Source organism: Lissotriton vulgaris, chromosome 2_2 (genome assembly GCF_964263255.1).
Source record: "Lissotriton vulgaris chromosome 2_2, aLisVul1.2, whole genome shotgun sequence".
Taxonomy (NCBI): Eukaryota; Metazoa; Chordata; class Amphibia; order Caudata; family Salamandridae; genus Lissotriton; species Lissotriton vulgaris.
In genome coordinates this window covers 82,803,707-82,875,795 of record NC_141688.1, presented here as the reverse complement: position 1 = coordinate 82,875,795, position 72,089 = coordinate 82,803,707, and positions in this window count along the sequence as shown.

Sequence of the window (72,089 nt, the reverse complement as noted above, 5' to 3'; positions counted from 1 at the left end):
CGTTATGCACACATTTTTTCTTTTCGAGTTTGGTCTCCTGTCTTTACCTTGCTGTATCTTTTTGTGCTCACGATCTCATAGCATAAATTTTCATTTGTACACTGTTATCGTTTGGTGTCACCTATCATCTGCGATTTTTATTTTCCTAGTCACATTCTTGCTGATGTTGAGGGTAAAGTCCCCTTCCTAAAACAGTGCCTGTTCCCTTTACAGATAAACCCTATTCCCCTGATGAAGGGACATCCGTCCCGAAATGCATAGGGACTTTGGCACTCTAAAACAATTGTGATGGACAACGAATTGAACATTATCATCTAGTCAATATGATTATAATATATGACTTTTTGGATTAAAATCATGATGAACTAATTGGATTCTTGAATTTGAATATATTTTGAAGAAACTCGAGGCAGTTACCTCCACAGGAGCACCTACAGGATTTAGGGGGTCATTAGGATCGCGGACGGACTTGAGTCCGTCCGCGACCCCAGAGCATGAGGGAACGTCCGCATGGGCTGCGGCGTTCCCTCTGTGCAGATTAGGATGTGACCGCCAGGGTGGAGGTCACATCCTCTATTTTTAACATTGCTGCGGGTGGAGCTTCAAGCTGCACCCGCAGCAATGTTAAAAATGCATGCACAGCATTTGCGTGCACAAAGCGGCAGGCACCGCGCGGTGCCTGCTGCATTGTGCACGCAAATGCAGGGGGGTACCATAGGTACCCCCCATGTGCACCCCCCACTACACCTAGGGGGCCCGCAATGGGCCCCTGCAGTGCAGTAACACATGCTTTTCCACGGCGCAAAAGCCGCCGCGGAAAAGCATGTTTCCATGCACATCCTAATCTGGCTGAAGGTGTCTAAGAGACACCTTCACCATTTTAGTGCTTTTCCGCCGCGGTTGTAAGCCAGCCGCGGCGGAAAAGCTGCGGACCTAAACCATGACCCACCAGCCATCCTAATGTGGCGGTGGGTCCTGGTGGGTCCGCAGAGGATTTTCCGCATCCTCCGGGCCGGCGGTGGCTTCCGCCGGCCCGGAGGATGCGGAAAATCCTCCATCCTAATGACCCCCTTAGTGTGGGAATTCCCCACACCTCCTTGGTACTAGTTTTCAAGTACAGTTTCGGCATGACTCAAATCTATATGGTGGAAGCCCCATTTAATCTAAAAACATTTTGCGCTTTTTGTAGCAATCTATTTTACTGTGTGTAATACAAGTTTAAAATAATGACTTGCATTATTCACTGTGCTTTCTGTCACAGGCTGCGACTTCATATCACTAAAAATACAGGCGTTACTATTCTGCACTGCACCAACTAAAATGTAATTCTGTGGCTCTCTGGTTAGACACATACCTCTGCAGTGTGTTAACAGACTTTCATAATGTACTATAGTGTGATGCCACCGAGTACTAACTTTTAAAATGTAATTTTCTCTTAAGTTCCTAGTTATTTTATAGGTAGCTACCTGCTGGTGAAACTTACATAATATTTTGTTTTGTTTAGCCATACCTTTTGTACAACTGATATTCTGAAATCACATATTTAAAAGTGCTTTATTTTGTCATAATGAAGAAAATTGAGTTTTGGTGAAATAAAATATTTGCCTAAGATCACAAAATGTAAGTGAGATAGTTGTGATTTAGCAATATTTTCTGGCACAAGGTTGTATAAATCAGTCACCATATGTGTCTTTTAAGTATGGGCGAAATTTGCGAATTCACGGTACATGAATTCGTGCGAAAGTGAATTTGCCTTCCGCATAATCTGTGAATTTGTGCGAATTTGCGGATTTTTTTTTTTGCATGTTCACGGGGCGCTTTGCGTGTTCGCGGGCCTCTTGCAGCGCACCGACCATGAAGTTACCCATGCGGTCGTACATGGGCGCGGCCATCTTGTTCGCATTGCGTATTTCCGTTTCCGGGCACTAGTTGCATGCTCGCGTTGTGCGCGGGGCACGATTACGTGGTCGCGTGCGTTTTTGCGTGTTCGCAGGGGAAATATCGTGCAAACATACCCATGCGGTCCTCAATGGGCGCGGTCATCTTGTTTTTCATTCATTGCTATGGTTCTGGGCATGCTTTTTCAATCCTCCCCTAATCTTTGCAATCCTTTGTTTCTTTTAACTTTTTTTGGATCTTTTTTACTCATTATATATCCCTCTCTTTTTCTACATCTATATTTTGTGTTTTTTTCTACTTTTGGTTACTTTAATCTACTTTTATTAACTCTTTTATTTATTTTTTTTCCCTATTCTTTCCTATTTTTTATTTAACTTTCCTGACCAGGACCATGGCAAAGGGAGCCGGGAAGTGCAAGGGGAAGGGTCCCGCACCCCATAGCCGGCTCCCGTGCGGGCGATTAAGGGGGGAGGATGTAGTGGCCAGGGAGATTTTCAGCGCGGTGGAGGTGGCCGCACTTATATTTTATGTTCAGCGCCACCTCCCGAATACTGTGGCAGGAGGGGGCAAGCCCGGTGCAGGGTATTGCCTCCAGGAGCATTGCCAGCCGTGGGATAAGGTATGCCGGGCCATGCGTAGGGAGTCGGGGGTCCGGCGCACCTATGACCAAGCGACCTGCTCCACCTGCTGGGCGTGGAGATCCCTGGCCTTGGTGAGTAGTTATTTAATAACTACTTTGTTTTCTTCTGCTCTATATGTTGCTAATATATGTTTTTCCCGAAGAGCAAGAATGCTGCTCAGTGGCGTTGCTACTATGCTTACTTGTTTGCAACTTTGTGCTCATTTGAGCAGAACTGCGTAAAGCTAGAGAGACTAAAGACCTAAGTCTAGTCCTTCCTTTGTACTCCTGCTGGCACTAAGAAGAGATAGTGGTGGATTGATAGGTTGAGTATATTATGATCTGTTATTTAGTAGTAGGACATTTTTTAGTGGTCTGCAATCATGATGACGGACTGTGTCTGTCACGTCGCGTGCTGCTGAGTGCTGGCTGTCGTAGAAGAACCTTTTTGCTGTTGGTTTAGTTACTGATTTACATAACTTTCCAAGTGGATGGTCTGCGAATCCAGGAATACTGTACTATCTATCCTAGTTGACCAGATCAGATAGGTCAATCAATACATGTAGTGCAATTGTTGGTAATTTGTTTCCCTGATATAATTTTAGATTGTGGTCAAAGAAATCAAATATTTCAAAAAAACAATCATCCATGTTTGTGTTTATTTCATGATCATCAGCACCTCTCAGGGGCAAGAAGACTACACCCCAGACTCCGGCGGAACAAAGTGGGCAGGAACGGTCCTCTGCAGGCTCTTCTGCTGGCCCCATTAAGTTGTTCTGTTGGTAATATAATTATACTTCCCTAACTTTTACAGCTCCTATTAATTCCAAACTGCTTCCTAATTCTATTTTTTACAAAATAGTCTTTGATCTTCTTGTAGACTGTTTCTACATTCTTATCCTACCTCTCTACCATCACTCTCTGTGCTACTACTATTTACTATTATTATGAGTCGGTCTGTGTAGGTAGCTAAGCTTGCCCAGTCGGCAAACGGTGTTAAACAAAACTCTGAACCAGCAATAGCTCTAGAGGCACTGAGTGCAGTCCTCTGGGTTGCCCTTGCTGTCTATTCCAGTCTTCTTAATGTTATTTCTTTGACAATTTCCAACAACAAAATGTCAATGTCCACCAAGAATAAGCTAGTAGTTGGCTTTTTGATTTGATAGTAGCACATACCATACCGCTAGTGTTTCAGGGACTATTCTGCACATACAGAAGTATGGACAAGAGAAATATGACATTGTTGATGATAGGTGCAGTTCGACTTTCCACATACCTCAGTCAGAAGTAAATGTGCGGGACTCAGGAGCCCTCACCTTGTTGGAACTTCAAGTCCTGCTGGTGGTGATGAGGAGTAGGTGGTTCTGTCTGTAATTAGAAAAATGTTGCACGTTAAAAAGCAAGCATTCATCAGTTGTGCCAAAAAGTGTTGCATGTTATGGCTAAGCATATAAGTGACACCCTCCCCAAAACCGTGACATTTTTTCAGTCCCAATAATTAAAAATTGTTTATGTATTAACATTTTCTCTTCCATTACAAGACGAAATAGGGGGTGGTGTATGGCATCTAAAAATATGACATGTTTTTTCTTCACAACATCGGATGCAGCACTTCCCACCACCAGTGCCGGGGCCAGCAGTGCAGTGGGGTCCACTCAAGGGGTGGATGCGGCAGCAACACAAGTGCCACCAGGAGGAGCTGCTGCGGGGGATGGCTCAGCAGCGGCGGACGGTGGTAAGTTATTATGGGCCCGATGTAGGTAGCCCTTTACCGATCGGAATCGGCCGAAAATACCGATTTTCGGCCGTTTCCGATCGGTAAAGGGCTATCGAGATGTAGGGGCACATTTTCGGTAATTTTACCGAATCGTTATCATTTCCGAATCGGTAATGATAACGAATCGGTAAAATTACCGAAAATGCAATGTAGGAACCAATGTTCAATCAGCACATGGCTTACAGAATCGGTATTTTACCATGGAATACAAATCCATGGTAAAATACCGATTCCTGTGTACATGCACATCTGTGCATGTACACATGTGCCATGTGACAGACAGACGTGCCCTTAGGGCATGTCTGTGTGCCACATTGCACACATGCCCGTTTTGGGGGTGCCACCCCCTGCACCCTTGTGAATTCTTTAATTACCGATTCGGTAAATACCGAATCGGTAATGCCTAATCATTCCTATGGGCTTCAAAGACCATAGGAATGAATGGGCATTACCGATTCGGTATTTACCGAATCGGTAATTAAAGAGTTGTTAAGGATTTGGTAACGAATCCAGATGTTGGGACCTACATCCCATTTACCGATTTTGAAATACCGAATCGGTAAAATTCCGTATTTCAAAATCGGTAAATGGGATTTACCTACATCGGGCCCTATACTCCTTACTTATTGACATTTTAGAGTAGGCTCGCAAAGGGGTCTATGATGTACTGTACAGTAGACAGTACACTAGTAGAAGTACAATGTACTGTTATGAACAGTTACTAATTTAGAACTATATTTTTGCCAATCACGGAGAAGACAGTCACCCTTGACTTAGCCATAGCATTAGCAGTGGTAGTTCTCGAGTAAACAATGGCCCCCTCTATTTGACTTCAACTCAGCTGTGAAACTTTTATCGTGAAGCCAAGTCAGATCAGATGAACTTGAGGGATGTGATGAACTAAAAGGGAAAGAAGGGTGTAAGGAAGGACGAGCGAGTCGTAACATTTATGACTGTAAAGAATGATTCGTGTTTTTGAATGCATGCAGAGGTGGCTGATAGGAAGGAATCAGATGCATGGCTGCTTGAAGCAAGGATGGTTGGAGGAGAAAGAAAAGATGACTGCCTGTGTGGGTGAATCAGAAAATGCATGTGTAATGTGCATTGCAATATATCATTAGGGTGAAACTCAAATGCAAGTCAAGACGGTGGTTTACCAAATAAAATGAAAAGGGTGTTAGTTGGTTGTTGAGAAAAAGTAAAGTTGGTACAGTTGAGACCTTAAGAAGAATGATAGACGTTTACTTTGGCAGCCTGGATGGTATCTTCTTCCTCATAGATAGCAGAGGTGTATGTAGAGCAGATGCTCAGTGGATGAAGAGTGTTGCTTTGTTTGAACAGCATGTCTTTGCCAGAGTAGCAAAGCAGAAGAAATCCAAATACTAGAAGTTGTGATTGTTCAGAAACTCTCCCTTGCCTAAAGTAACAGTACAGTAGTTTACTTTGAAAGCACAGCATATATTGTGTATTTATTGCATAGTTGACAACTATATCAAGTCAAGTCCCTTCCTCCGGCAATTATGATTACCACACTCACTCCCTATGTTAATAGTTTTCTTTCAGCTGTGTCAATCATGGGTGGACTATCGCTGTTGTTCACTCAATCTATCACACCAAAGCACCTAAAGTCATCCATCATATAAGCAAAGATCATGTGATCGGCTGGATACATGATCAGAAATGAATAATCTTCATTTTCCTTTTGTAGTACTGAAGGCCGGGGGGGAGGGGCAGTGCGAATTATGAATTACATTGAGCAGTAGCCCTTGATGTAACCGAGTATGGCCAGTGCCACCCCTATAGAATAGTAAGAGCTTTCCTATCCCCACCTGCATGTACTGCTTAAAGTAATGCAAGTCTGCGTCATCATGGCTTGTGTTTTTCTTGAGTGCAAGCTGACTGAGCTGGCATTAAGCCGGCTACCACAGGTTCACGTACAAGTAATTTCTTTCGCAAAACTAGAGAAAAAAATAAGAAAACTGGTGTACTCTCTGACTCTCTGACTATGTAGTGAGTCCATAGTGCTCCTAGTAGAATTCCTGAAACTCCCACTAATGTTACAGGCCTACAAAGACGGCGGAAAGATACATGCCAAAAATGTATACTGTGCTTGCAAATTGCTAGTGTTACTGTGAGACAACTTTCTGTTGAATTATTTTGTGTTATTGTTAAAGAGTATTGGTTACAGTATTTTTCTTTCTTTCTTCATATAGATGCTCTTAAAAAGCTCACCCGAAAGGAGATGGCTGTCCGGGCCAGGGGCCGGAAGCTGGAGGCCATTTGTGCCGAATATCGCCGGCTGTGGGCTCGGGAACAGGAGGAGGAGGCGGCAACAGCTGCATCCTCCTCCAGTGCCCCCGGGTCCACCAGCCAGCAGCCTCCAGCACGGGGCCGTGGTCCGACAGCCTCCCACCGCCGCCGCTCAGCTGCAACAACAAAAGCAGCTGCCCCCCACACCCCAGAGCCTGGATGGCAACAATGGAAACAATGGAACAATGGAAACAACAAAGGAAAACAATGAGACATTGAGTGGCCTGAGTGGAGTATTAGAAGGAACAGTATATTTGTAGCCTAAGCAATGCTGGAGATAAGTATGCGAGAAAAAAAATTGCATGGATGATTATGGCTACAACAAGAACAGTGACACAGCAGCGTAACAAGTCTTCTTGACATGTAGGAGGATGATGTTGACGATGGATCCAATCGATGGTGTGCATGAAATTCAGAATTTATTTTAAAATACTCATTGTTGTTTTTTAAGCAGAATTACAATCTCCTAGGATTCATCTAGCTGCCTTAAAATTGATTTGAGGAGGTTGCTTGCACCTTATCCTCCCCAGCAAGTGTGTGGAAATATTGTTGTCATTTAGTCACACCTCAATGAAAACCACACAGCCCGGGGGAAGAGGAAAATTGAATGGGAATGGGTTTTTGGGGAAAGTTTTGTGGAGAAAGGAAAAAAAACACAGCATGTACAAACAACAAATGTAGATAAACAAATCTTTGGATACAAAGATATCCATAAATCTTTTAAGGGACATAAAGGAAGTGCATGCACTACTGCATGCATGAAGTTGTTTGCTAAATGGATGGTTAGGTTACTTAAACTAAGTAGTACTTTCTACAACTTACTAACTATGAAGAAACAATGTGACAGTACAGGGCTGCAGTAATTACGCCATTTCACTTGCCTATCTGCCCTCAGAGAGAATAAACAACACTTAGTACATTATAGCAAAGCAAAACATATACAATGGCTGGAGGGATGAATTTGAAGCAGAGAGCAAACAAATGCACAGAGTCACACTTATAGAACTTCACAACAACAACATTATTCAAAAAATAAGGAGAAGTGAAGAGGATACTGTAACTGTATTTTGTAGTTGTCCTGTTGAATTTGGGAAGTTGCGTGCATCCAGCCATTCCTCCTATTCGCGGTACTCCTTCACTCCATCTGACGCTCCGTCGATTAATCTTGGTGACCAGACACACTGTCCACTGCCTGCCTGATGCGGAATTGCGGATCGCTAATGGTAAGCCTGAGTTAATCGTTTTTCCCATTGTATAGGGTAAAAGCCGGCCTGTAATTGTTGATCGAAAAACAGGCAGTGATAATAAAACACCACGGAGAAAGAAATATAAGGTACGCTGTGTAGTGCAAAAATAACACCTTCAGTTTCAGAGGCGACAGTATTACATACAAGCATCGTTTTGAAAGTGCGTACTCTGAGTCTCCTTTTCAAGGATAATAATTAGTAAGTATGGGCGAATTTTGCAGATCTGCGGTCCGTGAATTTGCGCGAAATCGCAAAAAAAAAAAAGAATTCATGGATTGTCCCACAAACTCGCAGATGTTTGGGCAATTTGCATAACTATTATTGGAGTACTTTCTACTGGCTAATCCGTTGGGTAAATGTATAGTGCTTTTCCTACACTACAGCTGCGTAAAGTGCCAGAAGAGTTGTCTCCAGTGACATCTGCAATAATGCTTTACCGGCAATGTTAGCCTATGGGCCGAAATGCACCTTAGAAACAAATCACCTTTCCCCTCAAGTTACAGACAAACTACTATTTTTCCCCTAAACTAGACCTTCCCAGCAGTGCTCCCAGACCCTAAAACCCATCCCCAAAAATCTAGAACACCCCCAAACAGCCCCCCAAAAACATGCAATACTGCCACCTCGCAGGCCGCCAATGTAAGCCAATGGCAAAAATGCACCTCAGAAACAGGGCCAAATTCCCTGTTCCCCTCAACTTACGACCAAACTGCTATTTTGACACAAAATCAGACCTTCCCAGCAGTGCTCCCAGACTCCTAGACCCACTCCCAAAAATCAAGAACACCCCCAAATAGCCCCTCAAAAACATGACCTTCCCAGCAGTGTTCCCCGACACCAAAACCCACTGACAAAAATCTAGGACACCCCCAAATAGCCGCCCAAAAACATGCAATACTGCTACCTCGCAGGCCACCAATGTAAGCCAATGGCAAAAATGCATCTGAGAAACAGGCCCAAATTCCCCTTTCCCCTCAACCTAAGACCAAACTGCTGTTTTGACACAAAAGTATACCTTCCCAGCAGTGCTCTTAGGCCTCTAAGCCCACTCCCAAAAATCTAGAACACCCCAAATAGCCCCCCAAAAAACATGCAATACTGCTCCCTTGCAGGCCACCAATGTAAGCCAATGGCATAAATGCACCTCAGAAACAGGGCCACATCCCCTTTCCCCTCAACCTACGACCAAACTGCTGTTTTGACACAACATTAGACCTTCCCAGCAGTGCTCACAGTCCTCTGAACCCATTCCTAAAAATCTAAGACACCCCTAAATAGCCCCCCAAAAACATGCAATACTGCTACCACGGTAGGCCGCCAATGTGAGCCAATGGCAAAAATGCACCTCAGAAACAGGCCCAAATTCCCCTTTCCCCTCAACCTACGACCAAACTGCTGTTTTGACACAACATTAGACCTTCCCAGCAGTGCTCCCAGACACCTAAACCCACTCCCAAAAATCTATAACACCCCCAAATAGCCCCCCAAACACATGCAATACTGCTACCTTGCAGGCCGCCAAAGTACGCCAATGACAAAAATGCACCTCAGAAACAGGCCCAAATTCCCCTTTCCCCTCAACCTACGACCAAACTGCTGTTTTCACACAAAATTAGACCTTCCCAGCAGTGGTCCCAGACCCCTAAACCCATTCCCAAAAATCTAGAACACCCCAAATAGCCCCCCAAAAACATGCAATACTGCTACCTTGCAGGCCGCCAATGTAAGCCAATGGCAAAAATACACCTGAGAAACAGGGCCAAATTCCCCTTTCCCCTCAACCTATGACCAAACTGCTGTTTTGACACAAAAATTAAACCTTCCCAGCAGTGCTCCCAGACCCCTAAAACCACTCCCAAAAATCTAGAACACCCCCAAATAGCCCCCCAAAAATATGCAATACTGCTACCTCGCAGGCCGCCAATGAGAGCCAATGGCAAAAATGCACCTCAGAAACAGGGCCAAATTCCCCTTTCCCCTCAACCTACGACCAAACTGCTGTTTTGACACAAAATTAGACCTTCCCAGCAGTGTTGCCAGATGCCTAAACCCACTCTCAAAAATCTAGAACACCCCCAAATAGCCCCCCAAAAATATGCAATACTGCAACCTCGCAGGCCACCAATGTAAGCCAATGGCAAAAATGCACCTCAGAAACAGGGTCAATTTCCCCGTTCCCCTCAACCTACGACCAAATTGCTATTTGTACACAAATGTAGACCTTCCCAGCAGTGCTCCCACACCCCTAAACACACTCCCAAAAATCTACAATACCCCCAAATAGCCCCCCAAAAACATGCAATACTGCTACCTCGCAGGCCACCAATGTAAGCCAATGGCAAAAATGCATCTCAGAAACAGGCCCAAATTCCCCTTTCCCCTCAACCTACGACCAAACTGCTGTTTTGACACAGAATTAGACCTTCCCAGCAGTGCTCCCAGACACCAAAACCCACACCCAAAAATCTAAGACACCCCCAAATAGCCCCCCAAAAACATGCAATACTGCTACCACGCAGGCCGCCAATGTGAGCCAATGGCAAAAATGCACCTCAGAAACAGGCCCAAATTCCCCTTTCCCCTCAACCTATGACCAAACTGCTGTTTTGACACAACCTTAGAGCTTCCCAGCAGTGCTCCCAGACACCTAAACCCACTCTCAAAAATCTAGAACACCCTCAAATAGCCCACCAAAAACATGCAATACTGCTACCTTGCAGGCCGCCAATGTAAGCCAATGGCAAAAATGCACCTCAGAAACAGGGCCAAATTCCCCTTTCCCCTCAACCTACGACCAAACTGCTGTTTTGACACAAAATAAGACCTTCCTAGCAGTGGTCCCAGACCCCTAAACCCATTCCCAAAAATCTAGAACACTCCCAAATAGCCCCCCAAAAACATGTTATGTTATGTTATACGGATTTTTATAGCGCACAGCTGCCCCAGCGAAGGGGCGTCCCGGCGCTTTTGAACAGGCAGATAAACACACATAACACCGCACAAACTGCAGGGCCGAAGCGAGAGAGGGGAGATTAAAAAACATTAGGGAACAAGAACGTTTTAATGGCCCTCCTAAATGTGAGCAGGTCGCCAAGTGCACGGATATGTGACGAAAGAGAGTTCCAGAGTTTGGCAGCCATAACCCGGAAAGACCGGCCTCCGGCTCTACACAGCTTGAACCGAGGCACTACCACCAGATTTTGACAAGCAGATCTCAGGGAGTGAGAAGGGACATAGGGAATGAGAAGGTTCTCAAGAATCTGAGTGGAGGACAGCTTGAGGATCTTTTTTTTTTTTTTTTAAACCTTTATTTGTTGCGGTCAACAGAGATACATGACAGTTACAGCATCAACATTCAAAAAAGGTATAATACTTGTGGTACATGCATTTGAAAAGCATACATTTACAGGGGCTGGCTTATCCCTTCATGCCTTAACAGCAATACATTCCCCGGTATTCGGCGGGTCGAAGGCTTCAGAATCCAGGCTCAGTACCTCATGTTTCTCGAGTTGTAGGCAGTGGGGAAGCAGTAACCCCTTCGCAGCCCCTTACAGTGCGCATAATAGAGGCCGGGCAGCGCGCTGCTCGTGTAGTGTGGCTGACTCGATCCCCCCCCGGCAATCATCAGTTACCCTATATGTTCTAGCATGTCAGGTGTGCAGTAACCAGTGTGGGTTGCCCCTCCGCCCGAGTGTATGCGTTGAGTGTGGGTACTCTGAGTGACGGCCGTCACGAGGCGTTACCCGGCGTCCAACCCCACGAGGGCCATCCCTACATGCATCTAGTCGCATTAACCAGAGTGTGTGTATAACCCTGACCTATCTACAGCTGTAGGATATCGGAGGGGCCTTCGCCGCATGTGTAGTATATGGCAGTACTTGAGTTGCAGGTGTCTAATAGTCCCTAACTGCGTTCCGGTTACAAGCACCCCATTCCCTCTTTGAGCAGGGAAACCCTGTTATCACCCGTTAGGGACACCGCGCTTGTATACGTGCACCAAGTAGCATCCAATCGTTCAGGGAGCAGCTATCTGACCCTCATCTCCCAGATATCTCTAGGTCTACAACGGGCGGGCATCAGGTCTGCATAGACTCAATGTTGGTCTTGGCAGTATGTGAGATCGTCCAGCCACTCTTTAAACTTTGGTGCCCTGCCTCTCCTCCATCTGCAGGCAACTCTCCTCTTGGCGAGGAGCAGCGCAATGTCTACGAACCGTCGGTCAGATTTGGGTATATCTTTGGTATATCCTAACAGCATCAACACCGGGTCTAGCGGAAGAGGGCCCGCAATCATGACTTGGAGCGCAGCATGCAACTGCGTCCAATATTCCTGAACTACTCTACACTCCCAGGCCAGATGAAGGAAGCCTGCACCCTCCGAGCGGCACCGTGCGCACCTGTCATCTTCTGAGAGGTGAAAACGCAGCTTCCTGACTGGCGTGTAGTAATATCTCTGTAGAAACTTATAATGAATGATTTTCAATCGACAGCTGGGTGAGATGTTAGCTGTGATCGAACAGCAATACGTCCATTGCTCGTCTGTAAGTGCGGCCTCTAGGTCAGAGTTCCAGTCATTTCGCGCTTTGGACACTACAGGTGGACGCTGCGCACGGATGTTAGTATATAGTTTTGACACCAGATGTCTCCCGTCGGACACCAATAAGACGTGCACGGGCAATATTGTCCCCGGTTCATCTGGGAAGCTAGGGAGTATATCCCGCATACCCTGACGAAGTCTAAGATAGTAGAATACCTCCATCGGCGTCGGGGGACCTGCCCAAAATATCTGGTCCTTGGTACGAAAGGACCCGTCTTGAAATAAATCACCCCACGTACTAAGTTGGACGCGCTTACACATGGACCGGAATCCATTTTCCAGTAGCAGCGATAGCTTCGGGTGGTATGTAAGGGGCAATGCAGGTGAGTAAAGCATGGGAACGTCAAGCAATTTAGTCACTCTTTTCCAGGCGTCAATAGTACAGGTAACCGTGGTGGCGGGTGTCTCAACATCACCAACCGTCCCCATAAGCATGCCATTAAGCGGAAGCGGATGCGCAATCCAATCTTCCGCTGCAATCTGTGGCATAAAGGGAGCGGGGTGAACCCAGTAGTATGCGTGTTGCGTCTGGGCACCAAGATAATATACCTCAAGATCCGGCACATCGAATCCTCCCTTGGCATATGGTTGCGTCAGGACAGCCCAACTAAGTCGCGGCTGTTTACCTCCCCAAAAGAGGCGAAGAAGCTCAGTTCGCAGTTTCTTAAAGAAATAGGATCCCGGGTAGTAGGGAATGTTCTGGAAGAGGTACAGGAAACGCGGGAGGATGACCATCTTGATCAGGGATGCTCTGCCTGCCATCGAGAGCGGGAGGGACATCCAGCGAGTCACATTGTCCGTCAAGTGTGAGATAGCCACTCCGTAATTCAGCCGGATGGTGTCCTCCTTGTTGAGTGATTTCTCAATACCCAGGTATTTGAGATCTGAACTGCACCACTCCAGGGGGTAGTCCAATGGGAATTGTTCAACCGAGGCTGTGAGGGGAAACAATTGCGATTTCTTCCAGTTAATGTGCACTCCGGAAATGCCGCCAAACACAATAAATTCTCTTAGGATCGGGTTAAGGTTCTGCTGTGGGTGCCGCACGTAAAGTGTGACGTCATCCGCATACAAGGAAATCCCTATCAGCCGTTGGTTGCAGTTGAATGCGCTAGCCTTATGCAGTTGCCGGACCCTGCATGCCAATGGCTCAATTGCCAGGGCGAATAGCAGGGTTGACAGGGGGTAGCCCTGTCTGGTCCCTCTTGTGATCGGCATTTGGGTAGAAAGCACGCCATTTATGATGACCCTGGCTACCGGGGAAGTGTAGAGAAGTTTCACCCATGAGATGAAAATCCGAGGGAACCCCATCCTAATCAAGATGGCCATGAGGTAGCCCCATTCCACAGAATCGAACGCTTTAGTGGCGTCCAGAAACACAGCGGCAACAGGCAGCTCGGGCACAATGGTGGGTATAAGGGAGAACAGCGTACGAAGATTGTGCGACGTAGCTCGACCCGGCACAAAGCCTGACTGATCTGGCAGCACTAGGGTGGTCATGAGCAGGGATAGCCTAGTCGCCAATACTTTAGCAAGTATTTTCGCATCACAATTTAGCAGCGAAAGGGGCCTATAGGAGTCTGTATCTAAAGGGTTTTTCCCTGGCTTCAGAAGTGAGGTGATTGCCACCTCCCTCATTGAGCCCGGTAGTATCCCTACCTCCAGGGACTCTTCAAAGACTTCCTTCAGCACCGGTGCCATGATGTCAATGTAGCACTTATAAAATTCAGCCGGAAGGCCGTCCAGCCCTGCAGCTTTGCCGTTACCGAGGGACATGATAGCCTCTCTAATCTCATCGAGTTCGAGAGGGCACCCAAGGAAGGCCCTGTCGCTGTCGCTCAACCAACATAGCGCTATGTCGTCGAGGAAGGTCCCGAAGTCCACTTCGCCCGCCTGCTGCGTGGAATACAGCCGTTTGTAGTGCTGCAGGAAAGTGTCCTGTATCCTCTTGGTGTCCTGATAGGTCTCACCCTCTCCATCAGTGATTCCCAGTATATGGGTAGCATATCGCGGATGTCTCGTGAGCGCCGCGAGTACCTTTCCCGGCCGGTCTCCAGTACTTGCCTCGGAACTTCACCTCCCTTGCAGCTTCCTCCTCAAAGGACGAGAGTTTGGACCGAAATTCCTCAGCCAGTTCAGGGCGAGGGTTTCTGACCATCTCCGCTTCTAGAGCTTTAAGTTCCAATTCGAGCTTAGTCAGCGTGCGCACTATGTCCCTCAGTATACCGCAGCTCTTAGCGATCGTGATACCCCGTACAGTAACCTTGAAGGCCTCCCAAATCGTCTCAACGTTATCGACTGACCCCTTATTTCTAGGTAAAAAAGCCTCTATCTCCTCACCAAGTTCATGCTTAAAGACAGGATCGAGTAGGGCCGAGGGGAAGAGCCGCCAAGGTGGGCGCGTCCTGACACGTCCAGGCATCACGAGCACAGCCAAGACAGGGCAGTGGTCAGAGTAGGTTCGAGGTAGATGTTGTACCTTAATGACACCTCCAGCCAGGCCCCGCGAGATAAAGTAGTAGTCAATCCTTGCCCATGTGCGTGCGTGTGTTGTGAAGTGCGTGCCTTCCCTAGACACAGGGTGCGAGTACCTCCAGCTATCTATGAGCCCTGCCTCTGTCAGTATGCCCTGCAGTGCATCGCGAGCTTTCGTGTTGTATTGGCCGCTCCCATCAGACCTATCTGCCCCAGGAATCAGCGACAGGTTGAAGTCCCCCCCCCCCAGATAACATGTGTGGCGTCGATCTCCAATACATGTCCCCACAGTGTCATAAAAAACTCGGGTGTGTCAATATTGGGTGCATAGCAATTCACAATGACAATCACATCAGTGCCCAGCCTGCCCCACAGAATCACATACCTCCCCTCAGCGTCCACCTTCGCACCCAACTTTTGGAACGGCAGGGCTTTATTGATCAGGATGACTGTACACCTCGAGTAAGTGGAATAGGAGGAAAATTCTCTCACCAGTGCCCATCTACATGCAAATTTAGGGTCACTCCGTGGTTTCAAGTGGGTGTCCTGGATCAGCGCTATCTGCACATTATGCCTATCTAGATACGTAAGTACATTTCTACATTTCCTGGGGTTGTTAAGGCCCCATACATTCCACGACAATATTGAGATGTTATTTAAGGCGTTATCACCCATGACCACCATCACATTCCTGACAAAGGTTCACGGCCAGTCCGCTAGCCCCCTCTCGTAGTGTACCAAGTGCAAGTCTTTCCGCTGTTCGGGACAGTCTCATCTCCCATACTGTATCACTCTCAGTCACTCCAGCGCCAGCATCTGCATTCCCGTCATGCGTACCTCCCGCAAAACTGCCTACAGGCACAACAACCCATACCCCAACAATTACGCTCCCCCCCTCCCCCCATACATAGTAACTCAACTCCCCCGCTCCCAGTCCTCCCCCCACCCACTGAAGCAACCCAATCTTGCCAGTACCACATCCCCTCCCCCCTCCCCAACCCCCGTGTTCAAGAACCATAGAAGAACTATGTGGGGAATCCCCTTCTGGGGGCATCAGAGGTACATACCAATACACCCCGGTAGTCTCCACCCGCCCCTCACTTGCCATACGGGAACAGTCAGAGATGGGGGGGGTGTTGCCTGGTATACATTACCCCTGCAGATTGTAACCTGTCCATCACATTGAAGTGCCTCGCGGCCTCCTCCCCAGATGGAGAAGCAGGTAGTCAATGCAAGGGAGCTCGACCAGTATGTATGATCTCTCCAAAGTTACCTACAGTCCGCTCCCCTCAAAAACATTCCCTTCCTCGGATCACAGTGTATGTCCTGCCTGCCAATCCACCTCCTGACCACGTAGCAATGAGTCTACATTCCGGTTCCCCAACCAGATCAGGGGAGCCAAAGCGCGGACAGGGCACAGGATTCGAATCGAGCGTCAGGGCAACATCAAGAGGTCATCCAGTCCATAGCAATTCGGTATTGTCAGGCTTCAGCCTACTCCAAAGGCTCTCCATCCGCATCGACATTCTCCTCGTTTCGCCTGTCCCTTCTAGTAGCGCGGAGTCTCTTGATATAGTCATCCACCTGCTGCGGATTTGTGAAGAAATATTGCTTGCCCTGATGGGTCACCCTGAGCCGTGCCGGGTACAGGAGCGCATAGTCCACTTGCATGTCTCTTAGTTTTTTCTTTACTTCCAAAAACTTCTTCCGCTGCTCCTGCACCATAGGCGTGAAGTCCGGGTACACTGAAAAACACACGCCATCACAAGCCAGATCATGGTTTGTCCGCGCTGCCCGCAGTGCCGCGTCGCGGTCGCGGTAGTTAAGCAATCGGGCGATAATAGGCCGCGGCTGCGCTCCTGGCTTCGGTGTTGGGTCCAGAGAGCGGTGCGCCCTTTCGACAATGAATTGACTGGAGAAGGCTTCCTTTCCCACTGCAGTGATGAGGATTCTCTCGACATATTCCTCCATACGGCCAGTGTTGGTGGATTCCGGCACTCCTAGGACGCGAATGTTATTGCGCCTACTCCTCGCCTCCAATTCCTCATTATTCGCCGATATCACACGCAGAATGTTGTCCATTCTGGAGAGGCGCGCATCGTGGGAGGTCGATGCATCCTCCGAAGCCGAGATGCGTCGCTCCGCTTCTGTCAGGCGTTCTTCATGGACCTCCAGTTTTTGTGCAACCCCATCCATCCTTGAGGACAGGCGGTCCACCTTGTCCACTATAGTGGCGAAGCCCTGCCTCATCTCCTCCATCATGGCTTGCAACTCAGTAGACGCTGCCGTGGAGGGGGCCTCACTGCTCGACGGTTCTTGGGCACCGCTGACGCCAGCCGTATTCCTCGGCTGCTTCTTAGTGGTTGCGGGCTCAAAAGAAAGCTTAGGCTGTTTATTGTCATTTTTGCCCATTGTGCGCCGCTTGTAGGGGCCCAAGGCGCCCGGTGCGAGTCGAGTGGAGCGGTCCTCACTGCCCGGTGTCAGAGTTTTTTGCATTCGTGCCCCACCACACTGTGTCCGCGTCTGTGGCAGCGCTGTCTGTGCAAGGAGCAGGCCCGTCGCGCCCCAGTGATCTTCGCTCCTCGGCGTGTTCCAAACTCCGGTGACCCAGGCTAACTGCAGCCGCTCATGAGGGGGTCAGAGGGCCTCCTCGGCCGCGCGGCACAGGTGGTGGGCAGTGGTGCACTGAGAAAGGAATAGCCGTCCTGCAGTCTTCTCCGCGCGGGAGAGGCACGGGGAAAAGGGGGGGGGGTAGACCCACTGCGCCAGCCTGCGGGTAGCAACCCGCGTGGGTCGATCACTGACCACGGCCCCCAGGAGGCCCCCAGCGCCCCTCCGCCCCTAGCTCCCAGAAGCAGCAAGTTCGCAGATGGCACACAGGACCGTCGGCAGTCTGCAGTCCAGGGCCGGGGATCCGTCTCACCACTTTCCGGTGCAGGCGGCAGGTTACGTCTTCGCCAGTGCTCCCAGCGGCGCGCAGGTCTGCCGCTTAGCGTCTCCACGCGTTGCTGTGGCCGGGGGGGGGGGAGACTCACCGCAACTGCAGTCCGCCGTACCCCGGCAGGTCCCACCGGCCCCGGACAGGTCGCTCCGCCCCTGAGGCCTGCCTACCTCGTGGCGAGCCCCGGCCTCGCGTGATGTCGCGTCCAGGCTCCTGCGCCGTCTCACCGCAGCAGCTTGAGTCGGTCTAATTGTTCAGTCGGATAAGTCCGGCGCCGAACCTCAGATCAGTCCCACACTCAGACAGGATCAACAGGGCACCCAGACTCGGACTCGCTGAAAGTTTCAGGCAGTTTCCTGCAGGTTAAAAGGAGAAATGTAGGATATTCCTGACCAGGCAGCCAGAGCCTCACTAAAGTGCGGCCATTAGCTCGTGCGCCCTCTAGCGCCCCCAGCTTGAGGATCTTAAAGGAAAGACACAGAGTTTTAAAATCAATCCTTTGTGCCATAGGCAGCCAGTGAAGAGACAGAATGGTTGCACTCACAGAGCAGAACCTCAGAAGCCCCACCAGGGCTCTGGCCGCAGCATTTTGAACGCGCTGCATCCGGGCGATTTCCGCTTGGTTCGCCCCTAACAGGAGCGAACTGGCGTAATCGAGCCGAGACAGAATAGTGGCCTGGATAACCAACTGCCTGGTAGGGGCATCAAAAATGCAATACAGCTACCTTGCAGGCCGTCAATGTAAGCCAATGGCAAAAATGCACCTCAGAAACAGGGCCAAATTCCCCTTTCCCCTCAACCTACGACCAAACTGCTGTTTTGACACAAAATTAGACCTTTCCCAGCAGTGCTCCCAGACCCCTAAACCCACTCCCAAAAATCTAGAACACCCCCAAAATAGCCTCCCAAAAACATGCAATACTGCTCCCTCGCAGGCCGCCAATGAGAGCCAATGGCAAAAATGCACCTCAGAAACAGGCCCAAATTCCCCTTTCCCCTCAACCTACCACCAAACTGCTGTTTTGACACAAAATTATACCTTCCCAGCAGTGCTCCCAGTCCCCTAAACCCATTCCTAAAAATCTAGAACACCCCCAAATAGCCCCCCAAATAAATGCAATACTGCTACCTCGCAGGCCGCCAATGTAAGCCAATGGCAAAAATGCACTTCAGAAACAGGGCCAAATTCCCTGTTCCCCTCAACCTACGACCAAACTGCTATTTTGACACAAAATTAGACTTTCCCAGCAGTGCTCCCAGACCCCTAAACCCACTCCCAAAAATCTAGAACACCCCCAAATAGCCCCCAAAAACATGCAACACTGCAACCTCACAGGCCGCCAATGTAAGCCAATGGCAAAAATGCACCTTAGAAACAGGGCCAAATTCCCCTTTCCCCTCAACCTACGACCAAACTTCTGTTTTGACACAAAATTAAACCTTCCCAGCAGTGCTCCCCGACCCTTAAACCCACTCCCAAAAATCTAGAACACCCCACATTACCCTCCCAAAAACGTGCATTACCGCGACCTTGCACAGGCCTTAAAATCATGCCAAAACGCACTCTGAAACTAGGCCCAAAACACCCCTTTTCCACCATGGATTTTATTCGAACCACTTGCAATCAAAACTAGACATTCCCAACTCTCATCCCAGCTAAGCAAATCAACTAAGAACCACCTACAACACACTCCAAGTGCACCCTGAAAACACGCAATAATCGAAAATTAACATGGGCGCCTATGGCAGCGGTTTCCCTTTCTCGACTTTGCCTAAACACACCCTTCCCATCAATCGATTCCTCCCAAATTTCCTGCACAACCACCAATTCCCCCTCCCTACCACTCACAGAAGCCCCGTTCCCATAGCTCAACTGGAACACCCCAAACATGGCAAATTGCGCCTTGACACAAAATTGCTGTTTTCAGCACTTCCACTACTTCGATCCTCTTGAAACTTACACTTGTTCCAGCGATTCCCAAGAATCTCAGCAAGGCAGAACAAAATCGATCCACTGGAAGGTGTACGACTTTTCATCCAAACATATGCTCCCGCAAAACACCAAAAAAGGCCAAAATTCGACCAATTCTGGACCAAAAAACGCCAAACCCCCCTAAAACCTTGCCAACATCATTATGAACGAGCCTGCATTGGGCCTTGAGCCCTAGACTCCGGGAACCCTACCAAATTCAACCTAAAAACCCTAGTAAACTGCACTGAACCCCCAAAACAGCCCTAAACCCTAAAAAACACCTAAATTCCCTCAAACCTAGCCCTCAACCCTACACTGAGCTGACCTAAAAAAAAAAAAAAATCAGTCCGCTCGCGAATTTGCACATTTTTGGCAATTTCGCAAGATTCGCAGATTGCGAATTTTCCGAACATCCGCAAATTTTGCTAGCGGAACTGAATTTTGGCCCATGCTTATAATTAGCACACAGCAGGCCAGGGCCATGCAGATGGTCAAGGCAGGCGCCACTGAGTGAAGCAACCTGGTGTAGCATACCGAGGCTCTTTGACACAGACAGAGAAAGCATATCTAATTGTATGCAGCAAACCACATAGCCCCAATTTTACATGAACTGCTGTCTGGACTCTGCCTGGCATAACAACACTACACTGGCTCGACCCCTCCATACCACAACTAGACACAGACATGTAGTTCTGCTGTAGTAGTTGTTGTTAGTGTAAGGAAAATATTATAGCTAGAAGCTAATATCAACAAAAGCGTATTTAATTAGAATACCTCTATATGTATAAAATATTGTAATCTGATAGATAAACCACCCTATTGAAAGCGATAAGTGAACACATAGTAAATTATCAAAACAGATTTATTTTCTTATTTTATATATTATTCATGATTCATTTGATAGATCAAAAATTCAATTGTGCATATAGGATTCATCATAGTAACTACATAGGATTATTTCATTAACCAACAATATACACAAATCCATTATGATAGACGTAAAGTTGATGTAGGCAGTGCGGCAGATGTCTACAATGCGCGTTTCGGCATACACAGGTAGCCGTCTATTGCACATGTAATTATTTCTGAGTATCGATGATAATATGCTGTAGAGTCAAAAGAGTGTCTACTCTTAAAGCTGGGTCTACGAATAATTAAAAGCACGCAATGAATTTGTAGCTACGTGCGTGAAATGTATCTTGGAATAAGGCCGTAGATATGGATCGGATACTTGAAGACAATAAAGATCTGTAACTATATGCCGATAATAGCAGGTCAGTAGTTGTTGTTGACTGGTTAACCTGTTTGCCACTCACGAATTGGCCATAGTTCCTCCGTAAACCGACGATGATCCATCCAACCCAGTGAGTGACTGTAAAGAAAAAAGATATATTATTTAACTTCGATCATCAACACTCATCATCAATCATCATGGTATATTGGCAAAGAGTGAGTCCAAGGACAATTTGCATATTGAAAAATGCAACGCGGTGGCCCCTGCAGTTGATGTACAATTTGAATTAAACAAGTTAAAAAAAGCAGAGTAGACTTAAGTTACATTTAGTGTGTAAAAGATTAAATAATAACAGAAGACATATGATTCATTTAATGCACAACAAACAAACAGCAATTGCTTTTATCAGAGCCAGACAGCCATTGCTGTCCACTGCATGCCATCTTCTCATTATTCATTACCTGTTCCACTTTTTGTCCACATCTTGTTCTGAAAGTGAAGGCCCACAGGGCAGCCTTTCCTGTCAATTTCAGAACTAACTCAGCAATCAGCATGTAGTCAGTAATTCCAGTCCCACTTGAGGGGACTCGTCTACGAAGACACATTTTCTTGATTCTGTGTAATCCAGCCATCTGCCTTGAGGGAAATATATAGGGGAAGTCTGGAGGAGGAGGATAGAGGAGCATGATTGAGTTGTGAACTCATGAACCTCAGGAATGCAGACTGCGACACCTTCAAATCAATAAGGAAATAAGATGAAGACAGTGCTGCTGATGGACTTGTTGTGATTAGGTGATTAGAGTTTTGTTGTGGTAAAAGTTGCAAAACAAAGAAAGACACACAGGAATAAAAGTGAATAAGGACGGAAAAAAAGTCATTTTCAGGCCTCGGTGTCAGGGAAGTAGAGCTCATCCTCAAACTCTGTGAATTGAGACGGGAGTAGGTCAGCTAACAGAGAAGAACTTCCGTCACCTAAGTCGGTGTCCTCTTCTTCCTGACTGCATTCACGTATTTTGTAATCTGGTGGTATGAAGTGTTGATTCATCTTGATCATTGTTAAGCTCTCCACATTTTTGGGCGAGAGGCGGTCTTTTTTGAAGTTACAAGGGCACCAGCAGCACTGAAAACACGTTCAGAAGACACACTTGCGAGTGGGCAAGACAAATAATTTAGAGCCAGGTTGGTGATCAGTCGCCATAGAGGCATTTTCCCAAACCAATACAGAAATGGGTTCTGATTAACAAAGACCTCTGTTGGGTCATCCAGATAGGCCTGCACCATCGACTCAAGGTTCTCCAGGGTTGCTCCACTTTGCGTACCATCTGTGGCCTTTGCATCACTGGAACGAGCAAACCCTTGATGAGTTAGCAAATCCGCTTCCAACAATATTATGGCTGGGCCTGGTGCAGGGGAGGATGATGATACGGTTGCTGATGTCATTAACGGCTGTGAGGGAAAGTTACTGCCTTCGGCCACAGATTCAGAAGTGGACCTTGACGCCGGATGGCCTGCTGATTCAGTAGTACTTCTGCCGGTTCCTTCAATTTTCTGCCGCTCTTTTTCTAACCGAGTGGCTGACAGAGCTAGCCAATGTTTGTACTTTGAAACATCTGCTTCATTAAAAGGAATGAATGCTTTGCTGGCCAAGGCCTTTTTGTACCGTGGATCCAGAATAGTGGCACAAATGTAATTTTGTTCTGTATGTATTTTTTTAAGCCTTTCATTGTCAACTAGGCGGCTTAATAACCTCTCTGCCAACTGATATGCGTCTTGCTTTTCAGCATCATCTCGGAACATTGAAGACACCGCCTTCAGTTTGTGCTCTAGCATGCGCAACAATGGTATAGCTTTGCTCAAAGTACAGTCCTCCCTGCTGACTTCACGCGTGAAGACCTCAAAAGGACAAAGCATGTCTGTCAGGCTTTTAACTAGCTTGCATTCCTCCAACTCTAGCCTCATGTCTTTCATAGTAGAACCCAGTTCAAAGACATACTCATTGATTACCAACCACTGCTCAGACAGACGCTCAAGCATGTAGAAGGTTGAGTTCCAACGTGTTACCACCGCCTGGATGAGTCCTCTGACTGGCAGTCTACGTTCATGTTGCATGTTCCTCAGCTTCTTCCGGCCCTTAAAAGAATGGCTGAAATGTGTGCAGATTCTTTGGCAGGTGGTCAGTAACTTGCTGACTGTTTTTTCTTTTTTCAAGAAATCTTGCACAACAATGTTAATACTGTGCGCCAAACACGGCACTCTGAAATAGCCACCCTCATGCATGGCCTTAACTATATTACTGCCATTATCAGTGGGAACATAACCAATCATGCGCTTTCTTGGAAGCAGCCATTCATAGACTTTACTCTGAAACTCATCCAAAATGTTTTGCGCAGTATGAGATTTCTCCATGGCAAACATGGCTACTGTTGCATGTTTCCGAGTAGCTTGAAAAACTGTGTCCGGGTCAACACCTGCACGTAACTTGTCTGAAACCCCTGCAAAAGAGACCCAGTGTACAGTGATGCACATGTAATCAAGGGCTTGGCAACTGGTCCACATATCTGTTGGCAGGTGGATAATGTGAACAGCACTCTTCTGCAAAGCTGCCCCAATCACCTCTTGCACATCTTGATGTATTGCTGGAACCGCCACTCTGGCAAAATAGGACCGGCTAGGAACCTTCCATTTAGGGCAGACTGTTGCCCCAAATTCTAGAAAACCCACCACTTCCATGAAAGAAAAAGGGAGAAGGTCCAGCGCTAACATTTTAGCTAGCATTGCATTATAAAGACGTGCCTTAGGGTGGTTGCGTTCAAATGGCGCATCCGACCAAAAAATGCTTTTAACGGTGGTCTGGACCGTTTTCATACGTGGTGATGATGATGATAATATTGCAGACTTCTTCAACCCAGTTAGGCTCATTGATGTACATTTTCGCATTGGTGTCTCTCCCAGACTCTTAGTGTGCCTCATACATGTTGCAGGAGTAGCGGGTGTAGGCGCTACCACTGCAGTGCTGCTGCCAGGGGTACTTGGTGTACCATAAAAAATGTCTGACGCTTCTTCACTTCTCCCCTGCACGATCAGCCCCTCGTCATCATCAGATGCAATATGAATGGATACATTTGGATTTGTTTTTCTTTTGGCTTCCCGGATCTTCCTTAGGTGCGCATCCCAAATGATAGTGTGGTGTTTTTGGAGATGACCTCTCTGGCCTCCGGTACCATAGTTGGTACCAAGCTTACCCCGACCACCTATAATTTTACAAATCGAACAAACAACCATGTTTTCCGCCTTTTTGCTAACACTAAAGTAGACCCAAACCGGGGACTGGAGATGTCTGCTGGTGGTGGAGGTGCTACTTTCAGTTTCAATGCCAGATGAAGTGGAGGATGGGCGTGTCTGAATTTGACTCTGTTGTGCACTTACAGCACCACTACTTGAGGTAATGGAGGTCGAGCTGGATGAAGGTCTATATATGGGCCACTCTGGTCTACCTCTAAGACTGCACTAAGCATGCAATCCTCCTCCTACCTCAAGCACCGTCATTGTGAATTCATCTCTAATCAAAACTGAGGAAAATCATTATTTATCAACAATTTTGGTACCCAGGATTGTAAGGAATCTTGTTTCTTATGTTTTGCTGCATCACTGGAACAACAGACATATTTGTATGCAAGTGCCTTTAAATTTGAACAGTCTGAAGAGAAGACAGTCGGGCTGGGGGAACAATCTGTGTCAGCGATTTTTTAGTAAAACTTTTTTTATTGGCATTTAGTATTAGTGACATTTAGGCAGGTACATTTACAGCATTTGCATAAATCACCCCCCAATCAAAACATACTTGTGAGAAGTTGGCCTGATATGTAGTGTTTCCAATTCTGGAACCACTGGGTATCAGTCCAAACAAACCCCAAAGATGTCAGGTTGTAAGTCAACCTTGTTAGACAAGCTATCCTAGTGGTAGCATGGACTAAGCAGCCTTAAAGGCTTAACTTAAGAGGTCGTGTTAAGCGAGCTGTTTTACCACATACAATCCTGTAATCAAATGAAAGGACACCACACAAGTATATATTATAAAAATATATGTATTTATTTCTAAATTACTCCCCAGTACTCTTTATGAGGAAAGGGGCACAAGCGTTAAATCAAAAAGCACTGTTACACATATAAAGTTGCACAATTATGGATGAGGGCGGGTGGCCACTCAGACCATATACTAAAAAAGTGGTATAAGTAACACTTATCGAACAATGGTTAGGCCTAGGGCCTAGAGATTCGCTGGGAGCAGTCAGGACTAGCAATGATGAAGTCGGGAGTAGCCCACAGGAGACGGGTGCAGCACGGAAAGTGCGGCGCGCACCAATGCACTGTCAATGGTGCGTAAAAGTTAGTTAAAGTGAATTAAAAGATACTTCCGCTGAACCTAGGAACACAAAACTTTAGACACAGACCCTAGAGGTGTGTACCAGTGTATGGACACCGGCGTTGCAATGTTACCTCACCCACAGGCCGTGGGTGCACAGGGTCGAAGTGGCGTCGGGTTCTGACACGCAGGTTCTTGGTGCTTGAAGCTGTTGCAGCTGCAGGCGCTGTGAAGCAGAAGTGTCCGGTGCGATCCAAGGGTGGATCGAAGTAGAAAAGTACCTGAAAGCAGAGGGGACAGAGTCTGGGTCACTCAGCAGTGACCAGGGTGGAACCAGGACGGAACCAGGCAATGTCGGGCGCAATCAGGCGGTTGTCGATAGGCTTCTCTCCGCTGTCACGTGGGCTCTGGGGCATCTGCGACGTCCAGGAGCAGGTCACGATCTGTCCCACGTAGGCTCTCGCCGTCAGCACCGTCGGCTTCAAGATTGCAGCAAACAGCACTTGGCAAAAGCAATCCACGCAGAACCGGGAGATTGCTTATCACTCGAACCAGGAGGGTCAGAGTGGGGGCTCCTTTTCACAGGAGCTGGTGCAGATCTGGAGCAACCAGAAAAGCGAGTCGTATTTCAAGTTTTGTCGGCACAGGGGCCACAAGCCAGCTGGCAAGTGACCGGGCCAACGCGTCGAGCGCACACAAGCAGAAGGGCCCCACGCAGCACTCGTCGAGTGTGGAGGGGTGAGCTTTGGTGCAAGTGGAGCTCGGGGCTGGGGCTTCTCAAACCCCGGTGTACAGCTTCGAGGGTCACTCGTGGGCTGCACGGTCAGCGTCTCGTGGCCTTTTCAAGATGGCGTGCCCCACGCTTCCGGTCGCCTCCACGGGTCTCAGCTCTGCAGGGACTGTGGATCGGGCAGGTAGAAGGCAGATAAGCTTGATCTCGTCGATCTCTGTCGCTCGAGTTCCGGCGGGAACTGCAACAAAGCAAGGGTCGAGGGCTGGGTGGTACCTGTTTGCACAGGGTGGTCACTCCTTGACCACAAGGGAGATTCTTCAGTCTTCTCACGTCGTGTAGAAAGTCGAAGGGTCCAGAATTCGTTTCTTATGTTTCTTCAGGATGATCTGAGTTCCATTGGGACTGCTCCCCCTCTTATTCGAATCTCGGGGGTTGGACATCCTGCTAGGTCCCCTCCTATGGGTGGGACCCAGGAAGGGGGTGGTTACACCCCTCTCCTTTGATCCTGGCCGCGCTGGGACAGGGGCTGGGAGGCCCCAGAACCGGTTTGGCCGGATCCTGCAAGGGGCAGCCTTGTGCTCCCCAGGCAGTGTCTGGTTTCTTTGAAACCTCCCTACTCCAATCCACTATCTCCTGTCTGGGGTGGTTTGACACCGCCCTGTGACAGGAAACTCTTTGTCCAGGCCTCCTCTGCCGGGTTTCGGTCAGCAGCAGGAGGCCAGACCCGTGTCTGTGGCAGGGGCATCCATTTTGTGGATCTGAGGCTCATTTTAAATCAACCGCGTTTCAGTAAAGTAACATGTCTTCTCCCTCTAGAAGGGTGGAATGCTACCCCCGTCGCCAGAACTGGCGAGGGGGTAGTATTCCAATTCGTATGACACCTTACACGACATGTTTTGATAAAGCCAAACCAAAGTTGCTATATAACCGCGAGGATTATAAGGCGCTTAAGAGTATATGGTATGGCATTATCCCGGATCAGCTTAGGGAGTTGTTCCCGACAGCTGCAGACAGGCTCAGCTCATGCCAGAGCACCATCTCACATAAAACCACGCACTCTGCCTCCAGGATTGATGAGGCCTTCCATAGGAGTGGCTTACAGGCTATATATGTGTCCAGATATAGGTTTAGATATAGGTATACTATATCTAAGCAAGGGGTGATTACACCCACTTGCCCCAGCTGAGTGATCAGCCAGTTGTGTCAATTTAAGAACCAGCCAGGGGTGGCAAAAGCTATGCTTCAGCCCCTGGTAGGCCTTGGTGGCACCTATGCCCTGAGCACCTATAGTGCATGGTACAGGGGCTGACAAGGAGTCCATTTCCAATTGTGGTATGTACCTATAGCACATGTATTATAAATTTAGAGAGAGAACAGCAGGCTGGGGGTCTGATTAGCAGGCCCACAGCCTCAGTAAGTCGAAAACCAGTGAAGCAAAAAGCAAAAATTGGGGTGACCATAGGATAGCAGACCCTACTCTCCTACATAACCCCCCCCCCAAACGCAGGGACATTAAACTTAACCTTGACCAGATAAGTCTTCATGTTCTAAGTGGAAGTACCTGGAGAGACCATCTGCATTACCATGGTCAGTCCCTGGGCGGTGCTCCACTGTAAAGTCCATCCCCTGTAGGGAAATGGACCACCTGAGCAGTTTGGGATTTTCACCCTTCATCTGATTTAGCCACAAGAGGGGCTTATGGTCTGTCTGAATTAGGAAGTGAGTACCAAACAAGTATGGCCTCAACTTCTTCAGGGCCCAAACCACAGCAAAGGCCTCCCTCTCAATAGCTGACCAACGTTTCTCCCTGGGGGTCAGCCTTCTGCTAATAAAAGCAATGGGCTGGTCTTGACCATCTTGATTAAGTTGTGAAAGCACAGCTCCCACCCCCAACTCAGAAGCATCTGTCTGTACAATGAACTGTTTGGAGTAGTCAGGACTCTTCAGGATAGGTGCAGAGCACATGGCCTTCTTCAGGTCATCAAATGCCTTTTGACAGCTAACTGTCCACTGAACCTTTTTGGGCATCTTCTTGGATGTCAAGTCATTCAATGGTGTCACAATGGACCCATAGTTCTTTACAAATTTTCTGTAATACCCAGTCAGCCCCAAGAAGGCTCTGACTTGTGTCTGGGTAGTTGGAGGAGCCCAGTCCTGTATGGTCTGGATCTTGCTCTCCAGTGGTTGAACTTGACCCCCACCTACTAGGTGGCCCAAGTACACAACCTTGCTCTGCCCTATCTGGCACTTAGTAGCCTTGATAGTCAGGCCTGCCTTTTGCAGGGCCTCCAGAACCTTCTTCAGGTGGATCAGGTGATCCTCCCAGGTGGAGCTAAAGACAGCAATATCATCTAGATATGCTGCACAAAAGTCATCCAGCCCAGCAAGGACTTGATTCACCAACCTTTGGAAGGTGGCAGGTGCATTCTTCAAACCAAAGGGCATCACCACAAACTGATAATGTCCACTAGGGGTAGAGAATGCTGTTTTGGCTTTTGACTCTTCAGCTAGTCTGATTTGCCAGTAGCCAGCTGTCAAATCAAATGTGCTCAGAAACTTGGCAGAAGCCAATTTATCAATGAGCTCATCTGCTCTTGGAATGGGATGAGCATCTGTCCTAGTGACAGCATTGAGACCTCTGTAGTCCACACAAAACCTCATTTCTCTCTTCCCATCTTTGGTATGAGGTTTTGGCACAAGGACCACTGGGCTAGCCCATGGGCTCTCTGATGGCTCAATCACTCCAAGCTCCAACATCTTTTGCACCTCAGCCTTTATACAATCCCTGACATGGTCAGGTTGCCTGTAGATCTTATTCTTCACAGGCAGATTGTCACCAGTATCCACCTCATGGGTGCACCAGTTAGTCTGACTGGGTGTGAGTGAAAACAAGTGTCTGTGGGCCTGCAACACCTGTCTGCAGTCCACCTGTTGCTGCTCAGTGAGGCTGCCTGCCAAGGCTACTCCATCAACTGAACCATCATCAGGGTTCTGGGAAAGCAGGTCTGGGAGAGGGTCACTCTCTTCCTCCTGTTCCCCATCTGTGGCCATGAGGAGACTCATGTCCTCCCTGTCAACAAATGTTTTCAAACGATTGACATGGAGCACCCTGTGGGGGCTCCTAGGGGTGCCAAAGTCAACCACATAGGTGACTTCTCCCTTTTTCTCAATGATAGGGTAGGGTCCAGTCCATTTGTCCTGGAGAGCTGCTGGCCCCACTGGGTCCAACACCCACACCTTCTGCCCTGGCTGGTACTCAACCAGAACAGCCTTTTGGTCATGCCAGGCTTTCTGTAATTCCTGACTTGCCTCAAGGTTTTTGGATGCTCTCTCCATGTATTCAGCCATCCTGGAGCGGAGACCAAGTACATAGTCCACAATCCTTTAGGGTCTTGTTGAACCTTTCCACAAGCCCATTGCACTGTGGATGGTAGGGTGTGGTAAACTTATAGTTTACTCCACACTCTTTCCACATTGCTTTTAAGTATCCAGACATGAAGTTAGTACCTCTGTCTGAAAAAACCTCCTTTGGAAAGCCCACTCTTGAGAAAACTGCAATGAGGGCTTTTGCCACCACAGGAGCTGTGGTGGTCCTCAGGGGAATTGCCTCTGGATACCTGGTGGCATGATCCACTACCACCAGTATAAATCTGTGCCCAGATGCTGTTGGAGGATCCATGGGACCCACAATGTCTATTCCAACTCTTTCAAAGGGTACCCCCACCACAGGTAGTGGTATCAGGGGGGCCTTTGTTGTGCCACCTGACTTACCACTGGCTTGGCAAGTGACACAGGAGCAACACAACTCCTTGACATTTTCTGACATGTGAGGCCAGTGAAAGTGTGGAACAAGCCTGTCCCAAGTCTTATTCTGGCCTAAGTGTCCTGCAAGGGGAATATCATGGGCCAAGGTAAGAAGGAAGCCCCTAAACTTCAAAGGTATAACCAACCTCCTGGTTGTGCCAGGCTTGGGGTCTCTAGCCTCTGAATAAAGGAGTCCTTCATCCCAATACACCTTATGGGTACCTTGAGCATTCCCTGCAGCCTCAGCAGCAGCTTGCTGTCTGAGGGGTTCAAGTGAAGGGCAATCTAATTGGGCCTGCCCCAGGTCTGCCCTTGAGGGTCCCCCTGTCCCCAGAAACTCAACCTGATCAGGTTCAAGCTCCTCAGAGACAGTCTCCTCTTGGACTGCAGAATCAGTTTCCTGTGAAACCTGATCCTCAACCTGAGGCAAGTGGGAAGGCACAGCCTTAACCCTCTTGCTCCTTCTCTTGGGTTGTGGTTGGTCTATTGTTTCAAGATCCACCACTGGTTCAGGAAGGCACTTCTTAGCCTGAGACCTTGTCACTGCAAGGACATGAGCTGAAATCCCTAGCATTTCTGCATGAGTCCTGTACTCCACTTCTGACCAAACTGAGCTTTCAAGATCATTGCCTAACAGACAGTCTACTGGGAGGTCTGCACTCACAACAACTTTCTTTAGGCCATCTACCCCTCCCCAGGAGAAGTTCACAACAGCCACACTATGGGAAGTAGTGGAGTTGCTTGCATTGGTCACTAGGTAACTTTCACCTAGTACAATCTGTCCAGGGTCCACAAAGCCAGGTGTCACCATTGTGACACTGGCACAAGTGTCCCTGTAGGCCTGAGCCAGTTTCTCATTAATTAAGGGAGTCTGCCTATATTTGCCCAGGTTACTGGGGCTTACTGCAGTGGGCAAAGATAAGTCCACATCATATAGGAGAACTGCCTGTGTGGGGATTCTGACTAGGCCAGATTCCACCTCAGTACCCAGGGTCAACCCTACTAAACCCTTTGGCTGTGTACCACCACTGCTGACTGTACTAGGGGGTGCAGTTGCTTTAGGAGCTGCAGTGGTGGGGACTGGATTTTTCTTAGTGCATTCACTGCCCCAGTGTGAAACTGATTTGCAGGTATTACACCAAGGTTTCTTTGGGCCATCATTCTTCTTTTTCTTGTTTCCATTTTGGGAACCCCCCTCCTTATTGCTAGTTTGGGGGCCTGAAGACTTCTGGTCCTTTTCTTTATCTTTCTGATTCCCACCCTTCTGGTCTGTTTTCTTCTGGTCACCTTGGTTCTGGTTTTTCTGCTTAATCCTTGTTCTGACCCATTTGTCTGCCTTCTTTCCCAATTCTTGGGGAGAGGTCAAATCAGAGTCAACAAGGTATTGATGCAACAGCTGGTTCTGACAGTTATTAAGGATCTGTTCTCTCATCATAAGATTGTACAATCCTGTATAGTCTGAAACTTTACTTCCCTGCAGCCAACCCTCCAGAGCCTTAGTGGCACAATCTACAAAATCAGTCCAGTCCTGAGTCTGTGCTTTTTGGGTGTCTCTGAACAACAACCTGTATTGCTCAGTGGTTAGGCCAAACCCTTCAATAAGAGCACTCTTCAGAACAGAGTAGTTTTTGGCATCCTCAGGTCTAACAGTGAGGAGCCTGTCCCTCCCTTTCTCAGAAAAGGAGTACCATAAAATTGCTGCCCACTGATCCTCAGGGACCTGCTGTACCATGCAGGCCCTCTCAAGAGCAGTCATCCATTTGTGGATATCATCCCCTTCCTTGTAGGGGGGCACAATTTTTGTCAGGTTTCTATTGTCATAGGCCCTGTCTTTCTCTTTAGGAACTTTGCTGCCACCAGTGGCATCTAAGCCACTTAATTTCTGTTCCCTAGCCAAGGTAAGTTTAGCTTGAGCCAAGGTAAGTTTAGCTTGAGCCAGAGCTACCTCCTCCCTCTCTATCTGGAGTTGGACAGCCCTCATTCTGGCCCTATGCTCTTTTCTCTGGGAGGAAGTCATCCCTCTTTGAGATTCTCTTGAGGCACTAGAAAGATGAGAGTCCCCTGACAGAGATCTCACCCTCCTGTTGCCTGGGAGAATTTGGTTATGAGATCTGGAGTGGTGCTGGCCCTCTCCATTCTCATGTAGGTCCAAGTTGGCCTGGTTAAGCCTGGCAACCTGTACCTGGTTTTCCCCTTGATCCTGATCTTCAGGCTCTTCTAAATCAGAGTCTTCTTCTTCCTCCTCCTCCTCTACTACTTCATCTGGAAGATTCTCATTCTCAGGGGAGTTTATCCCTTCACCTGATTCTAAGGGAGCCTGGCTCACCTTATCTAGGTCATCCTTTTCTAGGAGAGCTACTAGGGAAGGAATGGTAGGGCCTCTGCCCTTTTTTAGCCCCCTGGCTGTGCACAAGGCACTCAGGTCTTTGTGGCTAAGGTTGGCATATCTGGATGTTGTCCCTATAGGATCAACTATTACAGGAGCAGATCCTGAGGCTCTACCTGTATCAGACATGACTGCTAGTGAGGTGTAAGTGGTGCACTTACCTACACTAAGTGGTTTCCTACTGTACCTTGCTAGTGAGTTGTAGTCAGGGTGTGCTAATCCCTTTAATCTACAACTACTAAGTTCAGTAGAACTTAATATGCTAAGCTTTTGATTTATATGTACCTAGAGGTACTTGATGTGATCTTTCAATTTGATAAAGATTGCAATGGTAAAACAAACAGCAAGCTCAAATCCGCACCGCTGCACACCAATGTGAGAAGTTGGCCTGATATGTAGTGTTTCCAATTCTGGAACCACTGGGTATCAGTCCAAACAAACCCCAAAGATGTCAGGTTGTAAGTCAACCTTGTTAGACAAGCTATCCTAGTGGTAGCATGGACTAAGCAGCCTTAAAGGCTTAACTTAAGAGGTCGTGTTAAGCGAGCTGTTTTACCACATACAATCCTGTAATCAAATGAAAGGACACCACACAAGTATATATTATAAAAATATATGTATTTATTTCTAAATTACTCCCCAGTACTCTTTATGAGGAAAGGGGCACAAGCGTTAAATCAAAAAGCACTGTTACACATATAAAGTTGCACAATTATGGATGAGGGCGGGTGGCCACTCAGACCATATACTAAAAAAGTGGTATAAGTAACGCTTATCGAACAATGGTTAGGCCTAGGGCCTAGAGATTCGCTGGGAGCAGTCAGGACTAGCAATGATGAAGTCGGGAGTAGCCCACAGGAGACGGGTGCAGCACGGAAAGTGCGGCGCGCACCAATGCACTGTCAATGGTGCGTAAAAGTTAGTTAAAGTGAATTAAAAGATACTTCCGCTGAACCTAGGAACACAAAACTTTAGACACAGACCCTAGAGGTGTGTACCAGTGTATGGACACTGGCGTTGCAATGTTACCTCACCCACAGGCCGTGGGTGCACAGGGTCGAAGTGGCGTCGGGTTCTGACACGCAGGTTCTTGGTGCTTGAAGCTGTTGCAGCTGCAGGCGCTGTGAAGCAGAAGTGTCCGGTGCGATCCAAGGGTGGATCGAAGTAGAAAAGTACCTGAAAGCAGAGGGGACAGAGTCTGGGTCACTCAGCAGTGACCAGGGTGGAACCAGGACGGAACCAGGCAATGTCGGGCGCAATCAGGCGGTTGTCGATAGGCTTCTCTCCGCTGTCATGTGGGCTCTGGGGCATCTGCGACGTCCAGGAGCAGGTCACGATCTGTCCCACATAGGCTCTCGCCGTCAGCACCGTCGGCTTCAAGATTGCAGCAAACAGCACTTGGCAAAAGCAATCCACGCAGAACCGGGAGATTGCTTATCACTCGAACCAGGAGGGTCAGAGTGGGGGCTCCTTTTCACAGGAGCTGGTGCAGATCTGGAGCAACCAGAAAAGCGAGTCGTATTTCAAGTTTCGTTGGCACAGGGGCCACAAGCCAGCTGGCAAGTGACCGGGCCAACGCGTCGAGCGCACACAAGCAGAAGGGCCCCACGCAGCACTCGTCGAGTGTGGAGGGGTGAGCTTTGGTGCAAGTGGAGCTCGGGGCTGGGGCTTCTCAAACCCCGGTGTACAGCTTCGAGGGTCACTCGTGGGCTGCACGGTCAGCGTCTCGTGGCCTTTTCAAGATGGCGTGCCCCACGCTTCCGGTCGCCTCCACGGGTCTCAGCTCTGCAGGGACTGTGGATCGGGCAGGTAGAAGGCAGGCAAGCTTGATCTCGTCGATCTCTGTCGCTCGAGTTCCGGCGGGAACTGCAACAAAGCAAGGGTCGAGGGCTGGGTGGTACCTGTTTGCACAGGGTGGTCACTCCTTGACCACAAGGGAGATTCTTCAGTCTTCTCACGTCGTGTAGAAAGTCGAAGGGTCCAGAATTCGTTTCTTATGTTTCTTCAGGATGATCTGAGTTCCATTGGGACTGCTCCCCCTCTTATTCGAATCTCGGGGGTTGGACATCCTGCTAGGTCCCCTCCTATGGGTGGGACCCAGGAAGGGGGTGGTTACACCCCTCTCCTTTGATCCTGGCCGCGCTGGGACAGGGGCTGGGAGGCCCCAGAACCGGTTTGGCCGGATCCTGCAAGGGGCAGCCTTGTGCTCCCCAGGCAGTGTCTGGTTTCTTTGAAACCTCCCTACTCCAATCCACTATCTCCTGTCTGGGGTGGTTTGACACCGCCCTGTGACAGGAAACTCTTTGTCCAGGCCTCCTCTGCCGGGTTTCGGTCAGCAGCAGGAGGCCAGACCCGTGTCTGTGGCAGGGGCATCCATTTTGTGGATCTGAGGCTCATTTTAAATCAACCGCGTTTCAGTAAAGTAACATGTCTTCTCCCTCTAGAAGGGTGGAATGCTACCCCCGTTGCCAGAACTGGCGAGGGGGTAGTATTCCAATTCGTATGACACCTTACACGACATGTTTTGATAAAGCCAAACCAAAGTTGCTATATAACCGCGAGGATTATAAGGCGCTTAAGAGTATATGGTATGGCATTATCCCGGATCAGCTTAGGGAGTTGTTCCCGACAGCTGCAGACAGGCTCAGCTCATGCCAGAGCACCATCTCACATAAAACCACGCACTCTGCCTCCAGGATTGATGAGGCCTTCCATAGGAGTGGCTTACAGGCTATATATGTGTCCAGATATAGGTTTAGATATAGGTATACTATATCTAAGCAAGGGGTGATTACACCCACTTGCCCCAGCTGAGTGATCAGCCAGTTGTGTCAATTTAAGAACCAGCCAGGGGTGGCAAAAGCTATGCTTCAGCCCCTGGTAGGCCTTGGTGGCACCTATGCCCTGAGCACCTATAGTGCATGGTACAGGGGCTGACAAGGAGTCCATTTCCAATTGTGGTATGTACCTATAGCACATGTATTATAAATTTAGAGAGAGAACAGCAGGCTGGGGGTCTGATTAGCAGGCCCACAGCCTCAGTAAGTCGAAAACCAGTGAAGCAAAAAGCAAAAATTGGGGTGACCATAGGATAGCAGACCCTACTCTCCTACAATACTTTACAAATAGTAGACGTCATCAAGCATTTGGCGCATATTTGTTCCCTCTTTGCAGGTTATCTAGCAGGTATAACTGATACAATGCATAATCTATGCAGCTCGTCATCTTTGAGTTTACTGCTGGGGTGTGGCCCAATGCAATGCGTTATCCAGTCATTGCAGATCTGCATTTGAAATTACCTTGCCTCATTTGAGTAGGGTGTGTGTGGGGGTGCTTACAGTATATGTCTCAACTAATTTAACTTTCAAGGAACTAATGCAGGCGGCCACAACAAACAGCTGATCTACAAATGATCAAGATGGACTCGGTGTATAGAGTGAGTTGGGTCTGGGGGGCTCATCTAAAATTATATGTGTCTTGTGGTGTGAACCTAGGTGGGGTAGGTGCATCTTGCACTTCATTCCATTTGTAAGGTGTTATTGGAATCCTCCAATAGTGTCGTTTCTATTCTCTGGATTATTAGCAAGTATCTACAAGACACCCCAATTATAATTGTGCGCCTCTGTCTGTCCATATCTCACAACTGAATCTCATTCAGGGCATTCCCAGGCATCAAGGGCCACCTTCCACTGCTTCGCTAAGGGATGTCGTCTCAGCCAGTGTGCTTGCCCCAGCCCACTGAGTCACATTTCTCACCCAATTACCAACCAGGGGCCCACCAATAGACTCGCAAGCCATTGCTATCCTCCTTCTGGCCAGTACCAAGGCCAGTTCAAGAAACCTATTTCCAACCTTCTGTTTGGGAGGTCGAGGGAAAAGTCCCAATAGACAGACCTCGGCAGTCAAGTCAAGTGTGTCCCCTAGTGTGTCACTCAGTGTTGCCAATACCACCTCGCAGTCCTGTTTTAATATAGTGCTTCCAAGGTCATGTAAACCAAGTCTGCATTAACAGGGTCGCATCCCGGGCAGCAGTGCGGGTCGCCACCATAGACTACTTGGACTTAGTGGGGTGTCATGTAGGTCTGTATGTAGATAATTAAACTGCGTATACCTTAATCTCGTATTTCTTGAGACCGACTTAGGGCAGGCTAACATCTCAGATTTACAGATCTAAAACTGTCTCCCATTGTTGCAACAGTGTCAGAGGTTTACGGGTCATGTCTGATAGCGAGCTATAAAACCACTTCACCTAGTGCTTTGCCACGCCCAGGGTGAGCAAGGATTGCAGTACCATGTGCGTTTTGGGTTCCTCACTACCCCCTCACCAATATGAACTAGGATTTCATACTAGAGGAACTGACTAGCCAGTAGTCCAGGGCCAGAAATTAATTCTCACAAAGGGACGAGGGTGTTTTGTTGGTAATAGTCCCCTACCGTCTCCGGCTCTACGTCCGTCCAGGTTGATAGCTCTTCAGCTGTGAAAATCGTTAATGTGTCCCCATGTGGTAGGCCTACCAAGGGTAAGACTGGTGTATACAAGGGGGTTACTTTTGTTTTTGCTACACAGCACTTCCAGCATTGCCATGCAGTAGCCAGCAATAGGGTCGGGCATGGGATCTCAACCATCAGGTTGAGCAGTCTAGCCAGCAATAGGCTTGTTTCTGTTATGGACTTTGCCAAGTCCAACTCCTCCAACCTCTGCCCGTCCAGCCACTGCACTCTCCACTGTGTTTGGGAGGCCAGGAAGTATCGTTCAAAATTTAGCACTGGAAGGTTGATAAAAAAATAGAGCAAATGTGGAAGTATAACCACACTGAGATTTAGGCTATAATCAGCAGCTGTACAGAGCACCAGAAAGGGAGGCAGGATCTAAGAGATCTGAGCGTCTTTCCAAGATTACCCTCCCTTAAGTCTTCAACTGAGTGGAAAACCTGTATACCCCGTATTGGAAGGTGGTCTGGACCCAGTTGAGATCTGCCAAGAACCCCCCCAGGGGTCGAGGGTGATTTGGGGACATACGGAACAGGTAAGTCTTAGTTTTGTTTACTCTCAAACCCTAAAGACATTTGAATTCCCCCAGGAGGCCAAGTGCCTTTGCAGTACCTGTTGTGGCATATGTCAAATAGAGCCGGAGATCATCCGCGTTTAGGGGATAATATGCTCACATCCTTCCACAGTCAGTCCCATACCCACTCCCCGCTGTCTTAATAACTCGGCCAAGGACTCAAGGGTCAGGGCAAACAAAAGCAGGGAAAAAGCACATCTCTGCCTAGTGCCATAAAAAAGACATATAGCGGAGATACTATGCTGCCCTTCCTAACTTGTGCCGACGGACTCTCATAGAGTAGTTTTAACTACCGTATCCAGCCTTCGCCAAGTCCCATGTTCTCCAAAACTTCAAACAGATAATTCCACTGTAGCGTGTGGAAGGCCCTTGCCAGGTCTATCAGCAAGAAGGCCGCCCACGACTGGGACTGCAATTCTGGGTGGTACAGTATAGATTATAATCTGCGCAGGTCCTCATGAATTAGGGTGGACATAAGTGGGAGTAAAAGAAGTGCCAAGATTTAGCTAAATAGCTTAATGTCCATTTTAAGAAGAGAGAGCGGACGAAAGTTTGTGGTGAGGGCCCCATGAGCATTCGATTTAAATAGCAGGATTACAACTGCATCTCGTGTAGACTAAGGAAGCCTCCCCCATCTCACGGATTCTGCATATAAGGCCTCCAGTCGGGGAGTCAATTTCGAAGCATATACCGAATAGAATTCTGCAGGGAGGCCTGCTGTGTTACAGGCCATCCAATTCCTCCCTCACCTGCCGATTCGGGACCCAGAGCAGTAGCATACTCAAAAAGGTTGCATGTGTTTCCGGCGGTATAGGCAGCGGCACGTTGTATAAGTCTTGGTAGTAATCTCGGAACAAAGCATTGATTGCCCGGGTGCATAAATGGACTCCCAAGCATCCGATTTGACATGCCTGATTGTAGATCCATGGGTGATTTGGCCAAATAAGCCATGCCAGCTGCTCACCAGGGCGCCCCTCCTCTTCATGTGATCTTGTAAGATAACCCTTATAATCATGAGAGGGTAGCTGTTTGACTGCAACATGATAAAGCACACGCACCTCCTGAAGGCTCTCCGGGTCCACGTCTTCTGTGCCCTGTGCATTGCCAAAGGTTATGCAGCCAACACTCAAGCTCACCCCGTTCCCGGTTGAGTTTGACCTGTATACCTATGGATTGTCCCAAGCAATGCCCCATACCAGAACCTTAAATACCCATTCCACTAGACCTGTGGACACCAACCGAGTGTTATCAGTAAAGTAATTACCAATGGCTTCTCCTAAAGACTCACGTAAACAAGTATCTAGCAGGTTCAACTGGTTGAATTTCCACAAAGAGATCAACAAGCGCTCCCTCAGTGGTTTGAAATCCAGGAGCAATGGGCTGTGATTGGAAAAAGTTTGCCCCAGGTACTCATTGGTTACTACAGACTGGCTAAGCCCACAGGAACACAAAAAGGTGTCCAAGTGTGTATGCAGTTGGTATATGGGGGATTAGAATAAACAGTCCCTGACGTCTGTGTGGTGTGTTTGCGAAATGTCTGTCAGTTCCTAGTGTCCCATCCAGTCAGTAAAACCTGCAGAGATGCGGTGAGTCTGAGCTACAGGTATCAGGGGAAAGGAGCGGTCCAGGGGAACGTCTACCACACAATTAAAGTCCCCTCCATTGAGCAAGTCACCTGTGTTGATTGAGGCTATTGAGGCTTAGAGTCTAACCAGAAATAGTATCTGGTCCTGATCTGGGGCATAAATACTGCTGAGGGTGATAGCTTGTCCCAACAGCCTCCCAGTCAATGGCACGTATCTGCCCTCCTTGTCTATAGATGTGTGTAAGGGTTCGAAGGGGACGCCCGCCCATATCCATATCAGCATACCTCTTATGTATGTCGAGAAGGAGGTGGCAAATAACTGCCCTCTCCCTCTACGGCGCAGCTTCTCCACCTCACCCTGTAAAAGATGAGTCTCCTGCAGCATGGCGATCTGCACTCCCAGCCTCTGCAAATATCAGTGTATTTTATGACACTTAGTAGCCGAGCCCATACTCCTAATCTTCCAAGACATGAACTTTACCATGTATTGTGTCATCACCATAGCAAATGAAGTCTTACGAAGTCCCCCTTTCTCCCCACCAGCCCGCAGTCATGTAGCCAAAACGTTCAGAGCCATCCCTGCAAACAAAACAAGTACAAACACTTATGACCATAGACTCCCCATCCCAAGAGCAACCTGGCAATGACCAGACGCCCAAACTGCAAGCAGATCAACACTTTCATCAGAGAGTCTCTACCAGTCTGAGGTGAGACTGTTCAGGAGGGGGTAGGCAACGGCCTACTGGCAGCAATCCTCCACATTGTCCGTTCAGGCTCAGAGTAGCAATAGCGAACAGATGGTCTGCACAGTCCGGATATTCTCAATTACGGTGAACGCTTTTACTGTGCAGAAGGTTCCTGTCAAAGGAGAACATCCGGTGTTCTCTGGGTAATTTTTGGCAAGAGTTCTGTCCGGCTGTGAGGAATCTGATCTCGATTTGCAAGTTCCTTTCACAGAGGGGGAACCAATCTCCGAGGCAGTCTCCATCGTCTTCATGATCTCAGCCACCGCTCGAAGAACAGAGGCCCTTTCCTTCTCTGTTTGAGACGTACTTGGCTTCTTTGATGGTCCCCTTTGGGGCCTCCGCCGGGTCTTCTTACTCACTTTCCACTCCTGTAGTGTGGCAGTAGGCTCCGCCCTTGAAGGTGTGAGTCCTGACTTGTAGGTTGAGAGCCACTTCCAAGCGACTTTGACGTCATCACAGAAATGTGTTGTTCCTTCCAATACTCTCCGAAGTCGAGCAGGGAATATTAGAGAGCACTGCAAGCCTTCCTCGCGAAGAGCCTTCTTAACTTAAAGAAAAGAGGCTAGTTTCTGCTGTATCTCTACCGTGTAATCAGGGAATATTGATACTTTGCTGTTGTCTACTACAAACAGGCCATCAGTTCTTTATAATGGAGTAGTTTTGCCACCACTGGGCGTGGGGGTAACCTGACGCCGGTGGACCTGCTGGCACCATGATGTGCTTGTTCCATGGTGAAGAAGGGGGACAGGCTTTTGGGGGCAACCACTGTCTTGAGCCATGGCTCAAGGTATGTTACATTGTCCTTGCCTTCCACCCCTTCGGCCAGGTCTACCACCCTAATTTTATTCCTCCTGTTGCGACCTTCAGCTGCATTCAGGCGTACGGGCCCTATCAGTGAGCTCTGTGAATTGAAGTGTCAGTGTTTGCAATACAGGTTGTAGGTCAGTAATCGAGGATTCTACCACTTTGACTCTCTCTGTTATTTTGTGGTGTTCTGCTCTTAGCAGCCCCAGCCCCACTTGCACGGTACTAAGAGCTTGATGTAGCAAAGCCTTAGTGTCAGCAACAGCCTCAAGTATCTTAGCTAGCTGAAGTTGAATTTGGTCTTCCAGGCCATGGGCCCTCTTGCACTTGCTCATGAATGGGGTCCTCCTTGACACCTGTTGTTCTTGGTCTTGCCCATCTCCACAGGATTTTAAGGGTCCTTATGTAAAGGGCAGGCGGTACTCTCGCACCTAACTGCCAGCTATATGGATTCCAGTGACACTAGGTCATAAGACCTCCAGTTGTGACCCCCTCACTCAGAGGAATCTGACAATGTTGGCACAGTTATGTCTCCTACTATGATATTGCTACCTTGAGTCACTAGAGGTTCAGGGCCCCTAGTTTGCTGAGGGCCAGGCCCTGCACATTCTCCTGAGCGTCCACAGGGTAAGGTCTGGTTTATAATCCCTGGGCAGTAGCATGGTTGTACACCGCTCAGGTCCATCGGCGGAACTTAGACCTATGTGTCTGGTCCGGGGTTCCCGCCTACTCTCAGCCACCCAGTGTATACTTGCAGCCCAATATTCTCTGTATTGCAACCGGTCTCCCACCAGGCCTAATATCCTCAATCAGCCCTATCTGTGTCAGCACTTGACTTGCATTTTGCTGCACGTAGGGAACAAAGGGGCATATTTACAATGTCTGGCGCATCTCTGCAAGTCAGCAGGGATGCGCCCGAACAAATGCGACACGCAACACGCAATTCTCCCCTTGCAGCACCATGGATGCATCGCATTACAATGCGGCGCACCTTGGCGCAAAGATGGGCAGGTTGGTGTCGCATCTTGTGGCGTAAGGGCTGCGCATTGCTGGAGTTGCATCACAAGCGCGACACAACTCCTGCAATGCACAGGGGCCGCAAACACTTAAAGTGATGCGTCACACCTTACGCCTGCTTTAAGCAGGTGTAAGGGTTTGATGCAGCAGAGTCATAAAACGGACTCAGTAAAATCTTGTGGATTCATGTGGCACAGTTACAACGTGACGCATCTGCCTAGATGTGTCACGTTGTAAATAAGTCGCAATTTGGCGCATGGTTTACGCCCCCACTCCATCACAAAAGTGAAGCAACGGCGGTGGAAATGTGTTGCAACAGGCTTGTAAATCTGCCCCAAAATCATTTTGGATTTGGTCTGTATTTTGCTTGTGTTCGCACTTTTAGTGCCCAATTTTGCCAATAAAATAACAAGCAGTAACTTTTTTTTTTAATTGCTATTTACGATAATTTGATTGTATGTCAAGATTTGATATGAATGTTTGCAAGATGTCTTTTATGGGTTTGTAAGAGCTCAAATAAATGAACTTTTGAATTTGAATTGACAAGCAAAGCTCTTCTTCTGAAAAGAAATATTTGTATTCATTCCAGCATTATTGCATCTGCAACATCTAATTTCCCATTATAACACCTTGCATTGGATGCACTCTATTCATTCCAGCATTCTCAAGAGGTGCAAAATTTGAATCAGAACCCATTGTCTGATTTCCGTTGCTTCTCTGAATTGCCTTCATCTGTTGAATCATCAACTTCTTTTTAATTTTTCTGCTTTGTGTCAAAACAATCAATGCAATATTTAGCATATTTCAAGACCTTGCTGATACTCTAAGCTGTCCAGCAAATCGCACTCTGCTGAACAAGCAAACTAATCTCTGGACGCAAACATAAAACAAAAGCACATACACATTCACTTGCACCTTCTTTGTCTGGCTCTTCAACTCTGCTGTACTTGCTATGAATCTGCATAAGTCTCTCATAGTAAGCATCCCTGACTCTTTTGGCTATAGTATAGCTCTCATGATTATTGCTCAGTTGACTCATTTTTCAGGAACTTTCTCTTTTAAATCACCTCTCAGTACTTATCACCTGCCACCTCAGCTGGAGCTTTATCAGGCACAACTCTAGCAAGTTCATCAGTAAGCCAAGCATCAGTAGCCATGCACTCTATCAATAATCACTAGGATGATCAAACATATGGTATCCAATTCCATCCAAAGGAATTTTTAAATCATCACCAATCTATAAACCTCTTTATACCACTTCTGAGGTTCCTCTCTCAATTTTGAAACATTTGTCATAAAGATCACCCCTTGTGTTGTCTACAGCACCTGTACATAGTTATCTCCATGCACATCTCTCACTGTCTCTAAATCACTAATGACCATCTTTGCCTTCTTCTTCAACTCTCTGATTCACCTAAATCCATCATATAATTCCTCTGTGAATTCTTCAATCTCTCATATTCATCTACTAATTCTTCAACTTTATTATGTGTTTCATTCGCACACCTTGCAGCTTCTCTAATCAGTTTTCTCATTTAATTTTCATTTTATGACATTAGTCTATTTACATCATCTGTTCCTAGTAATATTTCTCCAAATTCAATCTTTAAGAGTTTAATTTTAAAATACCCCTTTCTCTTTGAGGGTCAGAAACAGTAGCAGACACACCAGTAGTGTAGGAAGGTGATAATAATGAGGACACGTTGTAAGTTTAACTTTCTTTATTTGACGGAGCGCCGGGAAAACACAACCGCTTACATTGGAACGGTCGGCGCCAATGCCATAAGGTGGCCGCCTTCCGGTTCCGCTGCTCTCCTTCCTGTTCCGCCTAGCGGAACACTAGAGCGCTAATGCTGAAGCATTACCACATATCTCCCCCCTTTAATCATTGCAATTCAACAATAAAAGTTCTTACTTCCAGTCCATGTTAAAGTCTTTAAATCTTTCTGGCGTCTTCACCTCTCTCCCAGCTCTGGTTCTCACCTTCGTCACTCTCTCATTGCATTCCTGTTCCCTTCTTGCTGCATGCTCTGCCTCTCTTTCACCATCTTTGTCTATCACCTCCTCGTTCCTCCCTTCATTGCATCTAATCCTCTGCTCTTCTCTCTCACCTGCTCCGTCTTCGTCCTCTTCTACTTTCTGCGTACCTTCTTCTACGTTCTCACTTCTCCTTCTGCTACTTCCTTCTTCTCCATCTTCCACGACATTCTCTTATCCTTCTTCCACTTCGCTTTCCCATTTGATGATCTTGCTACATTTGGCCATCCTGTCTTGTGACCATACCTTTCCGTCGCTAAGCAAGGCCGATCGGGCATACAGCTCTAGAACTTGTAAAGGCGGTGAGAACTTGCTTTCGCCTTTCTTCTTGAGGACCGCTAGTTTTACTCTCACCCAGTCCCCCTTCTCTAGCTCCACTCTCTTCACATTATGATTTCTGTTGAAATGTGTCGTGTAGATCTCTTGTGCTCTCTCCAGGTTTCTCTTCACCACTGCTGGAGACCACTTGCTCTGTATCACCAACTTCCTCCACGCCTGGTTATCCTTGGTAAATGCTTTTCTCCCCCTCAAGATCTTAAAGGGGCTGTATCCGGTACTTCCCGGTGTGATCCTGTATGCCCATATCATCTTTTCCAGTTCCTTCTCCCAGTCTAAGCCATCGTTGATGGCTGCTTGGATGGTTCCCATGATCACGCGATTAAACCGCTCCACTTGGCCGTTTCCTGAGGGATGATATATTGGCGTGTGCTTCACTTCGATCCCATTTCTCTCTGTGAAGGCCATCCACTTTGCTGAGGTGAATTGAGGTCCATTGTCGCTGATGATGACCTTCGGGATTCCTTCTCTTATGAAGGTGGATTGCAGGAAGTTCACCACTGCTTCCGTGTCCATGACTTCTCTTACTTCTATTTCAGGCCATTTGGAGAATTTGTCTACCAGGGCCACTACATACTTCTGTGTCCCTGCTTTATTTAGCTCTGGTCCCAAAATGTCCACAGACAGCATCTCCCAGGGCCCATCTGGTATTGGGAATTTGCCCAGAGGGGGTCTGATTAGGCTTTGCGATTTGTTCGCCTTGGTGCATGATTCGCACTGCCTCACATGTCTTTCGACCTGCAAGTCGATGGCCGGCCACCAGTAAGCTTGCCTGGCAAGGGCTTTAGTTTTGGTGATGCCCTGGTGCCCTTCGTGTAGTACAGCCAGTAGATGTTCCAATATGCCTTGGGGTGGTACTACTTTGTCCCCTCTCAACAGGAAGATGCGATTCTCGGCTAGCGATAGTTCCTCTCTCACTTCCCAATATCTTCGGAGTTCCTCCTTTAGATGCCTCTTCTCTGGCCATCCATGGATGACATATCCCTTGATGGCCTCTAGATCCACATCCTCCTTGTATGCTTCCTCCCACTCTTGCATGCTTATCACTTTTTCAGCTTCTTGGATCGTGGCAACAACATAACCTTCCCACTTCTGTTCTTCGTGGCTGCTCGCGTCTTCCATAGCTGCCGCTCTGCTGAGAAAATCAGCCACCTTGTTCTGTGGTCCCGGGATGTGCTCCACTTCGTACACAAAGTCCAAGAGCCGAAGTGTCATTTTTGCTATCCTGGGTGTGGCGTGTGCATGGCCACTCGAGGTCAACACTCTGACCAAAGGCTTGTGGTCCGTCTTTACTAGGAACTTTGCTCCCCACAGGTATTGGCGGAATCGCTCCATAGCCCACACGACAGCCAGCATCTCCTTCCCGATCACGCTAAACTTTTCTTCGTTGGGGGCTAGTGATCTGGATGCGAAGCTGACAGTTTGCATTTCGCCCGTCTCCGACCGCTGCATTAAGACTGCTCCTAGGCCCCGGTCACTGGCGTCCGTCGTGAGTATTGACTCTGCACTGGGGTCGAATCCTTTTAGGGGAATGGTGGCACTCATCTCTTTCTTCAGTGATTCGAACTCCGCTTGTTCCTCCTGACCCCATAGGAATTTGTTCTTCTCCTTGAGCAACTGACATAGGTGGTGCGTCTTGGATGCAAAGTGGGGCACAAACTTACTGTAGTATTCGGCCATTCCCAAGAATGACCGAACATCTTCCTTCTTGCTCGGGGTGGGGGCATCTTGAATTGCCTTCATGTTTGCAGTTTTGGGTTTGATCCCTTCTTCACTTACTTCGTGGCCCAGATACGTGACTGACGGTACTCCTAATTTGCACTTCAACCATTCCGCTGTCAACCCGTTGTCCTGCAAGATCTTGAGTACCTTGTGAAGCTTTTCATTGTGGTCGTGCATAGACTTTCCCATCACCAAGATATCATCTTGAAAGAACTGGACGTCGTCCACGCCTTTCAGCAACTTGTGCATCATCTTCTGGAAAACTGCGGCTGCAGATGCTAGGCCAAACGGCATCCGCACGAATTCATAACAGCCAAACGGTGTGATGAACGACGTGAGGTGGGCGCACGAGGGGTGTAACTTTACTTGGTGATAGACCGATGATAGGTCCACTGTTGAGAACTATTTGATGTTCTTTGTCTTTGACAGCATTTCGTTGATGCGTGGTAGGGGAAACTTGTCGATGATTATATTCTTATTTAACTCCCTCAGGTCCACGCACAGCCGGACCTTGCCGTTCGGTTTCTGAGCCACCACTAACGGAGAAAGCCATTCCGCACTTTCTATGGCCCTGATGACCCCTTCCTTTTCGAGTCTATCCAGTTCCTGTTGTACCGCTTCTCTGCTCCGGAAAGGGATATTTCTCACTTTATGCACCACCGGAGTCGCTCCTTCTTTCAACTTGATAAGGTGCTTGTATCTGGTTAGCTCCCCTATTTGGCCACTGAATACTCTTGGGTACGCTTGTTTCCACGAGTCGATGTCATCTCTTCTGTCCATGTCCATAAGGAGGATTTTCTCAATACCTCCCGGGTTGAGTTGGATCCCTAAGGCACCCTGGTCTCTCCAACTTAACATCAATCAATCAATCATAGGCATTTATAGAGCGCTCTACTTACCCGGAGGGTCTCAAGGCGCTAGGGGGGGGGGGGTGCTGCTGCTACCCGAACAGCCAGGTCTTGAGCTTCTTCCTGAAGGCGAGGTGGTCTTGGGTCAGGCGCAGGTCAGTCGGGAGGGAGTTCCAGGTCTTGGCGGCCAGGTAGGAGAAGGACCTTCCTCCTGTTGTCGTTCTTCGGATGCGGGGGACGGCGGCGAGGGGCCGTTCTCTGCTATGTATAGTTTGCATGTGGCTTGGCGGCCTCTGAACTCGAATGATAGAGGGCAATATCCCAACATTGGGATTTTCTGTCCCGTGTATGTGACGGGACGCAAGTCCATGGGGTGTAGGTTCTCTCCGTGCTTTGACACGAACTTGTCCTCCCACACCTTCCTTTGAATTATGGAGATGGGGGCTCCGCTGTCCGCTATCATTTCCAATGGTATTCCTCCAATGTGCATGTCCAATCGGGGCTTGTCGGTTCCTGACCCTTCCATTTCCAGTACCTGGACGTCTATGTACAGTATTTCTTCCAGTTCTTCTGTCTCCTCTGATTCAGTGGTTTCGCCCTGCTGTTCTTGGTCCACGTATTTGACTGCTGTTCCTTTAGGTTTCCGGCGGCACACTTTTTCGTAGTGGCCAAATATTCCACAATATGAACATTTCGCCCGGAACGCTGGGCACACTTTATCGTTCCCAAGGTGCGTAGCGCTCCCACATCTGTAGCAGCTCTGACGTCCTCCTTTGATCGCTCTCTGATCTGTTGAATTGTTGGATTTAGGGCGTCTGCTGTCCTGGTTTCTCTGCGGCTCTCTTGGCTTGGGACGCTCTCCTCTTGCTTGTGTCGTTATTTTGCACACGGTCTGCGTGCCTCCTGTTTCCTTTTTGGCGGCTTGGGCGCAGCGTTTGGATAGCTCGACCTTCTTTACCATCGCCCAAATTTCTTTGAGGGGGGCATCTCCATTCACCCATAGCTTCTCCTGGACATGGGTGCTCGAAGTGTGCATGATAATCTGGTCTCTGATTAGGTCATCGTGTAGTGTCCCAAACTTGCATGTGAGCGCCAGTTTTTGCAGGGCAACCACGTATTCATCTACAGTCTCATTACTCTTTTGTTTCCTTTGGAAAAAATTGTAACGGTCAATGGCAACACATACAACCGGCCTGAAGTGTGCGTCTAGGTCGGCGATGGCGTGACCGAATACATCAGTGTCCGCAGCATCTCTTTCTACTTTTACGATGGTGTCGTAGACTCTAATCCCTTCCGGGCCCAGGTTGTGTAGCAAGATTTTTTTTCTTCTCTTGCTGGAGTATGGCGCGCCTGCCTCCTCCTCCAAAGCGTCGAGGTAGTTGAGGAAATATCTCTTCCAGTCCTCCCATAGTCTCTCTGGTTCCCCTGGATTGGTTAGGAAGGGCACGAGCTGTGTGAGGGACGACCATTGTACCGCCATGTTGTCTGCTCTGCGTCTGGTGGGCTGGATGGGGACAGTCCTCCCCGGAGGGCTACCTGGCGCGTTTTGCCCGGCCGGGTCCCTTGCCTCCAGGTCACTGTCACTGTCTTCTTCTTGTAATGCTTGTGCGGGAGCAGGTAGTGTCTGTGTGTTCTCCTCTCCCTCTGCCTGCGTGTCTGCAACCCCTCCAGGGCGAGTGTTGGATGACTCCCCTCTGCCCTCTCTCAGTTCCGCCAGCTTGCCAGGCCAGGCTGTACCTCACCGAGGCCGGTGCTCCCCTCTGCCCTCGGCTCGCCTCCCCACTGCACGGGCACTATCGCTATGCTCGCCGACGTGGTGACTAGGGTGCCTGCAGGCCTACCTCCACCGTCTGAGCTTCCCTTGTGCTCTGCAGACCGAGGGGTGCGCTGTGCACTGATCGTTGTGGCCCACTGCCACGCTCCGTCGTGATCCGACTTGCTTTCTTTTCGTCGGTCCGTTAGAAAATGCAGCCTCCTTGGATCTTGCTCACCCAGCGCGGCGCGCTCCTTGTGGGTCGGCGTCACGCCTGAACCCTCGTCGCCATTGTAGGAAGGTGATAATAATGAGGACACGTTGTAAGTTTAACTTTCTTTAATTGACGGAGCGCCGGGAAAACACAACCGCTTACATTGGAACGGTTGGCGCCAATGCCATAAGATGGCCGCCTTCCGGTTCCGCTGCTCTCCTTCCTGTTCCGCCTAGCGGAACACTAGAGCGCTAATGCTGAAGCATTACCACAAGTAGAGACAGGAGTTGGACAGAAGAAGTATCTCTACCAGTTCTCGTCAAAGCTATCATGGTATTGTCAGGTTGGGCACTTGCACATGCTGTTGTGCTTGCCAATGTCACTGCAAGTGCTGTCAATCCTTGGGCACCTATACTGGTCGGATGTTCCTTTAACTATGACAGGCAAAATTCTCCCTTCCCTGTACCATATCCTCTCTCCTGATTATCCCACTTTTTTCTAACCACCCCTTCAAAGAACCCCTATACTGCTTCTTCATTTTCTTGTATTTCTCTGTGGCCATCTGATTCCATTTATTCGATGCTTCACGCTGTGTAGGCCTAGGTAGTGGCTTTTTCTCATTCATTGTCTCTCTCAGGAATCTACTCTTCTAAGGTTAGAAGCACCCTCTAAGGGAAACCATAAGTCCTTATCACAAGAAGTATTTGCATGCCAACCACATATCCAGGTCCACTATAAAGCACAACATCTGGCAACATTTTATAAGCAGGCAAGTCCTCTGAAGGAGTTTTCTGTCCCTCAGTAGCAGGTATGTTAGGGGCTTTAGACGTTTTCAGCATAGCACTCATTACTTTCACTCAAAGGAATCCAAAATAGGCACAAAACAAAGAAGCAAGCAATAACCAATCGCAGCGCAGCAATGTCAAAAGTTAGCTAATAGCAGCATTACTTTGGCTGTCACCAACCAACGACAGCACAACTCTGTGATAATGTCTCACCAACTGTGCAACTCCTTGGGACAGTCAACCAATCACAGTCCAGCTGTTCCTGTGGATGGAAACACAACACTGAAGACACAGAAACAAAACAAATCTTGCCTGCTGAACCTAAATCGGAGATAATAGCTAGCTACAGAAAAGTTACAGAAAAATAAATCTCATAATCGATAGAAACAAGACAAGTACTTCTGCAGAACTTACTCCCATATACCAAAGACATCAACCGAATTTGGGCATGCACACCGTAGAAAGAATCTTGTTATTTATTTAAATGTATCTATTTATTTGCAATTTAATATAGCGTGGACATGGCCCGAAGGCAGGATACATTGGTTGCAGTGGGTTACAGTTATAGTAGTTAAACTCAGATGTTTAGATTGGTAGATGAGTACAGGAGTTACCACGAGAGACAGTTACCGCAGTTGGGCAGAGGACATATACTGTTATCGCATCAATTTAGATGGTGGGGTCATATAACGAAGCTACTTCAGATCACAGTGTTGAGTATACTTATGTCTGATCTCAATCTGTGTGAATATGGTCCCCCTTTTAAAGTAAAAACATAACATCTTGAGACCTTGGATTAAGGCAAATTCGATTACTTAATCAACTAATAATAAACAAAACATTTTTGACGCAAATTACAAATACATCAAAATTACAGTAAGTAACTATTGTATGAACAAGAACCTCACTCACAGCATAACAATCCATCACTCAACACAACCAGCCCTCTCAAATATACAACTATCACTGCATTATCGATACACCAAATACTCTCAATCTCAAGAATCATTCTACCCTAACAATACTTCTAATCCTCTTTGCTCAGGAAACAGCACCCCTGCATCAGAAGCAGCAAATAGTCCAGCAGGAGAATCAGTAGTAAAAAATCTACTGCAAAAGAACTAGACACAGGGCAAAAACCAATCCCTAAAAGCAGATGTCTCTATCTTGGAACCATCCTCTCCTATCATAATTTTGTGAGTGCGGGAATCCCTAGATTCATACAGCCAATAAAACTCTTCAACTCTATGCCCACGGGTGGGGGGCTATCGGAGACAACGTTAAACCTCAATTTCATGAGGCAATGTGTCTCGAAATACAGCAAAACAACATAACATGTCAAAAATACAATTAATTAAGGACAGACTCAATAAATGTGTTCTAGGGCAGAATTAGGAAATTTTTCAAGAGATTTGTCACAAAATTAAAAAAGGAATAATGCTGAAATCTTAAAAGTGAAGATGAAAATAAATAATTGTCATGAAGGCTCTCTGTAATTAGGCAATATAGAATGATTAACAAATTTGAGAATTATTCTAAGTCTCAATGAGCAGTAAAATCAGTAGGACATCAGAAACAACCTTAATAGCATTGACAAAGTCTCAAGGCTAACACCCAGATTTGAGGGTTTAATTAGGATGTCGTGTTTATATATTTATAAGTTTTATATAGCGCTAGCTAGACCCGAGGGTATCAGAGAGCTTCACAGCATTATCACACGAAGGACAAATTTACACAGTGATATGTACAGGGAGTCAGGACGTATCACTGAGTATCTTCGAAAAAAGAGCCCATTGTCCTTCATAAGGTAAGTTAGCATAGTAGGGTGTCCAGTGTCTTGTGACGTTTCACAGCTATGTCATCGAAGAAAGCGTTGTGGCTCTAGGTGAGATTAATGAGGTTAGGTTTTAGTGTCAAAGTGACTGAGTGCTGCTATGGGCAGGTTTCGTGTTATAAGAATGCATGCGCAAACTCATCATGGGGTGAGCAAAAGAATACAATTGCAACAAATCAGAGAACAGAAATATTAAATGTCATATTACCTTACCATCTAGGCATAATCCCGCTACATGAATATAGATTCCGTTCCTCTGTGCTAATGTAATACGAGATGTCAGAACAATCTAGTTACAAAACAACAGTGAACTATTGTGAATGAATGCAGTACATGGAGGTAGCTGAATGGAACTTGAGCAGTTGAAACATTCCTGGGCCAGTGTTGGAAAAGTATTCTTCAAGAACAGAGAAATCTATTTCATTCAGAAATAAACAAACATGGCTTGCATTAACTGATTGCAGCAGAAATAACAAACAGTGAATGTGCATCCATTTTAAACAAAATGGCAATGAAGCCTAACAGACACATAGTTAGCATGAGCCAGTAAAAGCTACTTTAACATGTCATAGCAAACTGTTTTCATACTTTTATTATTTTGTTTAATTGTTTTATGAATTTGTACACCCTAACAAGGATGACCAAGTCATTTTTTTTATTATCATTTTGTTTCTTCTAGCTTACACATTTATCTCAGGGTCTTGATCATAATGAAACAACCCACTCACTCTGACCTACTCACAACAATAACCCAGAACCAATGCTAAAATTGTTTGCGTATACGCCCACAGTGCACTCTTTTCTTATAACAAAGGAATTTAAACATGGATCATGAGCAATCTCATTTTTAAGTTCACTAACAGCTTCCCTTACTTCTTTTTCCTGTTGAATTTAATATTTCTTTGAAGCTTTATTTGAACAGTTCCCATTTTCTTGAATTTTTATTACCAAATTTCGTATAGAACTCTGTTAGGTCAAGATAAGTGACTAATTGTCCTTTTGTCTGTGGAGTAGGTGCATCTATAATGGACTAGATGAGGTGATTAATATCTTTGCCGCTATTGCACTGTACTTGTAAACATGGGGCATCGTCAAAAAGCAATGGGTGTTGCGGTGGAACGCCCACAGCAACGCCCCTTTGCCACAGAGGACTGCTGTGGCAAAGGGCATATTTACTAGGTGGCATTAAGCCGCGTTAAGTAGCTTAACGCCACCTTGTAAATATGGGGTAGAGAGCAATGCCACCGGAGCATCAGTAAGAGTGATGCTTTGGTGGCATTGGGGGCTTCTAAATATGCCCCTAGATCTCATCTACGGAACACAGAAAATGTATAACTGTTAGTATACACAATTGTCATGTTCGTCCAGGTGTTATTAGATGGCAATTAATTAGTAGAAAGCATTTACGACCATTTGCCCTTTCTGGAATACAGTGAGTTATGGGAGAAACCAAGGAAAATAGAGTAACTACGTTGCAGAGCCTTGGAGTAGTCAAAAAAGGCTCTCCCACGTCCTGTGGTTCAACAGGATGCTGCATTTTTATGGATTACGCGCTGCGGTGAGTTCTATGGATTTGTTGAGATTGTTTTTCAAAGTATTCCGTGGTTATAATGACTTGGAGGTTTGCGCAACTTAGAGCCAGAGATGGGATATCAGGATGCAATTTAGGTGGTTGAATTGACTTCCCACAGTAACAAGCACAGCCTTTAATGATTGTTTACGTGCAGGATGGTGCCCCTGACCTAAAAGTATACTCTCATTCAGATTAATGTACAAATAAAAAGGGGTCTTCGACAAAAAGCCTATATAGATAGAAAGATGTGGCGCCACAAATAGTAACTTGCTAGTCAGTCGCTAGCACCTAAACACTGACACTAGACAGTGCTGATATGAAGGCATGAGTGGGGGTCAAAGTAGAAACTGGGCAGCCCTACCACCCCTCCTTCTCCTATCAAGGATGTAGGATGACTGAGAGACTCCCTCCTTTTCTCCCCCTCATTCACATACGTGTGGGATCCTTCAAGGGAGTGACATCTGGAGCTGATCTCCCACAAGCACGCCCTTTAATTGGCTTAGGAGACCTGAATCATCTTGCCTGAGGTCAGTAGTATAACTAGTATACAACATATCAGACATGTGAATAATGAGTTACGCAACACATGTTTTTAGATCTGGCTGCAGAAGGTGGTATCAGTCGAAGAGCCAGGTCTTGAGTCCCTTTCTGAATTCTGGGAGTATGGGAGAGGATGTTCAAGGACTTGGTGGCAAGGTAGGAGAAAGAGTGACCTCCAATGTAGTTTTGGCAGATGCGGGGTGGGTGGGCGAGGTTGAGGGATTAGGACCACAAGTGCCTGGAAAAAGTCAGTGAAGATGGTGGTTGATATATGCTGGTCCTAGGTCATGAAGGGCTTTGTAGGCGTGTACCCGCATCTTTAAGTGGCATCTCTTCTGGACGGGGAGCCCGTGGAGCTTCTTGAGGTCAGTGGTGGTGCGGGTCCGCTAAGAGAGGTTGAGGAAAGGTCTGGAGGAAGAGCTCTGTATAGTCTGGATTCTGTTCAGGAGCTTGGTTGTCATTCCTACTGAAATGCGTTGCATAGTCCGGGAAGCTGGTAACTGGGTCTTGTGTGACTGTTTTCCGGGTGTTGATGAGGAGTCATCTGAAGATTCTCTGGAGCATGCGGAAAGTGAGGAAGGAGGCGGAAGAGACTGCATTGATCTGTCTTGTCATGGTGAGTTCACTGTCTAGGATTATGTCCAGGTTCCAGGAGTGGCCAAATGGTGTGGGTGATGGCCTGAGTTCAGAGGGCCACCAGGAGTGTTTTTCCCAAAGATTAACGTGTTTGTTTTGTCCGTGTTGAGTTTTAGACAGTTGTTCATCATCCAGTCTGTGACACTCTTCATGCATATGTGGTAGCTGGTTCTAGTGGTGGTTGGGTCTTCTGACACTGAGAGGATGAGCAGGGTGTCAACTGCTTTGGATAGTATGTTGAGGCCATGGGCTCTGATGATGTTGGCCAGGGCCATCATGTAATGGTTGGACAGGGTGGGGCTGAGGGATGAACCTTGAGGGACGCCATAGATGATGTTTTTGGGTTTTGATTGAAGACATATTCTCTGGGTTCTTCCTGTGAGGATGGAGGTGATCCATTTGAGGGCATCCCCTGGATCCCGATGTGATGAAGTCTTTTGATCAGAGTGTGGAGGGATATGGTGTCAAACGCTGCTGAGAGATCAAGGAGGACCAGGGCCGCAGTTTCTTCTCAGTCAAGATTGGTTCTGATTTCATCAGTGGCAGTCATCAGGGCAGTTTTGGTACTGCGGTTGGCACGAAAGCCGCGTTGGGAGGTGTCCAGCAGATTGTTGTTCTCCACGTGTTCTGTGAGTTGTTGGTTGATGGCCTCCTTGAGGACTTTGGCAGGAAAGGGGAGCAAAGAGATGGGGGCGATAGTTTTTGAGTTTGCTGTCATCTGCATTGAGTTTCTTGAGAAGAGGTTTGACCTCTGCGTGTTTCCATTCTTCGTGGAAGGTGGCCGTGGTGATCAATGCGTTGATAATGGAGGTGAGTTTGTTGCTGATTTTCTCGCTTCTGAGGTTGAATAAGTGGTGGGGACAAGGGTCCAAATGTGCTCCATAGTGGACAGAGCTCATGATGGCCTTGGCGATGAGTGTGGTAAGCTGTTCCCATGTTGTGAGTGCGTGGCTGGAATTAGCAGTGATGGGAGTGAGAAGGTTGTAGAGGTCGATATGTTAGGGTTCAACGTTTTTGTAGATGATGGTTATCTTGCCGTGGAAGACGTCCACCAGGGTGTCACAGAGCTCTTCAGATGGGGTGATGGTGTTTTCAATGGCTCACAGGCTAGAGAACTGTCTGACAATGTTGAAGAGTTCTTTGCTGTGATAGGAGCAGGCTTTGCTGCGGTTGGCCGGGGGGCATATTTTTGTGTTTTTCAGGCGTTGCTGGTAATTGTTGAGGGCTGTCTTGAGGGTTGTTTGGTCTATGAAGTCCTTGCTGGTGCACCACCTTCTTTCTAGATGCTTGCATTGCGTTTCAGGGTCCTAGTTCTGGAGTATATAAGCTGGCCTATTTGGTGGGTCTTCTGGGGTTGGAGGATGTAACTGGGGCCACGCTATTGGCACAGTTAGTGATCCAAATGGAGAGATTAATGATGGCCTGTTTGAGGTAGGTAGCGGGTCCAGGCTTGATTTAGTGAGGGCATCAGTCTACTGCAGGGCTACTCAGAGTACGGCCCGCGGGCCGCTGGCGGCCTGGCAAGCCTTCGCTGGCGGCCCGCGTACCTTGCAGACATCGTACCCGAGTTATAATTTAAAATTTTTTTTAAAGAGTGTCTGCAACCAGAGCGCGACTTAGAAACTCTGCTGCTCTGTGGGGGCCGGGCGATTCCCGCCATAGTCAGAGTGGGGCTGCAGGGGTGCTAGGAGGTGAACAAAGCCTCATTAACATGCCACTGGTCTTTTAAAGACATGTGAAGTGCTCGGGTGCAGCTGTGTGTGTGTGCCCCCAGAAGTTGTCTCAGCCCCGGCACACACAGGCAGGGTGAGGTGACAGAGGGAAGTAGAGGGAGGGAGACAGAGGGAGGGAAAGGGAGGGAGAGGGAGGGAGAGCGAGGGAGGGAGGGAAAATGAGGGAGGGAGGGAAAGGGATGTGAGACGGAAGGAAGGAGGGAGGGAAAGGTAGGCAGACAGAATGAGGGAGACAGAGGGAGGGAAAAGGAGGGAGGGAAAGGGAGGGAGAGCGAGGGAGAGCAAGGTAGGGAGGTAAATGGAGGGAGAGCAAGGGAGGGAAAGGGAGGCAGACAGAGGGAGGGAGACAGAGGGCGGGAGAGTGAGACAGAGGGAGGGAGAAGGAGGGAGGGAAAGGGAGGGAGACAGAGGGAGAGGGAGGGAGACAGAGGGAGGGAAAGGGAGGGAGAGGGAGGGAGAGCGAGAGAGGGAGGGAGAGCGAGGGAGGGAAAGGGAGGGAGAGCGAGGGAGGGAGGGAACGGGAGGCAGACAGAGGGAGGGAGACAGATGGAAGGAAAGGGAGAGAGAGGGAGAAGGAGGGAGGGAAAGGGAGGGAGGGAGAGGGAGGGAAAGCGAGGGAGAGACGGAAAAGGAGGGAGAGGGAGGGAAAGGAAGACAGACAGAAGGTGGGAGACAGAGCGAGGGAAAGGGAGACTGAGGGAAGGAAAGGGAGGGAGAGCAAGGGAGGGAGGGAAAGGTAGTGAGATGGAGACCGAGGGAGGGAAAGGGAGGGAGGGGGTGACAGAGGGAGGGGGGAGAGGAAGACAGAGGGAGCGGGAGGGAGGGAGAGAGAGAGAGGGAGACAGAATGAGGGAGACAGAGTGAGATAGACCTCAGAGTGAGGGAGAGGGAAGGAGAGAGAGAGAGACCTCAGAGTGAGGGAGAGGGAAGGAGAGAGAGGGAGACCTCAGAGTGAGGGTGACCTCAGAGTGAGGGAGACAGAGGGAGACCTCAGAGTGAGGGAGAGGGAAGGAGAGAGATGGATACAAAGGGAAGGAGGGAGAGGGAAGGAGAGAGAGGGAGACAGAGGGAAGGAGGGAGAGGGAAGGAGAGAGAGGGAGAGGGAAACAGAGTGAGGGAGAAGTAAACAGAGAGAGAGGGGGGGGCAGAGAGAGAGAGAGAGAGAGAGGGAGACAGTCAGAGTAAGTGAGACAGAGGAAGAGAGGGAGTGAGCCTCATTAACATGCCACTGGTCTTTTAAAGACATGTGAAGTGCTCGGGTGCAGCTGTGTGTGTGTGCCCCCAGAAGTTGTCTCAGCCCCGGCACACACAGGCAGGGTGAGGTGACAGAGGGAAGTAGAGGGAGGGAGACAGAGGGAGGGAAAGGGAGGGAGAGGGAGGGAGAGCGAGGGAGGGAGGGAAAATGAGGGAGGGAGGGAAAGGGAGGGAGACGGAAGGAAGGAGGGAGGGAAAGGTAGGCAGACAGAATGAGGGAGACAGAGGGAGGGAAAAGGAGGGAGGGAAAGGGAGGGAGAGCGAGGGAGAGCAAGGTAGGGAGGTAAATGGAGGGAGAGCAAGGGAGGGAAAGGGAGGCAGACAGAGGGAGGGAGACAGAGGGCGGGAGAGGGAGACAGAGGGAGGGAGAGGGAGAAGGAGGGAGGGAAAGGGAGGGAGACAGAGGGAGAGGGAGGGAGACAGAGGGAGGGAAAGGGAGGGAGAGGGAGGGAGAGCGAGAGAGGGAGGGAGAGCGAGGGAGGGAAAGGGAGGGAGAGCGAGGGAGGGAGGGAACGGGAGGCAGACAGAGGGAGGGAGACAGATGGAAGGAAAGGGAGAGAGAGGGAGAAGGAGGGAGGGAAAGGGAGGGAGGGAGAGGGAGGGAGGGAGGGAAAGCGAGGGAGAGACGGAAAAGGAGGGAGAGGAAGGGAAAGGAAGACAGACAGAAGGTGGGAGACAGAGCAAGGGAAAGGGAGACTGAGGGAAGGAAAGGGAGGGAGAGCAAGGGAGGGAGGGAAAGGTAGTGAGAAGGAGACCGAGGGAGGGAAAGGGAGGGAGGGGGTGACAGAGGGAGGGGGGAGAGGAAGACAGAGGGAGCGGGAGGGAGGGAGAGAGAGAGAGGGAGACAGAATGAGGGAGACAGAGTGAGATAGACCTCAGAGTGAGGGAGAGGGAAGGAGAGAGAGAGAGACCTCAGAGTGAGGGAGAGGGAAGGAGAGAGAGGGAGACCTCAGAGTGAGGGTGACCTCAGAGTGAGGGAGACAGAGGGAGACCTCAGAGTGAGGGAGAGGGAAGGAGAGAGATGGATACAAAGGGAAGGAGGGAGAGGGAAGGAGAGAGAGGGAGACAGAGGGAAGGAGGGAGAGGGAAGGAGAGAGAGGGAGAGGGAAACAGAGTGAGGGAGAAGTAAACAGAGAGAGAGGGGGAGACAGAGAGAGAGAGAGAGAGAGAGGGAGACAGTCAGAGTAAGTGAGACAGAGGAAGAGAGGGAGTGAGACAGTCAGAGTGAGTGAGACAGAGGGAGAGATGGAGCGAGGGAGTGAGAGGGAGTGAGAGAGTCAGAGTGAGTGAGACAGAGGGAGACAGAGAGACAGAGGGAGAGAGGGAGAGAGAGGGAGGGAGAGAGAGGGCAAGAGAGGGAGAAAGAGAGGGAGGGAGACAGAGAGCGAGAGAGAGAAAGATGTGTGTATGCCGGGTCTGGTGGCTCAGTGGATGAAGGCGTCCGCTGCAGGGACCTGTGATCAACCTCATGGTCACATTTTTTTTGTTGCTCTAGCCCTGCTCCCTCCCCCACTGACCCCGCCCCCACCGGTGCGACACAAACCGCACTGTAAATTTGGCCCCCGAGAGAAAGTTTGTCAGTCCCCATAGTCTACTGGTTCTCTGTTATTTAGCTCCAGTTATGGTTGGAGGAGCTGGGAGGCTTGGTGGTGGTGCCTGGGGGTCGTGTGATGGCCAAGTGGATGTTGGCGTGGTTGGTCAAGGTGAGTTTGGTAACATGGCTGTATTTTTTTTTTTTTTTACGTTTGTAAGACCTTTATTGATAGTAGCCAGCATGACACAGCCTGGTGCCTACAACCCATTGGGCCGGCAGCGGTAAGTACATCATCTCAGTTTTCTAACATATTTACACAGCTTTTAAGCCGACAACCAAAGGTCCGGCAGCGTAGTCCGGGTTGCATAATTGAAATCACGCTTGTTTGCTGAGGATATGCCATTGTCTTACATTTTCACTATACGTTGTTCCTCGCTGCTTCCCTAGATATTCCCTAGCGCTCTTTAGGGAGCCCGGTACATCGATGCATTCAGATCGGGCCACTGTGAGTCAAGTGGGATACCAATGTGTTGCATATTCCCATGCTATGTAGGACACAAGGAACAGTTTATGCGTATAATGAAGAAAGGAAGATAAACATCAAACAATAACCCCAGGGAAACAGTTAACACACTATTTCTATCATGAAGTGTAGTGCCACATACAAATTAGCCCATCCATAGGTCAGTGCACCAATGGGAGGAATCGCAAGTGAGGTAGGTGGAACCAAGTCACCCCGGCTATCCGCGCCATAGCCCAGGGACCTCAAGGACTTACAGGACTGCATGGAAGAGGAGGATCGTGGGCATCCTCTTCCTCCGCCTGCCAGCCAAGCAGATAAGACACAAAGGGGGCCCAGATGTCCTAAGGTTTGGACCGCATAGGCATTAGCTCAGCATAATCGTGCAAGCGCTCCTGCCAGGTGGCCACATCCCGGAGCCAGCATTTAAATTTAGGCGCCCATCCTCTCCCCCATCGGCATGCCATGAACCTCTTGGCAAGAAGGAGACTGAGTGCAAAGAGTTTTCTGTGTGGGGTGGCTACCTGTTGACACAGGCCTAGCAGAGCGATCAGAGGGCAAGGATCTATGGTGATGCTCAGCATGGCCGAGAGAACCCTCAAACACCTGCGACCAGTATGCAGCCACCTGTGGGCAGGTCCAGGCCAAATGAAAGAAGTCCTCCCCAGCGGAGCCGCAGAGAAGGCAGCAGTCAGAATCACAGAGCTGGAATCTGTGTAATCGCGCAGATGTATGGTATACTCGATGCAGGAATTTATAGTGTAGAAGGCACAATCTGTTATTACCCGTGATGGCCTTTGTTTGTGTGCAGCAAGTTTCCCACTGATCATCGGTGAGTGGCTCCGTGAGGTCACCATCCCATTCCTGCCGGGCTTTAAGGGAAGGGGGATGCGGAACTTCCTGAACATGCCTGTAAAGTTTAGAGACTACGTGGCGTGGAGTATCCGCGTGTACGATCGCATGTAGCGGTGCAAAGGTTTCCGGCTCCGTGGGGAAATCGGGAGTGATAGCGCGCACATTTTGACGCAATCGGGCGAATAGGAAGGTGTCCATGACTGAGGCCGATCTCTCCCTGAAGAACTGTTCAGCCGTAAGGAAGGTCCCGTTCGGATACAGCTCGCCCCAGTGGACAAAGCCCAGTTCTCTAAGGAGTTTGCGCCCTATCTCTTTGCATGTAACCCGGAGTCTGGGGTCATTCGCTAGGGGTAACTTGGGTGAGTAGAGAAACGCGCAGTCTAGGGTTTGCGCCATGCGTCGCCAAGCTGCCACTGTGCAGTTCACTGTGGAAGGGTCCCGTTCTCTGGGCTTCACCGTGGAATGTATGTAGCCTGAGGCAGTTGTGGGAGCCATATAGCCGTCCTCATCGGCAAGGTGTGCCATAAAGGGAGGTGGGAAGTACCAGTAGGCCGCGAAGTGGGCCTGAGCGCAGTCATAATACCTCTGAAAGTTGGGGACGTCAAACCCACCCAAATGGAAAGGGAGCATAAGGGTATCCAGGCTGACCCGTGGCTGTTTTCTGCCCCATATCAACCTAGTAAGCTGGGATCTAAGGGTGCTGAAGAAGAATGTCCCCGGATTATAGGGAATGTTGACAAACAAATATAATAGTTTGGGGAGGAGCACTATCTTGATCAAGGCTATCCTACCTGCCATTGAGAGTGGGAGATGGATCCACTGGGTGATTTTGTCAGTAATTTTATCTATAACGGTACCGTAGTTGGCCCGCATCATGTCCTTCTTGCTACGGGAGATTCGGATGCCTAAATATTTCAGATCATCTTGCTCTCATATCAAGGGGTAGTCAAACGGGTGAGGTAGAGTGATGTCGGTCAGTGAAAAAATGGCAGATTTCCCCCAGTTAATTTGCACTTCAGCCAATCCTCCAAATTTAGTGATCTCGTGCAAGATCGGGTTGAGATTTTCTTTTGGTTTTGCAATATAGAGGGTGATATTGTCCGCGTATAGGGACACTAATAACGGACGGGAAGGGTAGTTGAGGGCGAGGTGATTGTGGTGCTGGCGCAACTTTGAAGCCAGGGGTTCGATTGCAATAGCAAAGAGGGCAGGAGATAAGGGGCAGCCTTGGCGCGTACCACGCTGCACAGCGAAGGGTTCAGTTCTGGTGCCATTGAGTAGCACTGTGGCCGTCGGCTATGTATAAAGAAGCCGAACCCAGTCCAGAAAGCGTAATGGTACCCCCATGTGCCGAAGAGTGCCGAGGAGATAATCCCATTCCAGGGAATCGAAGGCCTCGGTAGCGTCAAGGAATACGGCGGCTGCCTCACATCTAGGGTTGATGTCCTGAAGGACAGCATGCAGGGTTCGGAGGTTATGTGCCGTCGTGCGGTTGGGGACGAACCCAGCCTGATCTGGGAGAACCAGACGCTCCATAAGGAGGTTAAGGCGCGTTGCCAATGTCTTAGCTAGGATTTTAGTGTCTCAGTTTAAGAGCGACAGGGGTCTGTATGAGTCACAGAGCGTGGGAGGCTTGTCTGGCTTTAACAGGGACGTGATGAGTGCTTCGCGCATGGTGCGCGGTAGGATGCCCTCCTCGAGTGCCGAGTAGAATACCTGCTTTAGAACGGGGGCTAGAATAGGGGCAAACAGTTTATAGAAGTCAGTTGGCAGGCCATCTGATCCTGGCGCCTTGCCCGACTGCATGCTCATAATGGCGTCTGTTATCTCATCCAGCTTCAGTTCGTGATGGAGGAATTTCTGCTGGCCTTCACCCAACCACGCTAGTGCGGTGTCCGCGAAATAGTCCGTGAGGTCTAAGGGTGCAATCCTCTGTGAAGAGTAAAGAGCTTTATAATGCTCCTGAAAGGTATGGAGTTGCTCGGGGAGATTTCTCTGAATGACGCCTCGGGAATCTTGTATTTCAGAGACATAGGACTGGAACCTAGTGGGTTTAACTGAGTTCGCGAGTGCCTTACCAGGCCTATCGCCCTCGCCAAAAATGTGGGCCAAGTGCGGGCGCCCTAGAAATTTTCACTCCCTATCTGCAGATTCTGTGTATTCGGTGAGATTGTCTCTCATTCGAGCTTGGAGTGCAGGGTCATCAGGGCGTGAGGAGATTTCCCTCTCAAGCTGACGCAGCTCCAACTCCAAGGTGCGGAGCTCAGTGTGAAGTGACTTGAGGATACCCCCACCTTTGGCTATGCACTAACCTCTGACAGTAACTTTAAAAGCCTCCCAGACCGTAGTCACACTGTCTACTGAGGACATATTGCGATCAAAAAAGTCACGGATATCCTGTTCTAGTTCAGCCTTGAAGGCCGCGTCCTTAAGGTGTGCAGGGTTGAGGCGCCAAGATAAATACGGGGAGCATGCCAAGGGGAGTCGAAGAACCAATAGCACAGGTGAGTGGTCTGAGTGGGTGCGAGCTAAGTGTTGCGTTCGCACCAGCCATGGAGTCAGCCCGCTGAGACGACTATGTAGTCTAGCCGTGCCCATGAGGAGTGGCCTGAAGAGTGGTGTGTACCTTCTCTCAAGGAGGGGTGGGCAAGTCTCCATACATCCAGTAGTCCGCCCTCTTGAACTATATCACTGAATGTCCTCTGCGTGTTCGTGTAGTGGGAAGGCAGCGCCTTCAATCTGTCCATCTGGGGGTGTAGCGCTGTGTTGAAGTTGCCCCCCCACACCACATGTGTAATGCCTAGTGTACGGATTTTACCCCACAACGCGAGGATGAAGGAGGGGTCATCTGTATTTGGACCATAGTAGTTTGCGAATAGGATATCATGTGCATACAGGCGTCCCCACACTAAACAGAATCTGCCCCCTGAGTCCAGCTCCGCCCCCCGTGGAGTACATGCCACCCCCCTCTGAACGAGGATAGTAACCACTCTGGCGTAGCTGGAGTAAGAGGAGAAGGTGCGGCTGGATGGACCATTTGGAGGCGAACTGAGCAGGTCCGTGTGGGATCAGATGTGTTCCTTGTAAGAGGGCCACCTTGATATCATGGCGATCTAAATAACCCAATACCTGTCTACGTTTTCTGGGGTCGTTGAGTCCCCGAACATTCCAGGTGGCAATCGTGACGTTTTGGTGCAAGATATCTTCGCTAGGAGTGGCCATAACCACCTCGCCCCTGTTTCCCTAGTGCTGAGGGTAGTGTTTGTGCGCATGAAGACATTAGTGGATGGCATGCACAGGACAGAAAGTGTATAATAGATGCAGGGCATTTACATACTTGTGTTGTGGTACTGTTTCCAACATTCCCTCCCACCTCCCACACCGGCTTCCCCAACTCGCCGGGTACATGATCCCACCCAAAGTAACCAAGAACATAAGAGAGTAACAAGAAACTCTTGAGAGCAAGTCGGGGGAACGCCCACATGAAGGGGGAAAAAGTCACTAGGTGCGCTGGACCTGCCCATACCTCTCCCTGCTTGCACCCACCAGGCTCTCAGTAGAACTGAGAGCACATGAGTGGGACGGAGAGATAAGTCCGAGCATCTAAATGAATGCAACATCAAATGGAAAGGCTCAGAATGTACTTTAAAGTCATACATCACAGGAAAGTTCAGCAAATCGTTCCGACGCATAGACCAGAGAGGAATCCGACAGTTCAAAGACTTGTGTCATGGGTCAGCTTGGTTGAGAGTGGGGGGTGAGCGAGCTGGAGCGAGCTCTGGCTTCCGTCGCTCCGTGTGTCGCCCTCTTGTGCTGCTTAAGGTAGTCTTCCACTTGTTGAGGAGTGCCAAAGAAATGCTGCTTTCCCTCGTGCATGATCTTGAGCTTGGCAGGGTACAATATGGCATAGGGAATTTCCATCTTCTGCAGTTTTTTCTTCACATCCGTGAACTTGCGGCGTGCCTCCTGTACAGTCGTGGTAAAGTCAGGGTAGAAGGATAGCGAAGTATTCTCGTAGGGGACGTTTTGTTTCTCCCTGGCTAGCTGTAGAATAGTGTCCCTGTCCTGATAGTTGAGGATTCTGGTTATTATGGGACGCGGTGTGGCTCCGGGGGGAGGGCGAGCGGCAAGAGTTCGATGCGCTCTCTCTACAATGAAGTGCGCCGAGAAGGAGTCCCTGCCGAACAAGTCAATCAGTAGTTTTTCGATTAAATCCTCCATCCGCCCAGTGTTGGTTGTCTCCGCAAGGCCCAGAATGCGGACATTGTTTCTCCGAGACCTGGCTTCAAGGTCCTCATTTTTGTCCGCAATAATTTTGAGGAGTTTGTCCATTTGAGTGAGCTGGCGGCTCGACGTGGTGGAGGTGTGTTCAAGCGTGGGAATGCAGCCCTCCGCCTCTTTTAAACGATGGTCATGTTGGTCCATTTTCGCCACCACTGAGTCCATTCTGGAATTGAGGGCGTCAATCTTGGAGTCTATGGAGGTTAGGCTATTTTTCATGCCCAGCAGTAGAGACTTCCAGTCATCATCATCTGGGGCTGTGGCGCCGGGAGTTGGCTGCTCCACTCGCTGAGGGTCCACTGTTTTTCAGGTCTCATAAGGCAGCTTGGATTGCCTAGCATCAGTGCGCCACATCCTGGCGCAGGATCCAAGAAAGGGGAGGGGGCAGGTGGACTAGGCCCCCGAGATGGCAGCCGGGTGAGATCGCAGCGCACTTTGGGCTATGTATGCCCCCTGGGCTGTCAGCAGCTGAGTCGAGGATCGAGCAGGAACTCTACGGGTGTGCAGAGCGCAGCTGTAACCCGGGTGCCACGCCGGGGACCCCCCAGTCCCGTTAGTGCAGCCTCGGCACGTTGGGAGTGGGGGTCAATCAGGCAGGCCAGGACGAGAAGAGGATGAAGGCCAGGTAGGTGCTAGTGATGCGCGCCCAGAAAGGTCAGAGTCTCACAGCGTCTGGGGCCAGTGCAAGTATTGCGATGAGCAGGGTGCGGTAGCAGGTCGGGCTATTGCCCAAAGATCCGAGGGGCGCCTTGGGTTGGTGCGGATATCCACTTGGTGGCAAGCCGGGCCGGTGAGCGTGTGAGGAGAGGGACCGGAGTGTGGCAGACCAGGGCCCCCCCGTAGGTCAGCAGTTGTGAAGGGCCAGGAGAACAGCAGGCAAGTCGGTTCGGGTGAAGGAGGCTCCGGCTCGCCGCCCCGGCCCCCAGAGGCACAGCCGGTCACAGGCTCAGGAGAAGAAACAGGCCCGAGAAAAAACCCCCGCCAGGCAATCGAACCTGGGGTTGTCGTTAGCATGGAGCCGGGCGAGGCAGAGCCCGCTCCGTGAAGTGTCCAACAGAGGGGGGGGGGGGCGGGTATCACGATGGTCCGGTAGATCCAGTCGCAGGTCTCGCGGCCCGCCACGTGGCTATGGCCTTCCGCAACCAGATGGACTGAGCCCCTGTCTAGGTCCTCAATAGTGGAGTCAGGCCCAAGCTCCGAATGACGTGGGGGCCCAGAGCACAGCTCGCCACAGTCCGAGCGCGCAACAGGAGTCCCGGAGTCCACCCCGTCCAGCAGCGGCCACAGCGTCTGGTGAAGACAGGGTGAGGAGACCCAAGAAGGTGGTGTATTCCCGCCATGGCCGGCCCACAGGTCGGGTAGTCGAGCGCAGATTGCACTACTACAGAAGTGTCAGCGGGTCCGCCGGGGGCTGTGGGCATGGAGCTGGGCAGCTGCGGGGCCGCCCGGGGGTGGGGGGAGCAGCAGGAGAGTCCAGGATGTCCCCGCAAATGTAGGCCCCAAAGCTGCGGTCTGAACTGCAAGTCCCAGCCATCCTCACCTCCACTCAGGCTCCAGCAGGAACCCGGGGCAGCGCCGACAGCCGTAACTCGGTGTGTGGCTGGAGAGGCGTTCTTGGTGTCGGAGGAATCCTCTGCTGGTCACGGATCCAACGGTCGTGCCTGTGCGCATTTTTGTGCACTCAGGATATATGCAGGATCATGATTAAGCTCGGGTGGGCGAGAGCCTCTCTAGCGCGTGGCCATCTTGGTGCAGCGCTACCTAGCGCCCCCCGACATGGCTGTATTTGATTCTGTCACTGGCAGTAAAGATGGGGTTGAGCGATTGTCCTGCTCTGTGTGTGGAGTTAGTGACCAGTTGGGTAAGGCCATGCTTTCCAAAAGGTTGGTGGTGATGGTGCCATTCAGGTAGTCTAGGTGGAAATTGATCAACAAAGACGGGTACTAGTGGTTTCGTTTTCGCACATCGATTATAAACACTCATTATTTAGTAGGTCCAGTATAATTGACAGTAGTAGTAACCAAGAAGATTGTGCTGTATGGTTGTCAACACCCTACTACCCAAGGTGTTGCACAAGTTGGGTTAAAGGACCTCAACTGTACACAATGTTTATGCAAGAGAAAACCAAAGCACTCATATAGTGTCACACAACAGTATAAAATCCAAACAGTAAGGATTGAGACTAAATGGAGATACACTTTATCAATAGAAGCAGCAGTCTTGTTTTCTTCTATACATTCCACTCTGACCAATTCTTTCTTCAACAAACAGCCAACACGTGTTTCTTCACCAGTGACTTTTTCATAGCTTGTAAAATAAAATAATTAGACGGTTCACATCGGTCTAGGGGGGACGGTGCTCAATTGGTTTCGTTCCTTCTTGGCCAGCCGCCGGCAGACGGTCTGGGTCCCATCTGGATCTGCCGAAATGCCGCCATTGGGAGTCGGAGTGCCTCAGGGCTCTGTACTGAGCCCCACTCTATTTAACATCCTCATGACCCCTCTGGCGACACTGGCAGAGTCCTATGGGCCCGGATCGTCTCTTATGCTGACGATACCCAGCTCCTGTTCACCTGTCATAAGAGCGGTGAGTTCGATGGAGAAAGTATCCGTGAGTGCCTTGGGGCTGTTTTCAATTGGTTCCAACTTAACAGTCTCAAGTGCAACTCGGATAAATCCGAGATACTATTCTTCGGATGCCCATCAGAACCAGATTGGCATGGTTGGTGGCCCGCCGACATGTTCCCTCCAGCTCAGTCATCGAAATGGGCAAAGAACCTGGGAGTCAAAATTGACAATGAGCTTTCGCTCAAATCCCAGGTCTCTACTCTTACGGGAACATGCTTCGGGATCCTTAGGATGCTTCGCAAGCTCTTTCCCCTTCTTTCTGTGGAACATCGGAGGATAACTGTTCAGGCACTCATAGGATCCAGATTGGACTATGCAAATGTTTTATATCTGGGTCTGCCAGAATATCTCCTGCAGCGCAGTGATCCAAAACGCTGCAGCTCGAGCGATTTTTGGCCTGCATCGCCGCACTAGTGCCTCCAATCTTCTTTTATCCCTCCATTGGCTTCCTGTACGGAAGAGGATATTGTTCAAGGCCATGACCCTAGCCCATAAAGCCCTATATGGTAATGGTGCAAAATATCTCCAGAAGAGGCTGGATTTTTACCGGCCTACACGGTCCCTTAGATCGGAAACACTGGCTCTGGCTAGGGTACCACGTATAAAAAGGGCTCGACTAGGCGGTCGGTCCTTTAGATTCCTTGCCGCCAAGCTTTGGAATTCTCTACCGGTATCCCTGCGGACCAATTCAAATCTGTTTGCCTTTAGGAAAGATTTAAAAACCTGGCTGTTCTCTGGTTAATGCGCCCCCTTTTTTCTTTTGTTAGGTTTCTGTCTCTTTTACTGTTATGTTTTCCAGCTCTTAGATACTTCAGGGCGACAGGACCCCCCCACCCCACACTTAGCATGCATCCCGCAAATAACACACTAGACACCAGTGTTATATTGGGAAGAAACTGTCGCAGGTTTATTTTATTACATACAACGTTATGTAATCATAGTGGGTTATCTGACGGGCAATCCAAGGGCAGGCCGCATTCTCGCCACCTGCCCGCCTGATGAGCCAGGCAGCACCGTGGCGAACCACCATGTGCTGCCCCTTATGGAAAACATAATACTCACGCCCCTTGCGGGGCGTACTAGGCGAACCCCCGGCTGCTCAGGCCCACAACCGCCCGAAGGACAAATGGGGCGCCGACACGCGTTCCCGGAACCTCCCATGAGGCCCCAGGTCTTAGGCTCTGGCACCCCTATGTGCCCGCTGAGGTCCAGTGCTGAACTTCTCTGCTTCCGGATTGCCCTGTAACTCCGCCTGCAACGAAAATTAAAACATTAAAACGTTCACTTGTCCTCCACAATCTGACACACAGGGTGAGAGGTTGGGAGGGAAAATGTGTGTCCCCCGCGAGGACACTCCGACGCGTCCGGTGCGGCAAAGAGGCAGATAAAATGGCGAGAGGGGCTTATGTACCCCTCGCCCTGCCTGCCGCACCGGACGTGCCCATACAGCTCCTCCTAGATCCCCTCGGGACTCCGCCTGCCCGGGGGGAGGAGAGGGGCTAGAGAGGGGCGGGGGGAAGCCCTCTGTATCTAAGGGGCCGCCCTCCTGATGGCCACTGCGTGGCCTCGGGCAGCCTCATAGATACTTCAGGGCGACAGGACCCCCCCACCCCACACTTAGCATGCATCCCGCAAATAACACACTAGACACCAGTGTTATATTGGGAAGAAACTGTCGCAGGTTTATTTTATTACATACAACGTTATGTAATCATAGTGGGTTATCTGACGGGCAATCCAAGGGCAGGCCGCATTCTCGCCACCTGCCCGCCTGATGAGCCAGGCAGCACCGTGGCGAACCACCATGTGCTGCCCCTTATGGAAAACATAATACTCACGCCCCTTGCGGGGCGTACTAGGCGAACCCCCGGCTGCTCAGGCCCACAACCGCCCGAAGGACAAATGGGGCGCCGACACGCGTTCCCGGAACCTCCCATGAGGCCCCAGGTCTTAGGCTCTGGCACCCCTATGTGCCCGCTGAGGTCCAGTGCTGAACTTCTCTGCTTCCGGATTGCCCTGTAACTCCGCCACAGCCCGGCCGGCGGCAACCGACGCCGCCCGGGCCCCCCACCACTTAGCTTCTTTCCTACCTGCAACCTTCGTACGTATGACTTTCAAATAACCTTTCACAGTTAAAAGTGCATCCTTATAACCGGACTGCTTCCTATCGGTTAGAAGAAAGGTCCCTCCCACAAAAGGGGAGAGAACCTATCCCCTCAAAGTAGGCCGAAGCCGTTACCAAACAACATTCTTGCCGGCCTAAGCCACTCAAGCTGACAAAGAAGGACTATGTATATCCTACGCTGTGCACACTCAATTTGCATAAGACTAGAGGGGTAATGCTATCCCTCTGCGCTAGGAAGTTATGCAGCAGAGTTCCATATGGATCCTATTCTGACCCCAGTTAGAAGCTTGTAGCACACCCTGTCATCTCTAACCTGATTGTGAGATATGCGGCATAACCCCCATTTTTAACGTCAATGCCTGCACAGGCATCTCACTTATCAAAGGCAAACGGCATTAAAAAGCCCAAGATATCTGTCATTCCACGAGCCGAGGGCGTCATGTACTCCTGCTGCACTCTAGCCTCGTACACATACAACAGCCAACCACGCTTGCTTGATTACTGACACAGACAGTATCGCAGGCCATGGCCCAGACGCCACTGCTTCCGGGTGAGGCTGGCGTACCCTATGCTTTACTTTAACACTTGTGCTTCTATACTCAAAAGCATACAGGCGATTATAAGTAGGGAAATACGAAAGTATTATGATGATTAGCTAGTGAGGTGTACCTCCATTAGATGTAACAGCATCTAAAAGAACAAAGAGCAGGCCCCACATTCTCTTGACATTATTGCCTGTAGACTGTTTAGTCCATGCTACCTCTAAGATAGCTTGTTTGCAGTCGACTTAAAACCACCCACTTAAGGAATTCTGCCAAGACACTACAATTCTGCCCGACCCGGAGACACCGCTCCCAAAACACCGTCCCTGTGCTATTACGGTCCTGTAATACACAGGCACTAGTCTGTCAGAGCCCTACCACCCTTCAGCCGTGCCTGCTGATAGTCTGCAATAAATTAAATAACGAGAGGCCTGCCAAAAGAGCCGTGAGCGCAGACTTCTCAAGGTACACTAACTTATACCCAGTAGCTTTAGTTTGATTCTATGGTTAAACAAGTCAAAAACACCACCAGACTACCATTACAACGCAGCACTTCTGGTCAACATCGAACCCATACCTATCAATGCAGCAGGTGTAATGGCACTGCTACAGTGAGGCTCCATTCCGTTACACTCTATATTGCTAGAGTTAAGAAAAGCCATGACGATATTCAGGTAACAGCAGATAAAACCATATTGCATAGTACTAGCAGTCTTACAACAAAACCTTCAGTCCCATATTTCCTGTTCGCATTATGGGTCATGGCACCCCTGCTATGCCTCTTACGATAAGGTACACCCAGCTCTTCGGTGTGTCTCCCTTACTCTACTGATCAACTTTGCACCCTTACTCCCTGTGCCCATGCATGCACCAAATCTATATATATATGAACCCAAAGTAGCACCATCCCAAGGATGTCTAGTGGCCCCATGTCGACCACTCAGCCTAGGCTCAAAAGCCCGCTGGGTAGAATTAACTGTGCAAGTTATTACACCTCTCTACTCTTAGGGCGGATAGACACGCCGGATCTGGGTGGTACCCGATACAGGAAAGGCTCCCCCTGAGTCGAAGCAAAGAGGACCGCGACGGAAGACAAACGCCATACTGTGGCGGCCTGCGCAGGCATGGATAGGACGAGGATAGAAACGATGATAAGAGGCGGTAGATCTCGGGAGTGCCTGACCTACGCTGTACATGACCGGCCCGAAACAGATGCCAACCACCTGAAAGTGGCTGGAAGTAAACACAATTGGTACAGTAATTCCACACTGTTCGTGGCCTGCATACATTCTGTTATGGCAAGCGCAGCACTTACCCGTATTGAGGCAATGCTAGATGTGTACCAATAATACGCTCCAAATGTCCTCACAAAATGCGCAGGAGTAGTTGTCCATACCTATACGCAGAGCGCCCGACTACGCGTCTGCATGGTCTTAGCGTGCTGAACACCGCAAGCAGCATGCCGGGAAGCTGCCCCTTGCATAGGGAATGGAGGAAGACGTGCAAACTTGCCCTAATGCAATGACCGGGAACATGGGAGTGAGGATAAATGTTTACCCCTCACCATTACTCACAGGACACCTACTCCTAGGTCTTCCAAATTACCTCAATCAAATACAATTGTGCCCTCTAGTAAAAGGGGGGACCATACATAAAGCTAGCGATATACCCCTGGACTAAGGAAGTGTCCTACCATATGTTCCAGTGCTTAGGAGTCTGCCCTATAGCGCTGTACTAGCCTTCTACCTGCTTTTAGTACTCTTATGTAACCTGCACCCGACACTTGTCTCTTGTAACCTAGATAGTGCTCCTTCTGAACACGATTTTTGTTTCCAGTACTTGCCCACGTGCCACTATTGCCTACGGAAACCTTTGTACATGAGTTTGACTGCCTTTCAAGCATACCAGAAAGTATCTCTACCTGAACCCTGAAAGCTTCTCTAACTTGTGTTCACAACACATTACTTCTTGTACTGTACCCTTTGCTACCTGTAGTGTAGCATAAAACAATTCAAGGCATAGTCATCTTAGAATCTCACCAGGTACTTCCAATTCGTAGGCAGCTGAGTACGTGACAATGCACCGGGGAGGGCTGCGGAGCGTCAGCAACGCTAGAACCCGGAGTTAGCCCCGAGAACACAAACAGGACAACCTGCCATACTCAAAAGGTGCACTGGGATATTTGGAGTACTGCTGGTTAATACCTATCCCACCAACTTATTAGCCAATACATAGCTGCCAAGGTTTCACATTGCTGTGTGTGATATTTTCATAATTTCCGTCAAATTATGAGTGACATTTGAACCACTATGAGTGACACTTTCTCACGAGCAAAATCAAGCAAAGTAGATGACGGAAACATAAATATCCAAATTACACCCATTTGAGCCACAAGAAATTCTAAGCAGATCTTAAAACTGCTGCAAAACACCAGCATTGGAAGTGCACTAACCGGAGACTGCGTGACTGCAGTTCTCAGTAACAGAGGGCAGCCAGGCACTGCAGCTGCTCAGATTTCATTGATCATTCATGACTGCCTGGTAGCCGAAAAGCTAATTTTATAGTTTAGCGAGCAAGAGTAATTAGGAGCTTGAACCATCACTCAGTTCCCGGCATAATCGGGTGCTAATGCAATAAGGTAAAGCAATCATATACGGTTTCCACCTTGTATTCCAAAATTGTAAGTGTGTACATTTCCACTGAGATGAGACCCTCTTCTAGCTTTGTCATTTATAGGCTGACCATTTCCATGATAATTGTACTTGTT